Source organism: Uranotaenia lowii, chromosome 2 (assembly GCF_029784155.1).
Source record: "Uranotaenia lowii strain MFRU-FL chromosome 2, ASM2978415v1, whole genome shotgun sequence".
In the NCBI taxonomy this organism is placed as follows: domain Eukaryota; kingdom Metazoa; phylum Arthropoda; class Insecta; order Diptera; family Culicidae; genus Uranotaenia; species Uranotaenia lowii.
This window is the reverse complement of record NC_073692.1, coordinates 106,880,612-106,952,700: the sequence shown is the minus strand read 5'-3', so window position 1 is coordinate 106,952,700 and position 72,089 is coordinate 106,880,612. Positions and strand designations below refer to the sequence as shown.

Genomic DNA, 72,089 nt, shown 5'->3' with positions numbered 1-72,089 from the left:
AATACTATTAGGCACATGGATAAGAGCAGCACCTTAGAAATGCAAAACCATCCAATGACCTTTCGCAATCACGGCTCGGTGTAGGGGGTTCGTCGGAATGAACTTTATGATGACGATTCCCACAGCGCTTTAGGGTTCGTTTCGCTATCGCCCATTGCAGTCTCTCAGATCTGATCGTGCATGCTGCAAAATGTGTACTGTTCTGGATAAAGATAATTTGAAAAATTCAACTAGGTATTGCTCAAAACATGATGGCACACTCCGGCGAACGATGTCTGTCGTCAGATAAACACAGCACAGATTTAATTGCAATTAGCGCAAATTAGAGTACGTGTGTAAACCAATTTGCTTAACGTGCTGAAACATTGCCTCAAATTTACACACTCGTAAATTAGATCTCAAAAAAGCAAAAGATGTACCTACCTACCGAATAAAGTTGGGGGGAAGACCCTCAAACATTGGACGCCGTGCGGTTCATGAAATGCCCTTACAACACCCATCCGAGATGAGCCAACCAAATGAGCGCAGCGAACGCTAAACGCAAACGAGTCATTGTCTGAAATTTGTAGCAGTCGTCCGGTCACAGTTTTGGTGTAATAATCTGAGTATGTGGTTGAAACCGTTTATGACCCTTGGACAATTTTCGTACACATTTTCAGCTCAAGAGCGCTGTTTGTCTGGGGCAACATTAACGAGTCTAGAAATCTGCACCCTAGAAAAAAAAAACATCTTCAAGAAGACTGATGAACCACAAAACAAAACGAGATATAAGCTTCTCTTACTTAAGAGCAGAGCAAAATGAGAGTATATATCAGGTGTAGGGCTATTTTCATTGTCACTTGTCCTACCTACATTTCAGTAGACTTTATGGAAACTATTATCGTTTTATAAAGGGTATTTTTTCTCTGGTTATTTTACCAATCACTGAATCTTGCCTAAATTTTTCGGTTTTGTTTTGTTTTTTGTTCGGTGATGTTTTTGATTAAAAAAATTCGCTAGTATAACGTTTCAATCTACTTTTCATCGGCCGTCCTTAGAAACTATGCACACACAAATAACGCAATTTTCCTCCTCGGGATATTGACTGACGAATGAAAACCCTCCTGAATCTCGAGACGCTTCATTTCTTCTGAATTCCAGAATGAAATTTCTACGAATGCACAGCTACTCAAACAATCGTCCTGTATCACCGAAGAACTTCTTTTGGGCTTGTGATATAGCTTAGTTGGCAAGTCTGTTGTCTCCTGAGCGGATGTCCGCGAGTTCGAGCCCAAGAGCAAACATCGAACACAGTTGTACCGGCGATCCGCCAACTGCAACGTTGATAAAGTCACGAATGCCATAAACATGGTAAAACGACTATAATCGAAACAAAAAAAAACCAAAAACTTTAACTGTCAACTGTTTCTGTCGCGTTTTTTATTGCTTATCCTTTTCATCATGTGCGAATGTCATGTATCACAGTTTCTGCTTATGCTATGAAGTTATATTGGAAAATGCAGCGGTGAAAGTTGAAAGCTTAACAGAAAACATCAAGATAAACAGTGAAACAAGCTAGCCGTGAATTGTGTTGTCTAAAAAGAGAACTTCCAAAGAACTCAGTCAATCATTTAATACGATTTTTATCTTTCTAAGATACCCTGGAGACGATAAAGGACGGCCAGAGTAGTAGTTAAACTGGAACATCGTGGGTTGCTAAAAGCCTCCTGAGAAGAACCGTTTGTCCCTATGGATTGACCGGCGAAGTTTTCGATTTCCCAAATTTTCAAAAATCGGTCAATAAAAAAGATCGTAGATATTTGGTGAAAGAAAAACGTTTATTTTCAGAGTGCGATTCATGAAGGGAGTGGGAGAGGGGGATGGAGAGGGGTGGTAGGAAATGAGTGTACTGTTGCACCTCCTCCTCCCTTGATTTGTATTGAACAAAATCATACGTATTTCGAAAAATATAAAATAAGAGAAGAATAGAATAACAACATTCTTTTATAAAACAATCTGCAAATCTAATATTCCCTGCGAGAAAATGTTTATATGAATATGACACAAGGGAACTACAATTTTTTTGTCTATGTTTAAGAAACTGATTTTGGAATATATTGAAGCCTGAATACGCATAATTAGTCAGATTTTGTCTATCCCCTCTAGTTTTGGTTATATGACGTTAAGAAGTTTTAAAAATAGTCAATTTGGAGTGAAATCAATCACTGAGATTTTTAAAGAGTTTTGACTAAGGTTTCCAGAATTTTTCTCTGGGCAATTTCTTCAAAAAACCAACCCTAACAATGGCAATATCCGGGCTAATTTGGTTTAAACCCAGGAATAACTCAACAAAAATCAAGAAAAAATAACACTTGAAACACTTTTTTTTAATTCCAAAGCAGATTTTAAATCATTTTTTAATTCCAGAAAAACTTTTGTGAAATTTTGATAAAACTTACTCAAATAATTTCGTGTTTCGGACGTTAAAATACAAATTTTAAGAATTCAAATAAAGGTTTTGATCTGATTTAGCAAAAAAGGGAATTAATCCGGGTATTTTTCAACGAAATTCGGACCGGACTTTTTCTAAATTTTGTGTAGAATATCCGGGCAAGTCCGGGTAAAACCGAGCAAGCTTAGTTTAGACACATGATTTGTAAATAAGTTTTAGAACTCTGATTTTGAAATTCTAATTCTATTTCAATTTGTATGCTTACAAAGCTTTTTATTCTGAAATTAAAATTCAGTAATAATATTTTCAATTTGACTCTGAATTCATAATTTTCCCAACATGACAAAAAACTTAAATGCGACATCAACATTTGTTGGAATTGGAATTGGAACTTTATGAAACTTTATGGGAATTTCGATAATAGAAATTTATTTCATATTTTTCATCGTTATTTGGTCTCAGAACAGTTATCGTTTATTACTTAATTGCCATGTTTTTTGTTGTTTTTAAGTTAAGGATGGAAATTCTTGATGAGAACTATAAATAAATATTTTTTTTTTGGGTTATAATAACCTTAAAATATAAGTACCTTTACCAAGGCAAATACAATAAAAGCTCATTTTCTTTTAAAAAGTTTCCAAAATAAACATCCCAACATGAAAATTTGTTTTTTTTTTGTGTGTGGGAAGAAAATGAAACTGTTTTTAGTTTTTGGTATCAGTACTCGTTCGATCAGAGCTTGTTTTAGAATCTCTTAAGGTCGATTTCTTGTATATTTTCGTTATTTTTGGTATTCCGAAATTTCATTGTTTCTCCTTAATTAAAATCGTCATATCAGTTTCGCTATCATTAATTAAGAAAAAGAATCGGCTTTTTGTAAAAATCCGAACTTACTTAATGATCCCGCGCCGATCCTCCGGTGCATAGGGCCGTGGTAAAAGACCTCCACTGTTGACGATCCGGAGCCAGCGTCTTCACCTGGTCCCAGTCAAGATTCTCGTCGACAGTTTGGCTAGGCTTCGCCGCCACGAGTTTCTGAGCCTGCCTCTTCTTCGATGACCTTCTGGATTCCAATCAAGCGCCTGCAAATCTCGTTTTCATCTTTTCGCAGCGTGTGCCCAATCCATCTCCACTTACGTTCCCGAATCTCGATTTCTAGCGCCTTTTGATGACACCGGCGATGTAGTTCCTCATTCGAGATCCAGTTGCCCACCCGTACCCGTTTCGCACCCGTACAGCAATACGGATTTGACGTTTGAGTTGAAGATTCGGATTTTTGTTTGTAGAGAGATTTGACGTGACCGCCAGATGTTTCGGAGACTCGCTAACGCAAATCGGGCCCTTTGATCCGGGTTTCGATGTCTTTCCTGGTACCACCATCAGGCGTTATCTGGCTACCCAGATACTGGAAGCACTCCACTTTCTCATTTTGTTGCCCAGCTACCATGAAACTGGAGGGATTTCCTGTGTTGATCTCCATCGACTTGGTCTTTCCGACATTGACTTTGAGACCTGCTGCCTTGGAACTTCGGTAAGGTCGTCGAGTTTGCACTGCATGTCCGGTTGTGTTTGGGCGAGCAAAACAATATCGTCAGCCAGGTCAAGGTCGTTCAGTTGCTCCATTGTTAAAGGATTGCACTGCAATCCTCGGTTCGGTGCACAGTCGATCGATCCAGTCAGAATCTCATCCATTACGATGAGGAAAAGTAGCGGTGATAAGATACATCCTTGTCTCATTCCAGCAGTTACCGGGATTGGTTCGGACAAGACACCATCGTGCAACACCTTGCACGAAAATGCTTCGTATTGTGCTTCGATGAGATGGACTAGTTTCTCTGGGACCCCTCGTCGCCTTAGAGCTGCCCAGATGTTTTCATGGTTAAGCCCAGCAGAAGAGAGTCCTGGAATTCGTTGATTTGTTCCAGTATTATTCGTAGCGTTGTGATGTGGTCCACACATGATCGTCCGGATCGGAATCCAGCTTGTTGCCGTCGGAGTGTAGCGTCGATTTTCCCCTGGATCCTGTTCAGGATCACTTTGCAGAGTACTTTGAGGGTTGTACAGATCAATGTTATGCCTCGCCAGTTACCGCACTCTGTCAGGTCTCCTTTCTTCGGGACCTTTACGAGGATACCCTGCATCCAGTCGGCCGGGAATGTTGCAGTATCCCAGATGTCAGCAAAAAGACGGTGCAACATTTGTGCTGACAGCGCAGGGTCGGCTTTCAGCATTTCAGCAAGGATGCAATCGATCCCAGGTGCTTTGTTGGATTTCATGTTTTTGATTGCCGCTTCTATTTCAGCCAGCTGATCGGTCAATGACTGACCTGCTCGGTCTGAGGCGGCGAGAAATGTCATAAAGTAATCGGATATCTCCATTGGCGGCGGCTCTTTCCCCCTCTTCGGCTAGGGAGTTTGTCCAGGCTCTCTTGTCTCGTCAACAAGCTCGTTTAACTGCCTTTTCCAGCTCCGCATATCGTAAGCGGGCTTTGGCTGACCCGGTACATACCTGCTCAATTCCGACTTTCGCCTTTCTCCGATCATCGACCATCCTCCAAGTTTCATCCGACATCCATTCACTTCTTCTTCCACAAACTTTACCGAGAGTACCATGGCTCGTCGTGATAAAGGCATTCTTGATTCCACACCACTGTTCTTCGACTGTTCCGTCTGTCGGCAGCTCCGAGGCTCGGGATTCTAGCTGTTCAACGTATGCCCTTTTCACCTCTGGATTCTCCAACCGGCGGACGTCGTATCGACATCCGACTTCCTCCTCGCGCCGTTGGACACGCGCAACTTTCAGTCGTATCTCGCCAAGGACGAGGTGATGGTCAGATGCAATGTCTGCGCTTCGCTTGTTGCGGACATCAAGAAGGCTCCTTCTCCATTTTCGGCTGATGCAGATGTAGTCAATTTGATTTTCTGTTCGGCCATCTCGGGATACCCAAGTGACCTTATGTGCTGGTCGATGGGGGAAAAGCGATCCACCGATCACCATGTTGTTGTTGCCACAAAATTCTACAAATAGCTCTTCGTTTTCGCTCATCTGTCCTAGGCCATGGCGCCCCATGATGCGCTCAAGGTTTTGATTGTCGGAGCTAATCTTTGCGTTGAAGTCGCCCGAATGGATTTGAATGTCACCCTTCGGAATTTTCTCTACCACGCTGTTCAGTTGACTGTAAAACTGCTCTTTCTCCTGCAAATCGTCAACGTCAGTTGGCGCATAACACTGGACCATTGTAAGGTTTCTAACCCGTGTTCTAAATCTGGCTACGATTATCCTTTCGTTTATCGGTTCCCATCTAATGAGGGCCGCGTAGGCCTGCGGGCTTAACAGGAAACCAACTCCTCGTTCCCGAGTAGCATGTTCTCCTCGTATGCCAGAGTAAAGCAGGACTTGCCCGGACTGTGTCTTGTGTTCTCCAGTGTTAGGCCAACGAACTTCGCTCAGTCCCAGAATTTCAAGCTTGAGGCGGCTAGCTTCTCTAGCAAGTTGAGCCAGCTTGCCTTGTTGAGCAAGGGTTAAAACATTCCAAGTTCCAATTCGTGTCCGTGTTTTCATGCTAAAAGTCGTCGCCAAAGTTCCAGATCGGTCATTTCTTTCGGATTCCGTAACAAGTTTATGAATCGGGAGCAGTAGGTTGTTAGCCTAAAGTCCTTATCCCGCGATGGGGCTGCCATCTTGGACTTAGCTGGCGGGAGCCGCATTTCATAAATTCAGCCGCTTGCTGCAAGACAGACGCTGTTTGAGCCGCCCCTGACCTGGGGAACAGACGCGTGCGGCCACCTTCTCAGTCTGCATGCGACAAAAGCATCCACCGGGGTTGGGTACCCGATCTCCGCTTAGGTTACTCGCACCCCAGCCGGCACCGCGGGGAGGTAGAGATAGTAGTTGTGAATAATAGGTGATATGACCACTATGGGGTCTCGTGTTGCACATTATCCACCGTTTACCAGTAAAAATCAGAACCTGCGTGAAAAAATATACCAAAAAATTGGAAATTGAAAATTATTTAATGGATGTCGTAAGAAATAAACAATTTTAACTTTTTCAGTTTAATAAATAATAAACACCAACGAGAAAATAATTGAGACAAAATTTTGTCACTTTTTCTATGTTACACATACCTGTTGTGAATTTGTAACTTTATAAATGATAATCAAAAGTCGAATTGCATTAACAATCAATAATGGTTACAATATTTAAAAGAAATATAACAAAGTACCTATGTGGCAGTCATACTCTTCTGGAAGTGTTTACTGAAAATCTGATTTCCCCATGGAAAATTTAATTGCAATTTCAATTTTTTACCATAAAGGAAATTAAACACTTAGATGCAAATCACAAAATAGATCAAAATATATACATATATAAATAATATAAATATTAATATATAATATAAAAAATAAATAATAAAATCAATGCTAGATTGACCGTGACAGGAAGACTGCGAAAATTAACACCCCGTTTTCTAACGGACCCAGGTAGAATAGATGGCAAAGGGGTGCAATCTTCAGGGTGATTTGAAAATGTTGTATTGAGTTCGATGCTCATGTCGGCATTTTTAACTTTTTTTTTGTTTTCGAAAGCTCTAAATTTTTTGGTAATATTGGCAAAGATTGACTGTGTCGTATTTGGAGTAGTGCACGTTTGATCTCATTTTAAACATAGAAATAGCTCCAATCGGCATTGAGATTCTGATGCGTACTCTTTAGTTGTACATATGTTTACAGTTTCAATCAATAATATAACTGTGTGAGGGTATAGGTACGTAATTATAAATTCTGATGGATAAAATAACTTTAAAAATTAGATCATTTTTTTCACTTGGAAACGCCCCTATTTGAAGCTCAACTGTTGCAAGATTTTTGGAAACATCCATCTCTGATAAGAAATAGTAAGCAAATGTTAATCCCCCTCTCCCGTTCCACCCTTATGTGCCTACGTTATCAGTGCATACGTAAAATACGGAATAGATCAAATATTTATCTAATCGCCATGTTAGTTTGTTTTCGGATCCAAAAAACGGAGGGGTTTTGAAACCTGAATACTTCGTTGCATTAATAACACAGTTAATACCTTAATCCAAAGCTCGATGATTGGCGGCAATTTTCATATATCTTTTGCAAAAACAATAGAAGTGTGCCAGTAATGTCCAAGTTTCGTGGTCAACAGTAAAAACTAAGGTCGATGATCTAGATTCTAGAACCTTATAAGCGCCTACTCAATATTCATAAAGCTAGACTCTTCTGTCTTTTCACCGAGAACACAGGAATGAGGATCGTTCAACCAAGATCGGCTCTGGGTCTGTCGTGTCGGTCAAAAAATCAATTTCAACCCATACGACCGCTTCCTAATGAGCACATAATTTAACGTATTAGTGATGAATGTATAATTCGCGCTCTCAGCAGGATTACCACTATAAAACTGTCTCGCTTTCGTAGAATTCGTTACTGTGGATAAGAAAATTGCGGAACCCACCCTGACGAGCTGGCGGTGCCTTCTGGCGGCCTCGATAAAACGATCGTTGTCATTTCGTTTGTTTGTAGTAGGTTTGGCTGCGAGCTGTTCCGCGAACCAGACGTTTAGACTATCAAATTGTGGTATCACAATTTCGAGATGGAAAACTGTCTGCTGCGGTATGCGCGAAAGGTAGATCGTTGGCACTCTGATGCTTGACCAGCAAACAACCAGGAAACCACTAAGTACCAGGCAGTTTTCCAGGTGCAACCTACGACTGGTCATACACTTTATGATGGTATTATGTGCAAATTTTTGCAAATGTTCACCATGCGTGAATTCCGATGCAAACAGTTTTTCTAAGTTGGATTTGCAAGATGAGTGGATGTCACACGCTTAAAGCATTTTTTAAAGGTTTTTTTTTCTGATGGTGCATTTGAAGCAAACTTTTCGAAATACTCGAAGAGAGTTCTTACATCTCTATATAGTTTCAAACAGTCTGCTCGAGTTTTGAAACACAACTTGAAAATGGAAAAAGCTGTTCACTTAGTTAAGCAACTACAAGTGGCATGCTGGGAGCCAGCAGTTAGGTACCCACTTATTGAAAAGTAAGCTCAATCAACTCAGTCAGAGGTCCGATCATCTCACGCGGCAGAAAAAGATCCTTTGACAAAATACCTACCATAAATATATCGGTGGAAAACAGCATAACATTGTGCTAATTATCAATATTAATGGTTCGAACCTGTTTGTGAGCACACGATTCGTGAATGGTCCGAGCACGATGCGGCGATGATGGATACAATCAGCAACAGTGAAATGGACCATTTTTCTTGGCACACGCTGGGCTGAAATCTCCGTCAATCAAACAGATTTTATGTTTTCTTTTCGCTTTTCAAATTTGAACACGGCATGATTGGACGGGGCAAAACGCTAAGTTTGGCACCGCACCTAATGGGGGTACATGATCAACCGATGTAAACATGACATGGGAGAGTTGAACGAACATGTGGGTCCACCCGAAAATTATTATGGGTTTCGCGGATTTTCGCCGATTGCCGGGTATCAAAGCTTAGGCGCCCCTGGGGGACCTCATCATATCTCTGGGGTGGGATTTCGTAACGCATAGGTGTAGTGTTGAGCATAAAATGTGGATATGATTTCTTAATTACGAAGACAATTCCAGCTCGTATAACCATAAAACCATATAATCATTTCGTGATGTGTCCGTCAAGTTTGCAACGCTAGTGTCAGCCTGCAGGCTACGCGAAAGATGATAACTATAGCTTACGCATCAATTCCAGTAGTGGAAGCTCTTCTTCGCGAATACCTGAGAAAAAAAACTGATAAAATAGCCAACATCGGAGAAGAACGATCATCCTTTCTACTTCTCCATGGACGACCTCATAAACAAATGCGCGATAAAGAGAATGTACATTCCTTTGGTAAATGAGCGTAGAAATCAGGTGACCTTGGAAGGCCAGGTATGATGCAACCCATTCCGTTGTTGGACGGCATTCGGGTAAAAGTATTCTCGATGGCTGTTTTTATTTAGTCTCCTTTCAGCTATCACTTCAGAGCAGATCGAATTTACGATTATGGGCGGCCCGAAGTGCCTTGCCTTGTGTTTAAGATCCGTAAAAAGAAGATCGAAGATGACCCTGCAAGGCGGTATGATGGCAGAAGTGCAAGTTGCAGTAGTGCAAGTAATAACACGAAAAAGTAACATGAACTGAGGATTGAGATATCTTGAACAGTGAGGTAGGCACCCAGCATATGCTGGGTGTTATGAGAGGCATCATCAAAGACAAGGACCGGTCAGGGACGCTGGTCCGAACCTGATGACGATGAGTAGATCACCGCCGTTGATGGTCCGCTAATATGGTTAAGTTTATGCTTATTTTTGTCGGTTGATTTATAAATACAACAACGTGTTCAAAAAGATGCAAAGGATGTAGTTATTTACTTTCAGTCGTCTTAAGGAGTATGTCGTTAAAATCGTGTTATTTCTATGTTTTGACAACGCAACAGCTGTTTCAATTTGTACTGATTAATCTGTGCTTTTTGTAGTCCTAATAAGAAAACCAACATGTCCTTTTAACTCATTAGTGCTTTTGGTGTAACATTGTTGACAGATTTAATCAGAGACATTCATGAACAGCCGGTCATGGACTTGATGTGAAAATGGCTGAGCCGAAAACGAATATGAAATTTTCAAAAATATTTAATTTTTCTGAAAGTTGACAAATAAAGTAATTTTTTTGTCACTAATATTTGGCTGCAAATGGTGGATAATATGCAACACGAGGCCCCATAGTGGTCATATAACCTCTTATTTACAACTCCTCTCTCAACCTCCCCGTAGTGCCAGCTGAGATGCGAGTAACCTAAGCGGAGATCGGGTAACCAACCCCGGTGGATGCTTTGGTCGCATGCCGACTGAAGCCGCACACGCACCCTGCGCATTTCGCATTTTACTTCGCGTTTCGTTGACGATGATCAGTTAACGGTTCGAAAGATTTAAGTTTTGTCGGATCCTGAAAAACAATTGGTTTTTAATTGAAGACAGTTATTTAATTATTATTTATAATACAAACAATTACCGTATGTGTTTTTGGTTCCTCGAAACTAATTTCCTTCACGATTTCTACCTCCCCTAATTGCTTACTAATCTCACGATTTGATGAAGAAATTCATTGCAAAACAAAAAATGTGTGTCTGCAAGACTGATGAAATGGCGAAGATGATTCGAAAGGCAAATTTTCACTTTGAGATTGAATTTTCAACCTTTTCTGGTTTATATTGGAGAACTTAACAAATGGTTGAAATTTTACTGTGATAAATAAAAAAAAAACCATATTGGCAGTTCTGAAGGAAAAACCAAAAAATGGTTATTTTTTACCCATAATTGGCTAAATAAAAATGAGCGTGCAGGTGAGGAGCGGCTCGAACAGCGTCTGTCTCGCAGCGAGCTGCTGAATTTATGAAATGCGGCTCCCGCCAGCTAAGTCCAAGATAGCAGCCCCATCGCAGGATAGGGACCTTAGGCTAACAGCCCACTGCTCCCGAATTATTAAATTGTTACGGAAACTGAGATAAGAAATAACCGAATTGGAACTTTGGCAACGACTTTTAGCATGAAAACATGTAGGGTTAAACTGTACAAAACGCACCAGCTAAGCATAATTGCTATTTATAGCGATACCAATCATTTAAGAACCAAATTGAAAGTTGACGACGATTCAAGGATGAAAGTTTCGTATTATCGAAAAGAAAAAATATGATCAAAACTCGATTTTGACTATATTTTTGTAAAAAAACTAAAACAGCCAGAAAACAAACCGCGGGGTAGAATGCCAAAACTAGTGGACAGAACGCACCAAACAGGAAGGGTGGTAAGAAATAGAACAATGATTATACGGAATGTAATTATTGAAACACCAAATGTTTAATTACATGTTCATCGTATTTTTGTAAACTACCATTCTTTGGCTAAAAATTAATTAGGTATTGCTAAACTAATCGAAAATTTCGCTTTTCAAAATACACTTTTGAATATCCTTATATATAAAACGCCTTCAAGTAGGCAACGAAATTCAATTTTTTTGACTTATATAGTGATATCACGGCAAACATGGCGGCCGATAATTTTTTCGAATCGAATATTGGTGCACCGTTTTAACTCTAACAAGGACGAAATTTGTTGTAATTATGCATTGTTATCGTTATTTGGGAGTCAGCAAATAAAAAGAATGGCATTTTGTTTTGATATTCGGGTTTTCTCAAAAGTTAACAGCATTCAAAATTTGAGCGTAAAACACGTGGTCTTGTGGGCATTTTGCCCCAATTTTCATATGATTGATTTTTGATAAAATTTGTAGGAAGTTAATAAAATACAAAAAAATATTTATAGTCTTCCGAAAGTGCACATGAGTGGTAAAACGATAAGTTGTAGTTTGGTCAGATTGCGCAGGCTGTTTTACCATAAAACCTTATATGTTACTTATGAAAAATTACAAGTTTCACGCTGATTCCATTAATTCCTCTGTTTCTAAGAACTAAAGTAGATTTTGTGAACTTTTCATCTATTGAATGATGAAAAAGCTTGTTTGCTAAAATTAAAATGAAGAAAAAAATCATTCGAAGCCGTAGGTTAGTGTATATTTGAGAAAAAATGACATGGGCCATCTTACCCCGCTGGTGCGTCTTGTACAGTTTTCCCCTACTAGAATTGGAACTTGAAATGTTTTGACCCTTGCCCAGCCAGGTAAACTGGCTCAACTTTGCTGGAGAAGCTACTTAGCCGCGCCAATCAAGAGATATTGGAACTAAGCGAAGTCCGTTGGCCTAACACAAGACACAGACACTGGAAAACACAAGACACAGTCCGAGCAAGTACTGATTTACTCTGGCATACGAAGAGAACACGCTTCTCGGGAACAATGAGTTGATTTCCTGCTAAGCCCGCAGGCCCATGCGGCCCTCATTAGATGGGAACCGATAAACAAAAGAATAATCGTAGCCAAATCTAGAAACCTTACAATGGTCCAGTGTTATGCGCCAACTGACGTTGTCGATATGCAGGAGAAAGTGCAGTTTAATAGTCAATTGAACAGCGTGGTTAAGAAAATTCCGAAGGGTGACATTCAAATCCACTTAGGTGACTTCAACGCAAAGATTGGCTCCGAGGCGATAATCAAGACCTTGAACGCATCATGGTGCGACATGGTCTAAGACAGATGAGCGAAAACGGAGAGCTATTTGTAGAATTTTGTGGCAACAACAACATGGTGATCAGTGGATCGCTCTTCCATCGACCAGCACATGAGGTCACTTGGGTATCCCGAGATGGCCGAACAGAAAATCAAATTGACCACATCTGCCGAAAATGGAGAAAGAGACCTCTTGATGTCCGCAACAAACGAAGCGCAGATATTGCATCTGACGATCACCTTGTCCTTGGCGAGATACGACTGAGAGTTGCGTGTCGGGTGTCGATACGACGTCCACCAGTTGGAGAATCCAGAGGTGAACAGGGCATACTTTGAACAGCTAGAATACCGATCCTTGGAAATGCCGACAGACGGAACAGTCGAAGAACAGTGGTGTAGAATCAAGAATGCCTTCATCACGATGAGTCATGGTACTCTCGGTAAAGTTTGTGGAAGAAGAAGTAAATGGATGTCAGATGAAACTTGGAGGATGCTCGATGATCGTGGACAGCGAAAGTCGGAATTGCACAGGCATGTACCGGGTCAGCCAAAGCAGCCGCCCGCTTACGATATGCGGAGCAGGAAAATGCAGTTAAACGAGCTTGTAGACGAGACAAGAGAGCCTGGCCAAACTCCCTAGCCGAAGAGGGAGAAAGAGTCGCCGCATGGAGATATCCGATTACTTTATGACATTTCTCGCCGCCTTAGTGGTGCAAGGACTAATGCAAGAATGCCGCTGAAAGACCGAGCAGATCATCTGTTAACAGATCAAACAGATCAGCTCAAGCATGGACTGAGCACTTCGAACAACTCTTCCGAGTCACAAATAGCGATGGCCAACAGAATCCTAAGCTCGAGGTGCCAACTGTAAGTCACATAAATGGCGTCAACTCGGAAGCGCCCTTGCTGGCTGAAATCCAACAAAGCGCCTGGTATCGATTGCATTCCTGCTGAGAATGAGATGCTCAAAGCCGACCCTGCCTTGTTAGCACAAATGTTGCACCGTCTTTTTTCTGACATTTGGGATACTGCACTGCAACATTCCCGGCCGACTTGAAGCAACGTATCCTTGTAAAGGTCCCGGAAAAAGGAGACCTGACCGAGTGCGGTAACTGGCGAGGCATAACTTTGATCTGTACAACTATCGAAGTACTCTGAAAAGTGATTCTGGACAGGATCCAGGAGAAAATCAATGCTACACACGTCAACAAACTGGTTTCCGATCCGGACGATCATGTGTGAATAACATCACAACGCTATGAATAATACTGGAACAAATCAACGAGTTCCAGCACTCTCTTTTGCTGGTGTTTGTGGTTTCGAAAAAGCATTTGATCGACTGAACCACGAAAACATCTGGGCTGCTCTAAGATGACGAGGGGCAAGGCCGGATTAAGGGGGGGGCAAAAGGGGCAATTGCCCCCGGGCCCCCCGGCTCAGGGGGGGCCCCCGAGGGAAAAAAAGTTTTAACATTACTTTAATCATACCTTCTACAAATCTATGAATAGAAATCAAAACTAGAAAATCGGAATGAAAACTTGAAATAAAACATTTAACACGTTCGTCGCCACGCTCATTTTGGTAGTTTTACCAGCTGGGCCCAAAGAAATTTTCAGAGAGAGATAGCAAAGAGGGAGATTTCCCATATTTTAAACGTGTGGTGAAACTGAGCGGTAAACTCAAGTAAGAGAGCGTCACACACTTTTTGATGTGACGGGGCCCCCCAGGAAATACACTCGTCACCCGAATATGGGTGCCGTGGCGACGAACGTGTTAAAGGGGCCCCGTGAAATAATATCTAGAATATTTTTTCTCTTGCATAAGTTAAGGGGGCCACCTAGAATAAGCAGTGAAGAAGTTCTGGACAAATATAATGTGAACCGAAATCGAAACAAAAATTAGGAAGAGTATGAGGCAAAACTCCTCAAATCTCTATTTTTTCAATTATCGTAACATGTCAGTCAGGATATTCTGTACAGAACAGGAAAAATAAAGAAAAACATCTCCTCATTTTTCCTACATACCTACGTCGTGCGAAATAATAATATGTATTATTACGTTAACTTTCCAAGTAATGCTTACTGCACTAAAATAGCAACTAATTTCGCCAAAACTGGCTCACACGACTTAGATAGGACAAAGATGCTTTATGGTAAACATTTTAGAATTTTACCCGAGCAGTATCCGGGTTAATACCGGGAATTAATAGAACTTTTCCTTTTTCGATCATTATTTTTTATATTTCCATTGGTTTATATATTCTAAAATCTTTTCCCTCTCTATTTTTAAAATAAAATCATAAAGAAAAACTGTAGTGGCCTAAAATGTACCAATCGACAGTACAGAGTGTTTTTATTGTATTTCCATCCCAATTTCTATCTTAGACTTGAAATTCGTATTGGAACATTTTCCACTGATTTGTCCAAAATGTGATCATCTACAGAAGTTAATATTATGAAGTCAGCAAATCATTTTCCAAATGATCATTCTCAAATTATCATAAAAACGATCTTTCAGTAAAGTTTCAATTATCATTAAGCGATTCTCTTAACATGAATATTTCTATGTTTTTAATCTTATCTTTTTCCAAATTCCATTTATTAAGATTTTCTAGTCTTGTGTTGTTTCTTCAGTTACTGAAGTTCAGTTTCATGTTTTTTTTTTTTTTAATTTTGAGAACTCAGGATCTTTGTTTAAGGTAAATAAAACATTTGGATTCCTTATTTGACTTTTTTCAATGATAAATGATTCTGTGTTTTAAACATTTAATCTCTATTCTGATTTTTTTTCAACCATCATTTTTGCACTTATACCCCTGTGGCTTTGAGGGCATCGAAAGAAACTGTTGTCACATTTATCTGATGAGAATCAAAACGTTTTTTTTTGTGTTTCAAAGATTGAAAATTGAAATTCACATTTAAAACTCTTTTTTTTTAAATGAAATTCATATTTTGTTTCTCAAAACTTTATTTGAAATTATGATTTAGATTTGAGACACTGAATTGTGGTTCTGAAGATAACTTGATTTCTAGTGTTGAATTCTTATCTCTATGGAATTTGAACTAAATTATCTTGGTTATTTTTTAAATTTGAAATCCTCATGGTACTTCCCAATTGTCATTAGGTAAATATTTCTCGATTAAGCACAAACCATTAATGATGAAATGAAAATTATTTAAAATGTCTATCTGGTCATTTTACTAAATCAGAAAATTTAAGTTGGTGATAAGGGTATTAAAAATGAAAATTAAATTTAGCATTTTGCAGCTCGAATCAGAGCTTCAATTTAAAAAAAATATTCTAAACTGTTCCACAATGTTTACACTTGATTAATTAACAATTTTTATTTCAAGGTACCAGCAACTATCTTCTACGAAGACAACATGGCTATTTGAAGACTGAAAACTGTGCTCATTTTCAGTTCTTTTACACGTTTAAAATATTGCGTATTCTCTGTGATAGCATGTGAAAAAAATCGAATCACGGGGGCCCCCTGAGATAAATTGCCCCGGGCCCCCCTATGGCTTAATCCGGCCCTGACGAGGGGTACCAGAGAAACTAGTCCATCTCATCGAAGCACAGCACGAGGCATTTTCGTGCAAGGTCCTGCACGACGATGTCTTTTCGTGCAAGATCCTGCACGACGGTGTCTTGTCTGATCCAATCCCGGTAACTGCTGGAGTGAAACAAGGATGTATCTTATTACCGCTGCTCTTTCTCATCGTAATGGATGAGATCTTGACAAAATCGATTGACTGTTGACCGAACCGAGGGTTGCCGTGATCTTGACCTGGCTGACGATATTGTTTTGCACACCCAAGACAACAAGACATGCAGAGCAAACTCGACTACCTCACCGAAAGCTCCAAGGCAGCAGGTCTCAAAATCAATGTCGGAAAGACCAAGTCGATAAAAATCAACACAGAAAATCTTTTCAATTTCGTGGTAGCTGGACAACAGGTTGAGAAAGTAGAGTGATTCCAGTATCTTGGTAGCCAGATTACGCCTGATGGTGGTACCGAGAAAGACACCGAAACTCGGAACAGAAAAGCCCGATTTGCGTTTGCTAGTCTCCGAGACATCTGACGTTCTCGCTAGATTTCTCTGCGAACCACCCGAATCCGAATCTTCAACTCAAACGTCAAATCTGTATTGTTGTACGGGTGCGAAACTTGGTACACATCGGCGGTGATGACGCGAAAACTGCAAGTTTCTGTGAATCACTGCCTGCGGAACATCATCCGCGCTTGGGGGCCTGGCAACTTGATCTCAAACGTGGAACTACATCGCCGGTGTCATCAAAAGGCGCTAGAAATCGAGATTCGGGAACGTAAGTGGAGATGGATTGCGCACACGCTGCGAAGAGATGAAAACGAGATTTGCTTGACTGGAATCCATATGGGCATCGAAGAAGGGGCAGGCTCAGAAACTCGTGGTGGCGTAGCCTAGCCGCCCAAGTACGAACTGTCGACGAGACCAAGTAAAGACGTTGGCTCCGGATCGTCAACATTGGAGGTCTTTAACCACGACCCTATGCACTGGAGAATCGACGCGGGAACATTTAGTAAGTAAGTACATTGAACTTTTTTCTTGACAGTTCTCTCCGGTGTCCTTGGAGACATCTAGTGACTCATAAAATTGATTCAAAATGGTCGTTGGGACTTTACACACGTTTCAAGGCTTAGCTTGTAGATCTGTTCATCTGTGCCCTGAGGACAGACTTTTGCATTTTTTATGCGTCAAACTTATAACTTGAAATTCATGTTTTTTACAAATGATTTTATAAAAAACTAGCTGACCCGGTAAACTTCGTTTTACCTTCTAAAGTACAAATCGTAATAAATGTTTAATTTTATTTACACGTCCTTAACTGCATCGTGCTCGCGAATAGATTCTCATGGAAATCGTAACAAATAAAGTTGAAATTGTATTGGGACCCCTCTTTCATAAAAAGTGAGATTCTTGAAAATATTATACAAACCATCTTTGACCCAAAAAACCCTCGGATACCAAATTTCACTTCATTCCGACCGACCATTCATACGTGATGTTGTTACAAAGAAAATGCTCCCATTTTAATATATAAGATGGGAAGAGATAACTTTGTATGGGGACCCCCCTTTCATAAAAAGTGAGATTCTTGAAACTATTATACAAACCATCTTTGACCCAAAAAACCCTCGGATACCAAATTTCACTTCATTCCGACCGACCATTCATACGTGATGTTGTTACAAAGAAAATGCCTCCATTTTAATATATAAGATGGGAAGAGATAACTTTGTATGGAGACTCCCCTTTCATAAAAAGTGAGATTCTTGAAACTATTATACAAACCATCTCTGACCAAAAAAAACCCCGGATACCAAATTTCACTTCATTCCGACCGACCATTCATACGTGATGTTGTTACAAAGAAAATGCCTCCATTTTTATATATAAGATAAAACAGGTAGAACTGTAAATTTGGTAATTTTTTTGCACATTTTTATCAGTAAAATATTTGTTTTTATCACTCAATCGATACATTTTTCTGACATTCATACCAAATCCGAAGGTCTGATAGGTCATAAATTTTCGGATCCGGTCTCGAAAAGTGAATGCATTTTAACAACACCTCACTAGTCAATAATCGGAATGAAAAATATAATCACAAAAAACCTTTCAATGTGATTTATAAATATTCAACATCAGCTGCACAACTGGCCGCTCGATGCTAATCAGTCCCACAAGACGACCGAGAATGATCTAATCGCATATTTCTGGAGAATTGCATCGTCCAACGACCGAGCCTAAAAACTGAGATGCATCGATCTCGTCCAATTTGCCAAAAATAGCCGGTCGATTGTGAGAGAAATAAGCATCAGTATTGATAAACTAAATCAAGCTCCTAGCGTTGTAGTATTCGTCCGGTGAGGCGTCTAGACGTGCGATCGGGCTAATTAACTTCATCGCTCTATGCAGTTGAATTATAGTTTGCATATAGATTAGAACGGGGAAGTTTATCATAAAAATGGAAATTCTTTTGGGTCGCTCACGACCGGGGTAAACATGTCTCTGGGGTGTCTCTGCCATTGATCAAGGATATCGAAAACATTCTGTCGCATATGTCAAGACCATTATCACCTAGGGCATTTCTTTTTCTTACTTCATTTTGATTAAGATCGGTTGAATGAAATCACACTTTACAAATTGATACAACATGTTAGAGTATTATAAATCGCTCCCTAAATGACAACTAACGCTGATGGAAATGGCTTAAATTACATCAATTAAGCTCTGTGTAGCAGGAGCCGTTTAAACTATGATAATTTATGATCATCTGCAAGGGTGCCAAGCAGACTTCCGTTTGAGACGGTCACAACAGTCTGTTCGCGCATAATATCTCCATTTTATTAGCATCTTCTTGGCATCTATGTATCATCGCATATCTACACGAATATCTACGATGGACCACATGCTGGGAAATGATAACCATAGCCAATGAAAACGAATTAATTGCCACCGTTTTTATGTACGTGCATTTATTATTTTTTGTTCTCCCAGTCGAGACGTTGAAAATGTTGGCCAAAGCTTTCAAACATTTGCTTATACTATCTTGGTATCCCAAATTTTACGACTTTTATCCCAAAAGTCAACAGCCATAAAATTGCTTAGCAAAATTCCAATGTCATTCTGAAGAAAACTCACCACGGCTGAAATCTAATGGCTGCATAGATTTCAATCGGTCAGCATCATGCTCGGCTGACTGACTGACTGGCCGGTGCTCTCAAAGCATTGGCAAACATGATTTACGATATTGTGATTCAGGAACTGCATGCATATCGGCCTGCATCGACAATAGAAACATGCACAATCATCATCTTCACCATGGGTACCAACCAGGTACCTACACTGTTCAGGTTGCTACAGTGCAGCCGAAGAGTGAGTGTTATTGGTAACACACATTAAGACAGCACTCGCAGCTTTCCGCTTCCATGTTTCGCGACGATTGGCAATCCATATTCTGACAAACAATTCGCTTTATCATCGTCTTCATATCGCGATGCAAATTTCTAGCAACCCCACGAGTAAAGCGCTCAGAATGATTGGGAGGTTCAGTTTTGGTGACCAAATTCATTCTATAATATGCATGCATTAAATTGATTTGTTGTTCAATTTGGAATTTTATGTATAGGCTCTTTAACAATAATAGTTTTTACTTTGAATCATAACTTTCTAAAATAAATCCTAGAATCTTTACAATGGGATGCTTCATATTTATGATGAAGCTTCGAGCAATCATTTAGGGAACATGAAGGCATTATTAAAAAGAAAAATTTGATACATTTATTAAAATCAGGTAATGTGTAATATGATAAATCTTCAAAACTCTTGAGTAAAGTCTTCGATTTTAACCGTAAGAGCGCCAAAACAATTTTTAATCAAAAGTCTGAGATTTAAAATTCACGGTTGAAATATGATTTATTTTTGAAATGAGCTCAAATCTTATTCAATGTTTGTGTTTTCAAGCTAGATTGTATATTTCACCTGACTCTGATTAAATAATTGGAATTATTTTTTAATTGTGCATAAGAATTAATGGTAAGAATTTCGTTTTCGAATGTGGAAAAAAATCTTAATAATGGTTTCAGATTTTCAATGTTTTTTTTTTCATTTTATCCAAATATGTATACGAGATTCAAATATGAAAGATAAATTTGACTTTAGTTTTAAATTTTATTCCTATTTTTGAATCGGGGTTTTTCTTATTTTAATCATGCTGAGAACAAAAATATTTATAATGTCGTGCGAGGAAATGTATTCTAAAACTAAATTGACTACAATAGGAATCTCAAAGAAATATCATTTCCTTTAAAGGGGTTCATCTATATATACAAAAAGTAATTTCTGTATGTTTGTTTGTTTGTTTATTTGTTTGTTTGTTTGTCCTCTATAGACTCAGCCGTCTTAAGAGCTAGAGGTCTGAAATTTGGCATGGATGCTCATTAGGAGCAGGAATGATGAAAAATGTTTTGAGATTTTCGGATGACCCTTTCTGAAGGGGGTCGTCCATACAAGACATATATTGTTTTCGCGATAATGACGTTATTTTTCGTCGGATTGTGTTGAAAAATTGCACATGATTGTTTTGAAAGACGAGCAATCGATTTCAGGTATCAAATTTTGTGTAAGGGGTCGACCAAAGGGGTCGTCCATATGAACTGTTCGCTGTTTTTGCGATATTGACGTTATTATAAATCGAATTCAGATGAAAATTTGTACACGATAGTCTTGAGTGACGTGCAATCGATTTGAGGTATCAAATTCAGTGTAAAAGGCCGACAAAAGGGGTCGTCCATATTAAATTTTCAGTATCTTAGTGATATTGACGTTTTTATACATCGGTTTGGGATGAGAATTTGCACATAGGAGTTATTAGGTAGAAACAAAAGATTTCACTTATCCAAACTAAAATCAGGGGTCGGCCAAAGGGGTCGTCCATATTAACTATTCACTGTGCATGGGATATTGTCGTTATTATACATCGGATTCAGACGAAAATTGGTACACGAGAGTTTTGAGAGACGAGCAATGGATATCAGGAAATGTTTTGCCAGGGGTCGACTAAAGAGGTCGTCTATATAAACTAATTTTTCACTGTGTTTAGAAATATTGACGTTATTATACAATGAATTGCTTTGAAAATTTGCATACGGGAGTTTTGAGGGAAGAGCAATCGATTTCAGATATCAAAGATTGTATGAGAGGCACCGAAAACGGTTTAGCTTTTTGGCAATAATTGCGTTGTTATGCAACGATTGAGTCGAAATTTATACATGGGGTTTTTTTGGCACGGTCAATTGAATCCTGATTTCAAATTTAGTAGCAGACGACAGAAAAGTGAGCGTCCAAAATTTTTGCAATTTTTACTTAACAATGACTTCAGAAGTGCATCTGGAAAATGCTTGCAATTGACTTTCATACAAACTGTTCATGACATATTCCAAGTTGAAAGCTAGTCCAGCTAGTACATAAATAAACAAGCACCCGCAAAATTGCATCCGTGGGAGACCTAAAGTACATAACAAAAATATGCTCATACGCTTATGATCTGAGTTTTGTCATGTTCTTTCACGTAGAAAAGGAATTTTTGAAATAATAAAAAAATGCCTAATGATACCTTAAAAATGTAGAAATCCTTTTCATTTACTCTCTTCTTTTCATACTTTATAATAATAAAGCTATGAAACAAAGAAAAAAAAGTGGCTCATAATACCGCACTCTCCCCTATATATTGGAATCTCTTCAGCCAGGTTCTTTCCAATTGTGGAAAAGTGTTTGTTAAATTTTCTCTAAAATTTGTGTACTATTGGATCAGAGCATCCACCATGAGTCTAATCTAAGGTTCCGAGCGATTTTATATAAAACTAGCTGATCCCGTACGAACTTCGTTTCGCTTTAAATCATTGGTACGTCAAAATAAGTTAAGAAAATGAATTCGATACATTCTTTCGACAATTTTGAGGAAAAAATTCAACAGAGTTTAAAGTCGCTACTATTACTAATACTTGAAATTCAAATTAAACGGTTGATTGGCTTTTTATTAAAATTTATGTGAGAGTGTTTTCTTCTCGATCGGTTGCAAAATCTAGACATTTTGGAAGAAACATGTACTATTTGTTTGTGTGCACGACTCTTTTGCTTGACCTTCACACTTAAATTGGTATCAATTAACTGCCTCCAACAAAATTATTGCACAAAACACTGAACTTTCAATGAAACCCTCTTTTTCTGTCCCATGGTCCGAAATTCGTTAATTGAAACCAGTTTTACGTTACTTAGAACTCCCTTGTGCCATTTTTTCTTTTCAAATTATATGTAAAATAACGTCAGGAACTTGAAAACAGTGAACAGTGAATATAGACGCCCCTTTCGCCGACCCTTGACACGGAACATGCTACCTGGAGTAAATTGCTCATAGTTTATAACCCTCATCTGAACATTTTCATCTCAATCCGATGCATGATCATTAAAGTTGGGTATGGACGACTCCTTCAGCCGACTTCTGATCCGCAGTTCGAAACTTGAAATCGATTGCTCATCTTTCAAAACACTCATATGCAAATTTCCATCACAATCCGATGTATAATAACACCAATATCGCAAAAACATTAATCAGTGAATATGGACGACCCCTGACCCTAAATTTGATAACTGTAATCGATTGCTCGTCTCTCAAAACACTCATGTGCAAATTTTCATCACAATCCGACGGAAAATAACGTCAATAACGTGAAAACAATATTTGTCTTGTATGGACGACCCCCTTCAGAAGGGGTCGTCCAAAAATCTAAAAACATTTTTCATCATTCCTGGTCCTAATGAGCATCCATGCCAAATTTCAGATCTCTAGCTCTTAAGACGGCTGAGTCTATAGAGGACAAACAAACAAACAAACATACAGATAATTGCTTTTTATATATACAGTACCGTTCATAATTGTATAGAAATTGTAAGCACGCGCACTGCCACTTCGACTTTGAACTTCCATAACTTTTGACTCTGATGATATTTTTTGATCAAATTTTCTGAGTTAGATAGATCAAATATCACACTGTTATACCACAAAATTTGAGCTTTCTGAAATTTGTGTGGCCTGAGATAAAGTAATTCTACGAAAATCGGACTTTTTGGACTTTTCTCATTCAAACTGCAATATCTCAGGAACTAAACTACATTTTTTGTTGAAATTTTGCAGAGTGATTGTTGAAATATAAAGTAAGCATGTCTGAAGTTTTTGGAAAGTTTTATTGATGGGCTCAAAAGTAACGGGAGGTACAATTTTTAAGGCATGAACCTAAAAATGCGATTTCTATAGAATTCTGGACGATTCATGAGAACATAATCGTTTCCATCCACAAATCAGTCAAAAAATGTCTGGCAAAAGCAATGATGAAATAAAAAAATGAAATTAAATAACTATTTGTGTTTTGAAATCAGAATCTCGCAATATTGTTTTGATTTTTTGGTTGAAATAGATTTACAGGTTGTTAAACATAAAATAGGAGTTTCCTATGAAAACAATCGTCCATAATTCTATAGAAATCGCATTTTAAGGTTCATGCCTGAAAAATTGTACCTCGTGTAACTTTTGTTCCCGTCGATAAAACTTTTCAATAACTTCAGACATGATAGCTTTACATTTCAACAATCACTCTGCAAAATTTCAACAAAAAATGTAGTTTAGTTTCTAAGATATTACAGTTTAAATGAGAAAAGTCCAAAAAGTTCGATTTTTGTAGAATGACTGTATCTCAGGCCACACAAACTCCAAATTTTGTGATATAATAGTGTGATAGTTGATCTATCTAACGCAGAAAATTTGATCAAAAAATATCATCAGAGTCAAAAGTTATGGAAGTTCAATGTCGAAGTGACAGTGCGCGTGCTTCCAATTTCTATACAATTATGAACGGTACTGTATATATAGATATGTATTATGTTGAAAAAGCTTCAAAATCATCAAAAACTTATGGTTTTAGTAAAGATCTTAGGTGTATCCCTATATATTTCACTGTAGGTAGCTTTATACTTTGATTATCGTTTATTCCGGATTTTTTTTTACTCATCCAGGCTTGTCCATTAATCCTATAAAGAATTCAAGAATAGTCAAATCTGACCGGGATGGCCAGATATTATTTGAAATTTTCCAGATTTTACCCGGGTTTATTCAGATTATTTGCTACATGATGTAGCCTACATCAAATAAATACTGAAATTTTTCTATGAATTTTTTTCTCTATGAAATTTTTGCATAATTAACATAAATACAGTACCGTTCATAATTGTATAGAAATTGGAAGCACGCGCACTGTCACTTTGACTTTGCACTTCCATAACTTTTTATTCAGATGATATTTTTTCATCAAATATTCTGCGTAAGATTGAACAACTATCGCACTATAAGATCACAAAATTTGAGCTTTCTAAATATTGTGTGGCCAGAGATACAGTAATTCTACGAAAATCGGACTTTTTAGACATTTACCCAGGGGACTGAGATAAACGGAGAATCATCGTCAATGATCAATCAAATTTTGCTGCCAATGATTGAATTTGTGGAAATTTGTGGCAATTTGTTAGAGAGAATTAGAAGGTTTAAGGTAAAATGAGAGAAACCGGTGCTCAGAGAGAGTGAAAATGTGCTAACTGTTGCAAGTTGTTGCAATTTGTTAAGCAGTTGTGGAATTTTGATCATTACCATTCCAAATGCAAAGAATTCTCTCTCCACTGCAATCCCTCGCGTTTACCATTCAAACTGCAATATCTCAGAAACTACGCAACGATTTTTATTGAAATTTTGTAGGGTGATTGTTGAAATATAAAGTTAACATGTCTGAAGTTTTTGAAAAGTTCTATCGATGGGATCAAAAGTTACGCGATGTAAAATATTTCAGGCATAAACCTAAAAATGCGATTTCTATGGAATTTTGGACGAATCATGAGAACAATATCTTTTCCATCCACAAATCTGTCAAATTAAGTCTGTCAGAAGCAATTAAGAAAAGAAAAAAAATAATAAATGATCCATTTGTGTTTTGAAATTAGAATCTCACAAAATTGTTTTGGGTTTTTGATTGAAACAGATTTACTGGATGTTGAACATAAAATATGATTTTTCTATGGAAACATTCGTCCAAAAATTCTATAGAAATCGCATTTTAAGGTTCATGCCTGAAATATTTTACATCGCGTAACTTTTGATCCCATCGATAGAACTTTTCAAAAACTTTAGTCATGTTAACTTTATATTTCAACAACCACTCTGCAAAATTTTTATAAAAAACGTTGCGTTTTTTTTTTGAGATATTGCACTTCCAATTTCAAAAGTCTAAAAAGTCCGATTTTCGTAGAATTACTGTATCTGTGGTCACACAATCTTTGGAAATTTCGTGATAGGATAGAGTGATAGTTGATCAAAAAATATCATCAGAGAAAAAAGTTATTGAACTTCAAAGTCAAAATGAAAGAGCGTGAGCTTCCAATTTCTATACAATTATGAATGGTACTCTATATACATCAATAAACATCAATTTCTCTTTAACCCTAAGGCCTTAAATACGATTTTAACACTGCTGCTGTGATTCAACGCAAATATTATATTTCAAGTCATTTACTTTCTTTTTCCTCTTGTGTGTTTGAGATTAATGCCTAGATTCTGTTGAGACCTGCTCTTTTTTACATTTTTTTCAAAAATCGTCCAGACCCGGCCGTGTGGATTTGTTTGGTAGAAAATATGTTTTTTTTTAAATTAGAGATCATGGTTTGTGGCCACTATTTAGAAGACATCTAGCTAAAATTCGATATTCATGTGATTTTAATATAAAATTTGCCATTTCAAATAGCTTGGCACCTGTTTTGACATGTTTTGTCCCAGATTTTACTGGAACCAATCTCTTTGGTGATATACCTCCTAAACGTGACAATTTATCTGATGTCCTTCTAACTATTGGTGGCATTTTTAAAAGAGATCTGGTGTATTATACATCTGGTTGAAAATAATCGATTCAAAAACATATGGAGTATTAAGATAGAAGAAGAAGAAGAAACATGAAATTGTCGCTTTTTAATTTCTATTGAAAACTTAACAGAATATTCGACCGAATATTCGGCTGAATAGTTGAAAAGGTCAATATTCGTTATTCCGAATATCACTATTCAGAACATCTCTAGTACATTAGTACATTAGTTCGAATACAAATTAAAATCTCAATTATTTTAAATCAACAGATCAAAACAGAAAAAATAATAATAGAAAGGCTATTCGATAATTGTTTTGGAAATTTTTTATCTTCATCCATTACAGCGAGTACCATAGGTTTCCCAAGTCCATTGTACGCGGCACGCATCTTTGTTATGGGCATTTCATCCCACAAACGAATGATAACGATTTTATATAGAGGTGTCCTGTATTCGTTGACTGTGTTCATGACAACCTGTTTCATATAAAGAACTTATCCAAAAAATTCATGTTTTAAGGCCTGGGATGCTTTCATTTTAAAATAAAATTCTCAAAAATTGTATTTTTAGTGTAAAATTCCCGAAAAAAATGAACTATACGTGTAAAAGAACCCAAAAGCACCATAAATGATCGATGTAAACTTAATCGATTTTATTTTGCCTGTAACAATGCTTGTGGTGTAAAAAGGCACAAAAAAAATTTACACTTAATGAAAATAAACTCTTCTACAGCTGAAATTGTTGTTTTTGATAGTTCAAAATTTTCTTAACTTCACCACAGCTTCATCACAATAAAAAGTTCAAAAGTATACTCGAACTGATTGAACACACTGTATAGTAAGTTCTATACAATTTGATATAGTTATTTTCATAACGTTTCTAAAACCATGTTGCAAATAAAATTCATAAGACTGTACCAGCATACACGTCACTGTCACTGATATGCACTACCTGATGATGACTACTTAACGACGCAGAATGCACGTGTGCACCACATATTGGTGATTTATCGGTACTACTTCTCAGCTGTCGGGGGATGCTGTAATACGTTGGACCTATGCATCTACTGTACTGTAAACATGTAGGTACATTTGCCCTGATCGCGTCTTGTAGAGGGATTTTGACGTTTGGCAGAAAATGTGTTTCCGGTGAAAATGAATAGATCTGGTTCGCGACTTCAAGCGCTTTACGGGGGATTTCTAAACTAACAAATAAGTGAATGGAGAGCTGCCGCAGCAAAAGTTTTTGCATAAAGAAGCTTTTAGCCATCAGTCAGCAGTAACGATCGACAGTTTGTAGGTATGTGCGGACGATTACTCAATCGAATAATCGCAACCTGGTTTCCGGATGTTAATGTGAAGAACGTTTGAAACGCTGCGCTATTAAATTTGGTAGGAATGTTGACATGAGAGCTTTTGCAATATGGAAATATATGTATCATACGATGTTTTTCGACATTATAGGAAAGGATCGAAACGTATCGATGAAAATTTCTCCATGAGGCATGAGATTGATTTCAAAAGTAGATTCACATACTCCGAAATCATACAGAATGTCTTATAAAGTATCTAAATTATACTATTTTTAAAAACTAAGAAGAAAGGACACTTTAAAGTCTACGCAACGTGTGATTATTCTTATACTTCCTATTAAATCTAACAACAATGAAGACAACAAATACTTAATATATGCATCAATCTCTTCGAGGAAACATGAAGTTCATTGAGATCCTGTGTGTGTTTGAGTTCGTTTAAAAAAATCCTTTTTGCATCAAAACGGATTTTTTTCATTTACACCTCTCTAAAACTTACTTATGATTCAATCCTGGTTGGGATTCTGAATCTGTATTATAAATTTTTAATTCAGATACTATATCGATGTAATTTGCCAATCATTTATCATACGAATGTCTTTCCATAAGCGCAAATCAGCAAAAATTAAGCAATTTTCTCACGATTTTAACCAACAATTTACTAAAGTTACCTATTTAATCACTCATGGGTTTTCTTGCATTGCACCAGTATTTTGGCATCATGAGCCAGACGACTAGTAACTGCAAATCGGCAGAGTTTTATTTATAACCCGCACATCAATCATCAAGAACTGCACTTTTTATCTGTCTCCCTCGGAATCTATCCATATCCACAGCATAAATGCTTCATTAAACTAGACTTATGTGCCACTGAGCAAACATAAATATCTCACTCGCTCTGTTCGCTCGATGTACGATCAATGAATCCATAGTCGTTGGGCCAATATGTTCAAACAACATCCACACGATGCACTCCGAATGTGATATTAGTATACGCCTGGCCTGATACGAAAACCTCTGGGAGACCGCCCCAGACGAAAAGCCATCTAAACTACCATCCAATCTACTAGGTATGTACCTACTACTCATACTCGGCAACGAAACATGCTTCAACTCTCCGGTCTAAGCAGCAACTATGTTTAGCCACGGTCTTAGCGCCTCAAGAACTTGACACTTTACGCGTTCCGTCGAATTGAGTGACTCGTTAAGTTGATCGGAGCCCGGCAGCCGGGCAAAGACGTGAAGGCACTCAGTGCAACATATCTCCAACCAACATTTTGAAGTTGGCGGGAAAAGCTCAACTCCTTGAGCGGGGAACGTTTATGATCTAGTAAGTACGTACCTACCGGTACGCGTAGACTTTCGTTTTGGAAACTTGTTGCCAGAGCGCTCTTGTCGTTCATTGATGAATTTTTGCCGTCCACCACTCTCAGTTTCATCCGCGAACCGGTTCACGACAACGAGTGGCTAGATTTTTTTTTTTACCTAGATGGGAAACTGGAGTACTAAACTTTGATTGACCGTTGCAGCACAGAACTGGAAGTCGCCGAATGCGGTGTGGTATGGGATAACCATTGCATAATGCTGTTTTGAAACTGTTTATGTTTATTAAAAGGTGAAAAAAGCAAGATAACTAGAAATTCTTTAAAAACATTCAGATTAAAATTTTACAATGCTTTAGGTAGATACCTTCATATATAGAATGATGTCTCAAAACTGCATAATGTCTGGGAATCTGGGGGCTCATCTTCCAAATGGTTGATTAGGATGTGGAGAACAAACTTTTGTATCGAGCCAACTAAAAAAATCATGTTTAGAGGTTCCGCAAGCGCGATCTTTAAAAAAAGTTCACTTTTTAAAGATTTGATGTTAAATGAATTCTAGGTCCAAAAGTATTTATAAAATTTATATATTAACTAGCAGACCCGGTAAACTTCGTCTCACCGTGTTAGACTTAGCGTTCATTTTTCATTTTTTCTTCGCTGATTAACGCTTAAAAAGCATTAAATATTGAGTTGTTAATCTTTTCGCTTTTGTGAACATGTCCTAGTATTTTTTACATTTCCCCCCTTTACGTTTACTCGAATATCGAAATAAAACCTAAGAAATTCAACTTTATTCTACGTGTCTTTTTTGAATTATCAAGAAATAACCTTCAATAAATCTTACATGCATCTTACATGAATACTTTTTTTATTTACTTCTCTTTAATTCGGATTTTTTGTATATCGCCGAATGAACAGGTATCAGGTTCTCGTTGCAAATTCGACTTTTTTTTTATAGCACTCGACGTAATCGATAATAAATATCCATATTTTCATCAAAATCATATTCAAGAAAGTTTCGCCAGATACCAAACTTAAAGACATGACACATTTCAAATTGAAGTGTTCCCAAACAGCACTTGTCATGGCATGAAATCTAGCGATTTTGAATACTGCAAATTACTTTTTTTTTATAGTTATTTAAGCAAAAAGTGCTAATAAAATTGCTTTGAACTTTAACCCGATTGGTTTTGAAAGGAGGAAGAAATATGATTTTTTTTTGTTATTCAACCTAATCACAATATATATTTCTAGTTTTTCTTAACACTAAACGTACCGGAGGCGGTCGAATGACGGTTTTTTTAACTTTAAATGATGATTACGCCTAATATAATTTTTTTTCGCAAATGTAACGACAGGATTATTTTTATTACTTGAATTCTGTATAATTAGGCCCAACAATTTATAAATGAGGAAATAATTTATACATTTTTTGAAAATGATGAACGTTTGCACTTGCTCTAGTGTACCTTTATAACTGGAAATTATTCCAGAAAATGCATATGCTCACTTTTTGAAAAAGTGGTTTATTTTATTGATAACTTTCACTTATGCTTACAAAAATCAAAAAGTTATCTCGTTCGGCCTTTAAATAAATCAACCCTATATAATCAGGCCCTTGTTCGTGAGTTTTTTTTTTCATTTTCATGGATTTTGATGTTGTTCTTAAAATTTTAAAGGCAAAGGATACATCTTCAGTAAAGTACATTTGTACATGTTCACAAAATGTTTTCGGCCTTTTACTGTCGAAAACATCTTATTATTTTTTTCTGTTTTCGATATGAATCAAAACTAACCATTTAGGCGTATTGGATTATACAATTTTATGTAAAGCTTCCCGTTTTCTTTTTTCAAACGTCCGCAAAAAAAATCATACCATTATTTCATATGCATCAGTTCTAAATTCATTTTTTTCCAATAATTGCTGTTTCAATTAACACAAAATCAAAATACTTTTAATTTTTAATATCGTTTGCATGGTTTTGATTCGATCGGCTATATATGAATATGGGTCACATCTAGGCGTCAATCATTACCATGTGCTGTACAAATGAGCTAGAAATCAAGAAGAAAAAAAACACATCTAGGCTTCATATCACCAACACGTGCATTGAAAGTATGCATGGTTGAAATAGGCGCCCAAATATTCCCACTAATCAGTATGCTATGCCATGGTTACTATCCTCTCGCGACGTTTGCTTGCGACGCCTCGACCTTGGAGACGAAAAACAAACCGCCAAAAGGAAAAAAATGTCGAAAAAATGCAAGCCATGACATTTATTTTATTCAAGTTATTACAAATTTAATTATTACGGGCAATTAATCCGACTTTTGGTTATTTTTATTCGATATAAACCGATTCGCATGCCTACAGAATATTCTTAAAATAATTTCATTAGAATCGTTTGGGTAGTTTCGGAGGAGTAGTACTACAAACACCGTTACAAGAGAATTTCATATAATAGATTTTTTTTTAAATTTTGTTTAGATTTAAGACTACACGAAAAAAAAAACCAAGTTTGTATAAAAGTCTAAAATCAACAAGCTGTTTTCTAGAAAAAATTTTTTTTTGTTCAAAATTTTTGTATTCAACTAACCAAAATGTGAACCTAACGTAAAACTTTTTCAGTACCAATATCATCAAAAGATGAGAATTTTTGTGCACTTAAACTTTGCTGATCAAAGTATGTTGTTTGTATCATTGTTTGAAGAGATATTTAAGGTTTAACCCTAATTAAAAACCACAATTTAGGTTATTTTTTATTCAATTTATCAAATTTATCTTAATAAATACTAAGTGGCTACCGTAAAATCAAAACACTTGTAAAAAACAACTTAAATGTTTTAAGGGAGTTATTAGAAAGCCATAGTCGAAATTTGAGCTGAATCTGATTACGGGAAGTGGTTGCACTGCATTTCAAGAGTGAAAGGGATTCTGAGGCATTGTGTTCTGAAGAAACATTTAACACTAGAAAGACCACACCAGTCAAAATGACTGGTTGGACACTTTGTTTGTTGAATATCTTTTAAATACGTCGCTTTAAAAATTCGCAAAAAATACGACTTTTCATGAATTTTGAATCTCTACAAAACTGTGTATTTTTTATTTCACTAGCTCTTTTAATAAGCGATAAAAATTTCACCATGGACACTCGGACCGTGACCAGTCAAAATGACTGGTAAAATTCAAAACCCTATAACTCAAACAAGATAGAACATTTTCGCTTGCTTCTGGTTTCATTTGCAAGCTACATTCAAGACCATGAACCTTAGTTGATTTATGGTGGGCAGAAGTATGTCATTCGTTATGAAATTATTGATTTTCGATGCGAAGTCATGAAGATTTGTAGAAAAAGTTCTCGGATTGGCCGCTGTGGGGCGCATCAGACTCCCAATTTTTTTAATCTGTTTTGTTGCTCAACTATAATCGAACTTTTTGTCAAAATTTGACAAAATTGCATCAAGATTTGTAAAAGTTATGTTAGATTTAATACATGTCTATTCGAGTAATCGAGTAGTTTTAGGTGATAAATATGTTTTGTACTAAACTAGAATGAGTAAATTAATTATGAATTGTGTACTCATTTATTGAAATTTGCAAACATCAGCTATGAAATTGAATAATTTAAATGATATTTCAACATGGGTGCACGGAATATTTTTTATATGTTGGTTATCCACCATGGGTGCGCGGATTCACCGCAGTTTCTGCCCAAGTATGTATTCATATGCATTCTTAGATTATTAGGTTCGACAAATTTACAACGCAAGTTCACTTACAGGTATTCCGGCACCCGTGTATATACCTGGCCAGCTGGCAACTGACTGAACATTCTTATTATTAGAGGAAATACATCTTACCTGTCGGCAACTTATGGGGTTTGAACCCAAGAGTTTTCTTGCCGATACCGGGAATCGAACCTAGTACGCCTAGACCAGACTCGCGCAAGCCGATCTGATAGTCCACATCGGTGCTAAGATATTTCAACATGGGTGCACGGAATGGCTGTTAATTCGCCGTTGTAAATAATATAGAAATAAATAGTTTTCAACTTGTTTCAAAAAACTTTTAAGGAAAAACAAATCAACGTGTACATTTGACAATTTTGATTCATTATTTTTATTTTCACTGTTTTCTGTCGCACGACATAACTTGATGCATATAATTCCGAAAATTCACTCGGCCCATGATAACCGTTTTCCAATTTCTTGGATGATGATCAGATCTTATCAGATAAATATACGATTGCAAAAACCTGCTTTTTTAATAATATATAAATAAATTTATTATTTCAAGATATAATTGAAATAATTCTTTTGCAGGAATAAAAAACGGAACTTAAAACAAAAATCGTTATGTCTCAACATGAAAGACATGGTTTCGACTTTGGTTTAGTTAAGATTTGTAAAAATGCTTTTTAGAAATGCAAAAATTCCAATATTTGATTAAAACGCGGTGAATCCGTGCATCCATAGTGAAAAACCATGTATGTAACATAAATTTTCATTTGAATCTATAAAAGTCTTTATTCTTTACCTTTAGCATGCAAAAAATTGATTTAGGATGAATGGCGGTGAATCCATAGCCATCTAACATGATTTTATAATTAGATTGATAATGTGTTTTAATTGTTTGATAATTATTTGAAATATTCATTTTATGACATACACGCATTTGTCAACTATGCCAAAATGAGGTTATTCCGTGCACCCATGGTGAAAAAATATTTTTATTTTATAACAAAAATGTTATAGAATAAATAACAAAATAATTTCAAAAGAAAAAAGTTAAAAATATTATGATATAAAAAATTTCCCCTTTACCAGTCATTTTGACTGGTCACGGTCCGAATAGGTATATTCAATTTGTCGGTCCTTCTAGTGTTAAAAAATAATGTTTCATCAATTTTTGTTTACCAATCGGTTGCTTGTTTATATTGATTTTATTAATATTTTAAGTAAGAATAACATTTCACCTGAAGACTGCAGTTTGATTAAACTTAAAACAAAAAAGTTATGGCAATTCTAAAATTGTATTCTGGTCGCAAATTGTCGTATGAAACGCAATAAGTAAAATGAACTCATTGCGTATTGAACGACAATTTGCGACCATAATCCAATCTTTGAACCGTCATAACTTTTTTGTTTTAATTCCAATTGAACTGCAGTCTTCATGTGAAATGTTAGTCTTAATTTTTTTTTTATAAAATCAATATAAACAAGCAGTCGATTGGTCAAGATGATGAGCTTTTTATGCTTCTTCAAAACACAATGTCTTCACACTTGAGAAATAATTCTTTTAAATTACCTAAGTGTTTTTTGCGCAAATGTTTTGATTTTCAAGTAGATATTTATTAACACGAATTCGATAAATTAAATAAACAATATCCTAAATTGTGATTTTTTATAAAGATTGAACCGTAAATAGCTTTTTACACAATGATTACAAACAACATACTTTATTCGTTAAAGTTTAAGCGCACAAAAATCCGCATCTTTTGATGGTATCGGTACTGAAAAAGTTTCACGCTAAGTACACATTTTGGTCAGTTGAATATAAAATTTTTGGACAAACATTATTTTTTCTCCAGAAAATGGCTAGCTGATTTAAATTTTGAAAAATAATTGGTTGTGTGGTCTTAAACCTAAAAAAAATAGTATAAAATATATAAATTTTGTGAAAATTTTTGGACTTTTTTGGAATTTATTTAATATCAAATCGATCGCGTTTGCGGAAACCCTAAACATGATTTTTTTTAGTTGTCCCCAAACAAAATGTTGGTTTCCACATCCTAATCTATAATTTGTGGGGTGAGTCTCCAAATTTACAAATATTATGCAATTTTGGGGATACCTTAACATATAGTTTGGCTTGCGAAGGTTTTTGCCAAGATAACTACGATTGAAGACGGTCAAAATTCTCGATGAAATAGAATTTTTCGATGTTGATTTGCGAAAAACTATGCAATTAAAACTTTATTAAAATATCCGTATGGGAAATAGGAGCATAATAACCACCTTAAGGAGAACGCTTTTTTTATCCATGATAACAGCTATAAAATATAAGGGACATCATTGTTTCGTGTTCACTCAGGCATTAAAAAAAGTCTATTTTTCAACTGGATGAAACTGGATAAAAACGTTCAAAAATGCCTTTAAAAATTTCATGCCAAAAGCTGAAAATCAGTCACTGTAGGGGCATAATAAAAACTCCCCCTGGTGCAGTATAGGCACCATTAGTCGTGTCCCGATGAGCGTCTCTGCCGTAGAATCTAATATATAAAGATGTGTAGATATATAGGTTTGTTTGTTTGTATGCACCTTATACAAATCCACACCGCTGAACCGATCAGCCTAAAATTAGGTACAGAGGTGTAGTTGGACCAGGCTAAGATTTTAGTAATAGTTTTGAGCCCCTCCCAACTAAGGAAAGGGCCCTCCCATACAACTTTCGTTTCAGTACCCACCACGGGCCGGGCGTTATAAACGACCATCCAGAGTTCACGTGTACCTACTGGACAGCAAATCAAAGCCTGCTATTGACTAAAAACTTTATAGCAAATTTTTTGGCGGGATTTTTTTTCTACTGTTCGTAGTACGGGGCACAAGCACGAGGTTCTTAGATGAAATAATGAGCCTATATTCAGGATGAAAAAAAAAACTCCCCTGTTAGGGCATCTGCATTCGTGGTCTATTCTTGGGTCTAATTTATACAAGAATGGATAGAAAATAGATCCGATCCAATGAAAATACTGGCAACTGCACTCGTGTTCCATTAACTGTCAAACGATTTAGAACTGCGTCAAATTGGATCCAAATCTCATCAGTTTTGGATCAATCCTTATACCAGCTCTAAAAAAAGTTGGGTTGAAACTGGTATCATAGGTCACCAGTGCGGTTGCTCGGGTCGGAATTTGGGTCTAAACCGGCTGTTTGGACCACGGATACAGGTGCTCTTAGGAATATATTGATGAGAACATTAGAGAACATGGTTTCATTATGGTCCCTACCACCGCTGTGAGCAGTTGAGAATCTACAGGAATCTACAAGAATATACAGTATGGATGCATTGATTCATATTCATAATGAAATGATTATTACAGCTGAATAACTTTTTGGACTGAGTGCTGAAAACCAATGTTCCAGCTTTAAGCAACCAACCATTTTCATGTTTTTGGAATTCCTCATAGAAAAAGAAAATTATTTGTACACAGAGTTATTTTTAAGCTGATGGCTGCGATTTCAACGCTTTATAGTCATGTCAAATTTAAACAGGGGAATAGACCCCTAAACGTGCATTTTCTGGAAAAAATTTAAAACCAAATTCATCGCTTGAAACTTTTTAGTAATTGAATCTAAAGTTTTTAGATCGGTACAATTCAACTTTGTAGTTTATAACTTTTCAATAATTGTTGGAACACTCTTCACGATGATTATTGCGATAGTTGTGTAGAAGAATAAAAAAAACTGAAACAGAGCTCAAAAACCTTTTTTATAACATTATAAAATTGGTGATTTCATTTCAGAGATTAGTGTAACCTTCAACATCTAAGAAAAGAGGTTTCACTTATCCGAGGTCGTCCTTCCAACGCGGGATTCTACTGAAAATAAAACTCGAATATACCATTCTACGGGGAAGTCATCCATGTTGAGAAGTGGGATTTTCAAAAAAAGTTGTTCGCATATTTTTACATGCTTGAGAAACTGTTTTTTTAAATAACACGTTAAAAAAACATTGTTATCATTTGATGATAAAAAATATAATGCTAAATCAATTCAAGCTTCCTATAAAATGATGGGTATACAAATTTTTTTGGTTATAGGATGAATAACCAACCATTCAAGGGAAATGATTTTAAATTTCTATAAATACAAATCTCTTTACTATTTGTTCTTTAATAATATGATAACGATAAACACGGTAAATAATCGCAATCAAAACTTTAAAAAGTTACAAAGCTTACATGGCCAAATTTCTTATAATGATGAAAACAAAGCTTCCAAGATTTCGAAAATTCTATCAACTCATTTGATTTTTATTTTATGTGAACCCAAGCAAGGCCGGATGAAATCAGCTAATACATTATTTTTCTGGTCGAAAATTCAGGAACAATGTGTACATCATGTTGCAGTGCATACATTATAGATCGAGATGATTTAACGATCATAATAAATAGTTTATTTTCCGGTGCTAAAAAATTATAAAATTTTCATCACTTGAGAACCACGTTGGTTTTTTAAATGCTTCTGTAAAGTGTAGAAGAAGATTGTTTTCTTTACTGAAAATTAAATACTATAGGAAGTACGAAAGTGTTCCTCATGAAAATTTATTTGGGGGAATAGAAAAGTAGGGAGTAGAAAAGAGGGGTGCTTACTATGAACCGTGTACTTGTTATGCCCTTATCTCATGGATGTGTTTTGAATCAAAACGAAAAGTTTCACTACGCTTTCACAAAAATGAATAGATTACGATCTGGTATATATTCGAAACCATATCAGGAGTACCCCAAGGAAGCCACCTCGGACCGCTACGCTTTTCATTACTTTTGTAAATGATCTATGTGAAACACTCCATTCTTAGAAGCTCCTCTATGCTGAAGATCTGAAACTTTTTAGGAGGATTCAAAGTAGTATAGATTGTATGGCACTGCAAGCTGATATCGCCAGGCTTGAAAGCTTGTGCAGCGATTGCGTCGCCGCTCATTCATATGAGAATTCCTGCATATATCTGTAGGATGGTGGAGTGTTACTTCCGTAACCGCCAACTATAGTATATGACCAGCGAGGGACAGGAAACAGTGAGTGTCTCGGCAGGGGTTCTGCAAGGATCGATACTTGGCCCGGTATGCCCGATATGCGGAAGCATGCCAGAGAGGCCTCGATGTCCAGCTGGCAACAAACAAACGATGTGCCCTTGTAAATCCGGCTACGCTTGAAAAACGGAGTACATGTACAAGAACACTCATTTTTAGCTGTTTTATTCATATCTGATCTGGATGATTTGTTAAAAAATCCACGAGACAAATTTGCGAAACTATTTCATCATACACAACTTCTCAACTGTTTACTAATTCGAATTTTTTTTAAGTATCAAAATGAAATATGAAATTTATTGAACAGAAAAACTCGCGTAGTTCGCATAGTATTTATTCATAATTTCCACAACTTATGGAAATCTGTAAGAATAAAAAAAAATCGTTTTGCTTAGTATAATATCATGCCATTTGGTATTCGCAAATTTCCATTAATTTCATAGAAAATATTACATATAATAAAAAAGTAGCCAAACAATTTTTCTAAAAAAAAGATTTTTTGCTGCAAAATTTGGATCATTAAAATTACAACAATTACAACAACAATTAGAATTACAACAATTCAAAAGAAAGATTCAGTATGCAATTTTGTTGGTGAAAAAAATATGTCATAGTTTTTTATATGTTTTCAAATAATACCTACACATGTTTTACGGGATGAATAAACCCAAGATGTATAATAACCAAAACAAAGTGTAAAGTGTGAAGGTGAGCTCCTATGACACTTAGTTGCTCACAACTGTAATTTTACTTAATTTGGCACATGTTTCCAAAAAAAAAAAAAATAACAATTCACTAAAATTTCCGTTGCAGAGGAATTATTTTCTCTGCTCTCTTTTTTTGTGTCTAAAACGATCCACAAATTCAAAGATTCATGATTACCATTCGAATCTTATTTTACAGGCTAAAATTGGATAAAAATCTTTTATTTTAAATTTGAGAGCAAAATTTTAAAGAAAACTAAATGTTGGTGTTGAATGTCCATCGAAATAAACGTCAAAAATCCTCAAGTTTAGCGCAGGTATGGGAATACTGGTCAAAATGTAGCCTGTAACATTGCCCAACAGCCGGGTCGAGTTGATTACCGAAATCTAGCGAGTTTGACCCATATTGCTAAAGTTTGGAATTTCAACTGCAAATATCTACCTTCGAACACGCGAAAAAATCTATGAACCTGCATGCTCGATCGCGTGCTTTCATTTGGCGCCCCCGAGATTTGGGCTCTCTCGTGTTGATCTCGCAGCACCAGCAGTCCTCGAGTGAATGCAGTAGTTTGGCGCGCTTTTTTTACTAGAGCGCAGCCCGCCATGTGCGAGTTACTACCCGACCCGGTATCTCAACTCCGGCTAAGTAAACGCTCACTAACCGGGGGGTTCATTTCTGAGGGTTCAAGTAGTAGCCAAGCCGTTCGGTGGCGGTGGGTTGCCTGCAACTTTAGTCGTTGGCTGGAGAGAAAAACTTAATTCTGGTATAAAACGGATGATCTTCTTCAATTTATTAACAGTATCTAGACCAGCGTGGTCAAAGTGTGTTGTGTTTGCGTTTAGTTTTTAACTAAAACTGCTGCGTCGGCCATCAGGATGAGGTCGTTAGCGCTACTGGTTAGTGTCCTTTTTGGTTTTTTTTTGTATGGGGGAATGACTTGGGCATTTGTATGGGGTAATTTGGGACCAAAAATCGAGTGCAATAAGTTATCGAATAGTGTAAGGACTCCCGAAGGACTTTATGTGTTGATGTGTATATGGGGGGAAATTTCTTAAAAAAAGGATTATTGGGATCAGCTGAAGTGTTTAGAAGTGCCAAATAAGGAACTGGAATACATTACTTCGGAAAATAGATGCTGAATGAGCTGCAATTTTCATTGACTGAGTTGATTGCTGTTTAAATGATGCTGAAATTGTCCTAGAATGGATGGATAAGAATGCCACTAGCTAGTGATAGAATCAAATTATACTCTGAAAAGTGATCTCGATCAGGCTCTAGATAGCCGGACTGCCATAGTGTTGATCAGATGCTGCTTACATTGATCAGAAAGGGGCACATTCTTATTTGTGATGCTATTTGGAATTCGCTAATGAACCAGTGTATGATGGCAACAAGTGGGATCGAGCATAAGAAACCAATTAGGAAACTTCGCGACTGACGGATTTGGACAAACTTGTTCTTCAACCATTTCGAGTAATATTCTTATGAAAATGGAAGTGATTGCTGACAGGCTGTTGAAAATCAATAAAGTGAAACGAGAACTTTCGACAGTGCGAAAAAAAAAATCAAAATGAAGCATTGCAATACACATGATTGAAGTTTTTCATTCTAAAAAAATATAATTAACTGGGTCAATGATGTGAAAAACAGAAAGCAACTAATTAATTCAGGATAATCGAAACTTTCTGAACATTTGTTTCTGGGAAAAGGACTTAAATGGACAGCTCAACAAACGAGCTTTAAAAATCGTCATCGGAGAAAACAAAAAAAATTTAGTTTACCCCTTTTGCTTGTTGTTTAATATTCAAAATGGAAATTTCTTACAAAACAACATTTAATGTATCCTGAATCACAATAATGAGGTTTTAATTCTGTATTTCTGATCTTTAAAATCCGAAATTGGCTTTGAAATAAAAAAATATAAATCAGGAATCTGAAATGTAAAACTTGAAATTTGGAATCTGACGTCTGGATTAAATTTTTGATCTCTTTGTCTTGGAATTCAAATTAAACCACAAAATGCGATGAGTTCTGAACAAAGAATGCAGATTCATAATTCAGCTTCAGAATGCAGAATTCTGAATTCAGAAGGTAGAATCTGGAATCAGAAATTAAGAAGAAGGACTCAGAATTGAGGAGCAATAATTGGGATTTTATATATCAGAACTCAGAATGCAAAGTCCTAACTCTGTCTACTTTAAAGACCTCAATTTCATAACATGTTGTTACATACTTAGCAAGAATATCCAACTTTTATAAGAATATAGATTTTGTTGTTGAATCTATCAATTTTGAATCTCTAACTTTAAGAATTTATCTTTTATATTTTTTAAAGACATGAATATAAGCTTGATGCCACAGAATAGTACACTTTTAAATGATAAAGAACATTTTTGGAGTTATTTAAATAAGATTTCTCAAATAATTCGCAAATTTTGATTCTGTTTGATTAATTTGAACACTTTTTTGTGTTCAATTTATATCATTTATATACATGGGTAAGATTTTGGAAATTGATCCCTGGGGTGACTTGATTCTTCACTCGTATCTCGAGATTGGATACTCCTAAAAGGATGTATGTTGTAGAAATATGTGCTGAATGGAGCCAAACATTTTCAAACGTTTTCATCATGCAAAAACTATAACCAAAACATTTATCTGAACTTCATACCCCATATTTTCAGAGCAATTGTAAACCTTAATTTTGTTTACAGAAGGTTTGAAAAAGCTATTTTAAGGTGAAATGGCCCCTAGAGTTAAAAAATCCCCATTTTTATTGTAATTCGTACGTGATTTTGAACAGTTTATTTCACCCGATAACAAATTTAAAAAAGTTTGAAAATTTTATGGCAGAAAACATACTTTTGGAATTATTTTTTTCTTATACTTATAAACTATGGGTGACCAACATTTTTTACAGGTGCACCAAATTTCGGAAATGAGATTTGCTTGCGGGCCAATCAGCAAATTTTTCTTTAATATTCAAGAAAAACACTTCGTCTTAGTAAGTAATTTTTATTCCATGCATTTTTTACATTTTTTTTCAAAATCTCGTTGTTGCTCATTTCGAGCTTACAAAAATAATAACCATTTTAAAACGCGATAAATACTGAAAGAAAATTTCTCCAATTATATATTATCTACATGGTTTTTTCCTTCGTTAAAAAGGATTTTAATTCTTCATTATTTATCCCATAAATGTCAAATCGCCCCTCATTTTCTAAAGTTCTTAAGTTCATCGTACTCCTCGAACAATTTTGTAGGAAAAAGGAAGGAAAGGAAAGGAATTTAAAAAACACTACAAGATGAAATTGTTCAAAATTATGTACTTTGGACATAACATAAATGATATGTATTGCTTTTAATAACCTCAAATCCAATTTTTATTCGTACATACACTAAAATTCAAAATTTCGGTGGATTTTGTTTAAATTAGTCATAATTACAAATTTTAATTTGACAACTGTCTCAGGAAAACCACCCATAAACAGGATGGAAATGAATTTGGTTGCTTAAAATCATTGCACCATTTTTTAAATTAATTTTTTTTTTAAATGAAACACTTTATATACTTTGAAATAAAAGGCCATAGTATAAGTCACCTTTGTGAGATTAATTATTTCTTTTTCTGTTGAGCAAAACTAAATTATGCTTTATTAGAGTTCAAAATTTTCGATTTATTAACAAAAGTTGTTATATTTATAGAATTTTTGAATGAAATGAATAAGTTTGTAACTTTTCAAATAGTTGGAGCTACGACTAAAATATAATTTCAATCACGATGAAAATATAGTTCGGTGGAATTGTAAAAACGATAGTTTAATTCCTGAGGCCCTTCCTGAGGCCCTTCCTGAGGCCCTCCAAACTCTTCAAAATCAAAACTAGAGTCCACTCAAAGCTCTCAACGTCCAAAAAACTGTGGAGACCACTTTGAAAACCAATGGTATGAAATTACCAAAAAACAATCGGGAAAAAATTGCTGAAAATGCGTTGGAAATACAGATTTTGTGTCGAATAATGTACAATTATAAGAATTAAAAAATTTTGATAAAAATTACTCCTTTATTCAGTGACGGTTACCTTTTTTTTTATAAAATTACATCACATACATTAATTTAGGGAGATTTCTCAGACTTTTATTTCGAATGAAGTTGATGTAGATTAAATTACATTCAATCGATATAAGCCTCGAAAATATTCAATTATCAGAGCATGTTAATTTCAAAAAGAGCTTCGCGGGTCACAAAAAGACAACAGCGGGCACAATGTGGGCTATGGTTTGGCCACTCATGTTCTAAACTATTACACTAGAAGTAATATGGCTGAAAAATAGTCAACAGACTTCTTTATCCATTAATTTAGCTTACTTTTGGACAAAGCTTAAAATCCCTTCGTTAAAGGAGCAAATTTCATTTAGTAAAGGATCAAATCTCCTTTAAGTAACCTGATCAAATCAAGCTTTATTTCGTTCTACGAAACTGCTTCTAATTTTTGCTTTGCAATTTAGTATCATCTTATTTTCGGAGCATAGTAACTTAATGTTACTTGCTATTAAAAAGTTAAACAATATTAGTTATCATTTATTTTCCAAAAAGATGATGAAAACAAGAAAATGGGATCAAGACCATTCTTTCCTACACATATAGTATTTTAAATAAAATTTACCTTAAAATAGGAATAGGAATAGTTTTCGCATTGTTTTGTCAACATTTCTCTGCAAATGATCTTTGTATCCATAGGATTTAACATTGCCAAGAAATCTATGCTTGTGATCAAAATTCGCAAAGTTGGTACTTCCATGAGACTCGTTAGATTGGCACTTTGAATTTTTGTTCATTCTTTTGTATGATTAATCAGTTTATATTAAGGTTAATTCAGCATTGCCAGTTCAAGCAGGTGACGATTGTTAAAAAGGACAATACAAGGTTGATGAAAACTTATATACCTGTGGGCATTTATTTTTTTAAATGATTTATCAGTAGTTGTGCAAAACACTGCTTCTTTGAATTGGATTAGATTTCGAATATTCAACTAGATGATTAAACCACATTTGATTTTTTTTCTGATTAGATACTTGTCTATTCGAATACTCAATGATCCATCATAAAGTTTCCAATGAATGTCAATGCATGATTGAATTGGTCGTACATTATTTGTTATTCATACATAGCCTTCTATCATAAGGTTGCCAGATTTTTTAAAGCACGTATCCGGCCGGACAAATCCGAACTATATTATCTTGAAACCTTTAAAAATCCGGGCAGTTGATTTCAAAATTGTCGACCAAAAATCCTGGCAAAATCCGGGCAAATTTTGTCAAAACCCAGGAAATAATAAAAAAAAAATAAAAATAAAAAAACACTTGACATTTTTTCCATCTAAACTTGTTAGCAGATTCAAATCGAATTTTCGGCTGCCAAAAAATCTTTCATGATTATTTTTACAAGATTTGTTATAAAAATGGTATAGAACGCATAAATAAAAAAATGTTCGAAAACAATTTTATTTTTTTTTTGGTTTGATTTGGCAAATGAATTGAATAAAACAGGACGAAATCCGAGCTTTTCCAATGAAATGCGGGCGACCGGGCCGGACCGGACTTTTCCCAAATTTGGTTTGAAATATTTTGACAATTCCGGATATAAACAGGCAATCTGACAACCTTAGTGTATCAGGATCAATTGCATTTACGGATCAAAACCAGACAACCATTTTTAATCTATTTCCTTGGGTGCTAGATTTTATAGCTTCAAAAACTACAAAAACTATTGAATACGGACTGTTCACTTACTTAATGAACCCTCGTCGATTCTCCGGCGCATAGAGCTGTGGTGAAAGACCTCCACTGTCGACGATCCGGAGTCAACGTCTTCACTTGGTCCCAGTCGAGTTTATGGTCTGCCTCTCCTTCGATGTCCTTCTGGATTCGATTCAAGCACCTCTCTGCAAATCTCGTTCTCATCTCATTGCAGCGTGTACCCAATCCATCTCCGCTGACGTTTCCATTCTCGATTACCATCATGATACCGATGATGTAGTTCCACGTTTGAGATCTATCCAGCAAACATGAAATTGTATTAGAAATGACAACTTAAGTTGTTAGCAATAATACTGCGAATCGTTATTCCAACTGAATAGTGGAAATATCGTATAAACAGTCGTCTGAAGTCGGTTTGAATCGGATTTGATAAGAAGTCCGCCATGTTTTTAAATTTTGAAATGATTTTCTCATTTATTCCTCCCGTGTGCGCTTCAAGTAAGAAAATTGACTTTTTCTCTCTGAATGATGAAGTTTGAATAATATTGACTAATAGGAGAACTACAAAATATTGTCGTCAGTGATGTCAACCTTCCAGATTTTGACATTTTGGCCTACCAACAGACACTTTTTTTAAGGTTTTCAGACTTCCAGACTTTTGCAATTTCTTGTAGACAATTCCAGACTTTTGAGTTTGAGCTTCAAATGTTTTACAAAACAGCCAAACTTGTAAATTTTCGTGGTTAAATGTATTTGTGAAGTGAGGAATTATACGAAGATTGAGCTAAAACAGGGAGTAAAGCATTAGACGTTGTTCTACCGCTACTGCCACAATGGACTTAGGCATTGGTTGTGTTTAGAATGTACGATTTTTTATCAAGTAATGAGCATATGCAATACTGCTATCTAACGTTAAAAAAATAAAAGGTTCAAAGATCTATTTTTTTCCAGACATTTATTGAAAATCTTCCAAACTTTTTTTGAAAAGCAGTTGGCATCTCTGTTTGTCGCTGGCTACGATTTGAACTGCGAGAGCAGAATCTTGCGCTCTATTGCTTTTCTTCCGGTATGTACGGATAATGTGTCGAATAACGCCCAATTCGTGTAGTTTTCATCGCTTTAGAAAGAAGTGGAATTTATCTATGGATATTGCCTTCACTTTGTTAGGTAAACGCTGTTTTTGTAACATACATACGATCATTTTGTTTCGGAACGGGCATCAAAATACCATAGGAATATATCTGCAGTTTTCGCATCGTTACCGCATAAGTGCATCAAGTTTCACACCCGAACAACAATACGGATTTGATGTTTGAGTTGAAGATTAGAATTTTCGTTTGTAGAGAGATTTTTGACGTGACCGCCAGATATTCCGGGAACTCTCAAACGGAAATTGGGCCTTTCTGATTCGCGTTTTTATGTCTTTCTGGCTCCAGCATCAGACGTTATTTGGCTACCAAGATACTGGAAGCTCTCAACTTTCTCAAACTTTTTGCAAGGATTTTCTGTGTTTTTTCTCATCGATTTGGTCTTTCCGACATTGATTTTGAGACCTGCAGCCTTGCAGCTTTCGGTGCAACTATCCGGATGTCTTTGGGCGAGCAAAAGATGAATATTGTTAGAAAAAGCCTCCTAGAATCAGCTTTAGTGTACTTGAATACTGTTTAACCTGTTTTGAACTGGCAGTCATTCCGGATGTCAATTCAGAAAGTGCTTACGAAAGTGCTTGAGAACATGAACTTCAAAAATTTAGGTGCAACTAATAGGCAATTTGTTCAGATGGGCATTGTTTTCAATACAAATTTTCTATATGAGTCTTATGCTACAAACCAATATTTAAAAAAATTGCCGAAAAAAGAGAAAACTCTCAACTCCTTATGTTTGTTCGGCAAAGCCTAAATGTTGGCTATGACACTGGTTGATATTGATCTTTTTTTGGCTTTTATTTATCATTTATATTATTGTTAGGATCTTTTTGTTCCATTGACATGTAATCCAATCAGACAAAAAAGATTAACGACAAGTCTCCCAATATGGCGGGCCAAACGCGCATATGGCCAAACCTCAGATGCAATCGCTCCCAAACGGGCTTATTCGACCTTCGATTGGGCTCGTCTAATCAACTGACTCAAGATTGTTTGCATCTTTTTTTCGTTCGATGACAAGACGTTCATCAGAAAGCTAAGCGCACCCTATTCCTAGTCGGACGAGGAACGAACGAGCTACCACCTCAAAGCTTCGCAGAAAATTGACAACCCAAGGCCAACGGTCAGCAGCATTAAATTTCCATCGCTAAACATAGCATTGCCTCATTCATGCTGAACTGGTCGAAGAAAATGCCCGGGTCATGTAGGACCTACACCCGCAACAAAACAAACCTTTCTTCTTGTGTCGTTTCTTGCCAATGCAAAACTTCAACCGAGATGATTGATGAGCGAGCTGCTAGGAAAAACTATCATCATCATCTTCGTCATAGTAATAAAGTGGGTTTCAAACAATCAGGCATAGGCGGCGATGTTAAGAAAATATGAAAGAGTCTATGGAACCAAATTTATCCTACACAAACTTAAATTCAAGAATTAAAGAAAAGAATCTCAAATTTATTGAAGGTGATAACATCTTCATCAGCAATAATACACGAATCGAATTATAATCTAAAGTAAATTCAAATCTCTCTTCGAAGTTAAATCACTAGTCTTCACACCTCCAACGTTCTGGTGTATTAGACCACCCATGAAATATTCAGTTGGCAACGTTTTACCCCAAAAATTGATATGATGCTTATTTTTCTTAATTTTGGTCGATGTCTTTCGAAGAATTAAAATTTCAATTTGCATTCTGCTTAATTCGAAAAAAATCAATCTGAACCTCCAAGGAAAAAAAACAAAGCCGAAGATTTAGTAGACACTGTTTTCCATAATGCGTAATTTACTGGCGCTATAATGTTACTCAATAAATAAGTCTACACGCCTATGGAGCGATTGATTGGATGCTGTGAATACCTAGGCCCGGTAATATGCGTTCTGAACGAGCGAGCGAGCCCACTCATCAACTCCGACTAAGTAAGTGACCGACGACGGCAGCGGTATCTCCGCGAACCTGTCGATTTTCCATCTTGTTTACCTGGCGGTGTGTTCAATTATGGCACCATGCACTTCCGCCTACCGCTTTTCCTGCTGCAGTCTATTGATGAGCGATGCCAGAGTTTGACACACGTCAAACTCTTCCATCAGAACCGCCCACCTAAGCTGCCATTGCAACGAGATGCTTTATGACGCGGATGGTGTTCATAATTTGTGAAGCGCGGAACGTGCCATGCCAACCAATAACAACAGCACGGATTGGCTCCTGACCAACACTTGGTTTCGCCCGCCTAATGTGAGAGATTTATGGCACGTGTCTTCTGCTCCTCGCGGCTGCTGCTACCAATCGAGGCTACCCGAGCATCATAAAATATCGAAGAGAAGCGCAAATTTGTGCGTTTCGGGTTTTATTAGGTCGTTTGGAAGAAATTTTTAAATCTCCATTTGCTTTGAAGTGACTCATCAAACGATCACGGGTAAATCTCGATCAAATTTAACACTGAAGTTGTTTTTGTTTAAAGAATTTTAAAAGAAGAGGTTCACATTTTCTGTGAATGTCAATAGGCGCTAACTCTTTTCCAAAAGTGAGATAAACTTGGAACACAGGCTCTCTATAAGCATTAGCGTCTATTGATATTTATGGATCAAATGTTTTCATAACTAAATATCAGTGTGCAGGATATTCGTGATGACTTAATCTATGCTTACCACAATTCATGTTTGAACAATTTCACTGTGCAATCAATTATTGACTTCAAGCTCTGTAGAGAATGAGAGGGAGCGTTTCACGAGAAAGTTTCGATGAGGCTAGCTCTATCAATATTTCCAGATAAAATGTCGAATATAATCAGCCAACGCATTTTACATATCGTAAACCAATAGGGGTTATGTTGAAAAACCCAGTATCAACAGAAAAACCACTGAGATTTATTTCAGGGTACGATGGACGGTGCTAAGAGGAGATCCCACTTTTTGACCACATAGCGAATTGAGGGAGTCTTCTTACTGGCGTAGGCACGCATGACTTCCGGTCCAAAATTTTGTCCACCGGACCCGGTTTTTGCCCAGATTTTTTTTTGTCCACGATGCTACTTTTCTCTCTTCATACTTCCGAATCGCATTTTGCACCCTACACTGCTTACTTCTTCTATTTTCGATATCTGATTAAGTGACATGTTGTGGAGGAACAACAATGCGGAGGAACGATATTTTCGCGCTTTTCCGGAAAAACGCTTCTCATTTTCACGAAAATTTTAAAAACTGTAGCTCACGATATACAGAGTTCTAAGTTGAACTATTAACAACAACACACTACGGAAATCATCTGTTTAAACTTCATCCGGAATGAGCAGGATTGTATCAAAATCAGTGCTCCGAAAATCACTAGGAAGAAACTCTCATGAAACATTTCCAGTTGGAAAAAATCAAAGCCAAATGCTGCTGCATGTAGTTCGCTGAGAGTCGGCCGAGTGACAATGCTAATTCAATGTAAACAAGTTTTAAAAGGGAGAGCTTATTCGCATAAAAATCGATCACTCATTCTCACTACCTGGTGTATCAGAAGTGTTTGAAATACTTTGATAAATGATCCAATTCGAAAAGCCACTCACTCACTCACTCAAATTCAACTGATGCTGCCTTGCATCGGTTCATACTGTCTGCGTACTCTCTGCCATACCGGCAGACACATTCATACATACTGCCTGAGTGATTGAATGGCTATTTTGTTCCTCCACAACAACAGCAACAAACATTCATGATAAAACAAAACGTTGGTAAAGTGTCACAAATAAACAAAAAAAAATTCATGATAAATCAGGCAGACAGCATTCGATCATCGATCAGTGATTGAGTGAGTTAGTGAGTGGGCAAGAAAAGTGATTGAGTGAAACAAGAAACTGAAAATCAGGTAGCTTCTAACTCAGTTGAGAATTCCAGGAGGAACGCCTCTCTTCCAAATCTTATTTCATTGATTTTCAGAGCAGCGCTGACAATCAAATCTTTACATTCGCTGTTGAAAACGATTCAGCACCGCTCATGAGAATTCAGTGATTTTCGGAACATTGATCAAAATCGTGCTAATAGACATAACGGGACCCCCTATAAGTGAAAAGGGTTCAAGAATCGCTTTTGCGCAGACTCAAGTATGGGTTTGGGCTCCAAATTGAATGTTGTACCACTGACCATACTGACTGGACACTCGATTTCGTTTATCGGATAATTTTTCCAACAGTACGCAATATCGATTCCAGAGTGCGCATCAATCGATTTGAAGAAATGCTATCCCAGTTAGGAAGTGCAACCCAATTTAAAAAAAAGGGTAGGCAATTTCTACGATAAAATCAGGCTAAACAGGAGCCTTTTTCCTACAGGGCTTTTTTCGTCAAATTTTGCAGGTTCGCCATCTACCGTCGGTATTGTGAACCTGCAAAATTTGACAAAAAATTAACCTGAAAATGGTCGAATTTTTGTTCTAAGTGTCATGTCAGTGGGATAAGTGGTTGTACTCTAAGCCTCAAAAAACGAACAGAAAATGGAGTACCTTGTGAGTGGAAATGACTCCTAACTCTTAAATTTTTCTACCAGAAATACGAGTACTTTTTCCAAGATTTTTCAAATAGATTGAATATTTGAGATGAAGAGATATGAGATGGTGATCGTTAGATTGTAATTTTTTCTTAATTGTGTCTCTATAATATCCTAATGATCAGAGCTTAAGCATATAGAGACCCTGATATATTGACAAGCGGTCTATTCATTTTCATTTTTACTTAGCGTCTTTAAATCGTTTGTATAGACAACTGAAGAATGCAATTGAATCTGAAGAATGCAATCTTGAAGTAAAACTTGAGCCAAGTAAGGAATCTCATAATTTGTTTTATGAAAAACGTAGTCCCGCAAATAGGATTTTAGTAAAACACAGTTTCTTTGAAGAGATCTTGTCTCTTTAACACTAAGCGTACATCTTTCGAAAATAAGATGACCAGCATCTTGAAAATGTTAAAACCACCAACGCACAGGAAGAGCCTACAATGTATAAAAGTGGTCGGGATTCGATCTCATAAACATTGGCTTAGATGACTTTAATTCTAACCACTACGTCAAAGCCGCTGGGCGTGTTTAATCAGGATCAATCGAAAGCTTTGGCGAAATCCACGTAGATGGTGTCCACTTCTTTCTACGGATTTTAATCATCCGACGTCGATTGTATGCGTCGGACAAGTGCCGGAATAAAATATCTCCCTCCACTGGAGGCGATCTGGAGTCAGAGTTTTTATTTGATGCAAACCAAGTTCCTCGTCGACTGTGCGGATTTCAGCGGCTAAACTACGCCGCAACGAGCTTCCGGACCTGCCTTCACTTCGATGCCTGGATTTCGGTCGAGCAATTCCCTGCGAATCTCGTGTTCATCTCTTAGCAGCGTGTTCCCAATCCATTTTCACTTGCGCTCTAAAATGTCGATGTCCAAGCTTGTATCAGGTCGCGTACAGTTTCCGTTTTCTGTATGAGTAAATAACGTTCAAAGTTGGAAAAAATATATTTTGTAAGATTTTTTTTTTTCAAATTTAAGAGAAAAATACAAAAAAAAATTGTTGCTAATATGAATTTTCTAACTTTTCAGTTTACTATGGACTAGCTTTCGTTGGAACGAAACTTTGGACAATTAAGTGGAATAATACTTTTTACAAAAACATCAATATTATTCTGCTGGTATCATTCCAATATATCCCGGATGTAATGGCAGCTATACATATGGGTTGTAAAATAATCAACTTGCCGGCAAACATATCCGCGAAAACAAATTTGAACCTACCTGGAGTATTTCCCTTACGCGTGTTTGCAGTTATCAAGGTAAAATATCAAATCTTAAGCCATCGGCCGTGGCCTAGAGGATATATAACGCTATCGTCTTCTAAGCCAGAGTTCTTCATATCGAATCCCGATCACGGCACACATAGTACTCTTGCTGAGGTCTGGTGGTTTTAGCATTTGTAAGATGCTAGCCATAGTTCTTTGAAAGATGTACGCCTTAGAGTTGAGTAAATTAGATCTCTTCAAAGAAATATGAAGATTCACTGAGATCCTATATGTGTGTGTTCGTAAACTCTCATTATTTCAACGTATGTTTTATTGTCCATCAATATACAGCCGTTGTATTCTGTCAGTACTAGGTCGTATAGGTTTCTTGCTAGGGTTTTGGCAACCACTTTTTTTTTTCAGCGCTCTGTTGGGTTGTTTGCCGACATGAAACGACTGTTCTCTTTGACGCATACAGAATTGACGAACTGTGTTATGTGCTGGATTTTCCTTTTTGCCTAATTACGGAGAGAGAGCCCAGGATTTTTCCGGGCCGCCCTAATGATCTTTGAAGTACCTAGTTTTCAGTTAAATTTACCACTTCAAAGTTCGGTTTGTTTGAAAATATCTACCGTCAATGTTGCCGCCTAGTTACGTTTAAGAATGGTATTCACAGTCAATTTCGAGAGTTTGAGACTTTAGAGCCTTGGCGATCATTTCCCCCTGTCCATGTTGGGGTTTCAACGTGGTTTTGCAGAATTCCATCTTGGATGTATCAACGCATGTACCAATCCTGGCGAAATTTTCACCACTAAATTAATAAACCTTTGCGATCAAAACGATGTTCATAAGTTTCTCGGTAAGGCAACTAGAGGAGCTACACTAAATAAAAGAAAACGCTCCGGTACTTTAGCTGTTTAACAGTGGTTTGTATTTTGGCATTGAAAATCAATAAATTCAATTGACATCACTTCTGGTGCTTCGCAAAGTATTGCATGAAAAGCACTCATGCAATACCTCGCTAGGCCCCCAGCAGTAATGTCAATTAAATTTATTGTTTTCAAATGTCAAAATAGTAACTCCAGTCCTGTTAAACAGCTAATAACTTTTTTTTGCCAAATTAGATACGAAATAACGGTTCTCGACAAAATTGTATTGCTAAAAATGTCCTACAGAGAATTTTTAAATCGTCACAAAAACCATTAGCAGGCTCAGTTCCACAGAAGAATCTAAAATCATGTTGATTTTTCAGTACAAAATATTAAATTTTCCCATACAAACCTAAAAGTTAAAATTTGCTCATGTAAACGTTAGTTAGTAGTTCTGGAGAAAATCATGGATGAGTTTCGAACCAAAACGAAGCTTTTTAGACCTCAGGGTTTGAGAAATTCAAAAAAAAACCAAATTGACTCAGCCTTTTACTACAGTTCAAGGTCTTCTTCCCCGGATCCAGTAATACGATATAATAGCCCGCCCACGTACTTTCTGCCACACAAGTACTTCTTACGAGCATTTAAACGGTATTTCGGTGATTATTAATCATCTAAGAGGCTTGCGAATAAATTGGTTAATATGTATCACCAGCACATTTGAAAGAATCGCGCATTTCAGTAATTATCATTGATATAACATTCTCAGGACATTATCAGCGCATAACTAGCGACTGAGCAAGGAGTTCTTGAACGAACTACCACAAATTGAGAACAATTGAGATCTAGAGGTCTGAATTATAAAAATAAATGGTTCGTTCTTCCAAAGCAACAGAAAATAACGAATCTTGTTTAATGCGTCATTGAAGAACCCTCCAATTGATGGTATACATAATTGGTCAGAGTAAGAATTAATTATATTTCACAAACAATTCAATTCAGATCTTAATACTGTTTGCTATTTTTTTTTTCAAAAACGTATATCAAAATACTAAAATTTTAAATTTTTTTCATAATAATTTTCATTTTTAACAAAAAGAAGGTAAAAATAAACAAAAATGTATATTTTTCTTCTCAAGAAATTTCATTTGTAAGAAGTAAAGTTTGAATTTTTGAAACGATTGGCAGGAAACTTGAATTTTAAACGATTTTCACTAGAGGTTTCCTGATTTATTATCTTGTATAATTTCCAATATGCACATGAGCTGATTAAGATGAATAAACTTTTAGATTTAACTTCAAGAAAAGTCGGAAATTCTCAGAGAACCTTCCTTCATAAAAGCCCAGAAAAGTTCCAAATTACCCACTTAGCTCCGATCCGACCCTAAGCTAGGCGCTTCAAAAAGTTATCAAGACACAATAAAAATCATCTCTACCTTCTTTCTTCTCCATGATGGTCAAAATTATGATCACCTCACGTTTGTCGGCAGTTGGTATCGCTCGTTCATAGATATTTATAATCGGATTGGAATTCGATTTTCGGTTATTTATGATCGAGGAAGAGCCTAGCGCTCGAAAACGGTAGCAGTTTCACGCATCGATTGTGACCGATGTTCAGCTTAGGTGTAGCGCATAAAAAGGACAGCAGCCGGCGGTGGAGAAAGAATGATGGAAAGTGGGAATCTTGGGCACACTTCGTTTATGCTAATGGTAACAGGTTTGTGCGTTTGTTCAACATGGGCGCCCATAAGGTGTGATTGCCTTCAGTAGGTCGTCATCATCGACTTAACGGTAGGGTGGCTGTAGTTTTTCTGGTTCAGTTATACGCAAAGCACTGATGTTCTCTCAGATCTAAGAAAAATTTTAATCCAAATCTAACTTTTTGCGGGTCCTGTGCGTAGGGTTTTTGATCAGTCCGTTCTTTTTTTGGCTATGGGTGATTCAACCGCAATCTGGCTCAAGGTCGATGAACTTTTTATCAGAACGTTGACTCAACCGAAGACAGCTTTGATCTCTGTACAATTTTCTGTACCTATTTAGCGAGAAACTTTTAAAAAAAAGTTTCTTCGTGCATAACGTAACCCTACCGAACATGGCAGTATTCAAGCTTGCAGCATAAAAATGACCAGATGGGCAGCCAGCAGAGACGCATTGCTCTGCTCTACCGCGTTCAAATCTCTCACCCCTCGAGGCAGTGATTATGCTAATTTAATGAGTTGATCGTGTTTGAAAGGATACCTTCACATTTATCGCGATTGACCACCAAACCAAACCAATCGATTAATTAGTCCCGGCCAGGGCAGAGTGGAGGTTCCGTTTTGGTCTCGCTGATGATAGTGATGGATCGTAACCATCAACACTTATCGGGGCGGCTGAGCGCGCTGTCACCCGGCTGAGGATCAATAATAAATACTTACGCCCCTATAATGGATGATTGTTGTTTGCTCGATAATGACTTTATGCAACCGGATAGCTGGAAGCGATATGAGATGCTTGATTAATTGTGCCCATTGAGGTGATTTAAAAGGATTAAACTTAAGTTGACAAATGCTTATGTTCCATCAAATTGAAAACGCCTTTGAAGATCACCAAAAATTGGAACAAAAAGCTTTACCACCTTAATAATAACATCAATAAGGTTTATTTTAACCCTCGAATTCGACTCACTTCATAGACCACATGTTTGCCTATACAATTTGCGTGTACAATCTTACTGCATTCGTGAAAATTGATTCATGAAATCAGTATGAAAACTGAATCGAAATGTGTTGGACCTTAAACCTTACAATGAAAAATAAGACACGAAAGATCAGCTCTCTCTGACATGGCATCGTTCAAATGACGAGTAACTGCCAGATGAGGTTGTTTAGAAGACGTTTACCGCACCGGAGATGTATCTTATCGACTAAACTGATCAAATTGTTCTTGTCTCGGGGGGTGGATGCGCATTTGTGCATGTTTGAATAAAAGTTTGAATGCTATCTCCAGTTATGAATTGAATTCTGGGAAAGCTAGGTTAGGATCTAATATGCGCTAAAAGGGGATAAGGGGAAAATTAAAAGTCACTTGTTGATTTTTTCCCTTTTGCGATGCGAATGTGAAAGCTCAACTGCAAGGCAATTTCAACCACTATGAGTTTAGTTAAGCTGAATGGCCAAGAAGCGAGTACCTATTTTGAGTTGAACTGAATCCACTGATTCTGGAACTGCTGGGATAGCCAACAAATCACTAAATTAAGTTGTGACAGCCAGCAACTACGATGAGTGGAGTTGTGACCTTTGGGACTACCACTAAGACAGTACTTCAAATTGTGCTAAGACTCCAACAACTCAGTATGTAGGTAAATATCTCAGTACGTTGAGGTGAGATAGCCAATAAGTCAGAACATTACATTCTGTTATTTAAATTTGTAAAGTTATGCGATAAAAACCACTTTGAAATCCACTGTCATAAAAGCTCATTCAAGGTTGCCGAAACCACAGAAAAATCAATAATTTCACAGATTTTTTTAGCAAATTTTTATCACAGATTCTGTGTCACAGAACACAGAATTTTGAAAATATTGAACAACAGATTTTCTAAATTTAGGATGTATTTCCAAAATTAAAATTTTTATGTCAACATAAATTTTGAAATTTTTTTCTCTGTATTGTAAAAACATGATAAGCTGGGATGTTGATTCTAAAGTAAAATTTAAAAAAAAACTCAATTTTTCATGACTTTTCAAAAAAATTGATGCTGTTTTCATCACAGATTTTTTGGGTAAAATCACAAAAAGTCAGAATTTATTTTCGCAAAACACAGATTTTTTTCGCAACCTTGGGCTCATTTACAGTTCCCGTGAAAATGGACGTGAAAAATCTTGTTTCGTCAATAACTTAAAAACGAAATATAACTAGGGTTTGTAACACGGTGAAATCAATGGAAATTAATTAAAAGACAAAATTCCATCCAGACCAGTGTTATAAAACTTTTCGAGCAGTTTTTGTTTCGATTTCTTCGCCATGATGACATTTCCGCGGAAAAACCGAGGGAATCAGAATAAAAGTTTAGAAGGGTTTAAAGAACGAGTCCGAGTGGAAGTTCATTTTTCAACCATTTCCCATCGTTTACAAACACTAGTTATGTCGCATTGTTAAGTTATTGAAAATTCATGAATAAATTATTTATCTTACCTTTACTCAAAAATAAGAACTAACACATTGAAACCGTATCTGAGCTTCGAAGCTTCCGTGATCTTAAACATTTTGATCAATCGCTAACATTTAAAAAGTTGGTTGACATGAGGAATTTTGAAATTTAGAACTTAGTAAGAACTACTACTTTCTAAAAATTTCATTGAACTTAACACGTAATTTTTAGACTGAGACGCTTATTTCAATGTCTTAAACGTTAATTGTGCATCCAGATTTGAACTTCAGATTATTTTTTTGGATCAAAATGAAATGCAGAAAAATCAAAATAAAATGAAGAAATAAGAACAAGAATTTATTAAGTTTTTTCATAATATAATTCTGTTACGGGCTTGTGATATAGCTCAGTTGGCTAGTCTGTTGTCTCCTGAGCCGATCTCCGCGAGTTCGAGCACAAGAGTAAACATCGAACACAATTGTACCGGATAAGTTTTTCAATAACAATCCGCCAACTGTAACGTTGATAAAGTCGCGAATGCCATAAAGATGGTAAAACGACTATAATCGAAACAAAAAAAAATCTGTTACACAAGGTAAAGAAAATAAAAAAATATATATTTCTATGTATTTCTAATAAATATAGGTATATAAAAGCTAAGGTGAAATAAATAGATCTAAAAATCTTTTTTTCCGACTTTCAATCCGGAAGATGAAAGGATTTAATAAATTTAAATGAAAAATTCAGCCTTAAAAGTTAGGTTTTAATTCCTTTTTTGTTACAATGATAAAAATTTCAAATTGAGTTTTAAGGATAAAAGAATTAAAATTATAGATTTATTATACAAAGTTAAGCTCACAAGTCTTTTATCTGAATCTCAGAGGGTTTTAACTTTTATGATTGGATTTAAAATTTAGATTTGGATATCAGTTTCAAAATTCAGAAGTCAGAATTTAAACTCAGATTTATATTCAAGATTTTGAATCATAATTCAAATCCAGTGTTGTAAATTTCAAATAACGAACAAGATTCAGTTTCAGGAATAAATTTCTAGTGTTATCAGAGACTATCAATCGACGAGACGATCAATCGAGACAATCAAATGATGAAATTAAAACTAAAATTATAGTCAATGTTTGCGGAAAAAACTGTGTTTTCAGAAAATCAAGGATAAATTTTCTAAACGGTTTTTTAATTTTTTAAATTTATTTTTAAAACCTTCGAATTGCCTGACATACTCCCCCACACCAAAAAACTCAATTAAATTTATTCAATAACTCGGGGAAACTCGGGATAAAATGCCCACTTTAAGAAGAATCATTCATAACTCGTAAATAAAGAATGGAACCCGGTATATTCGTCGATACCTTTGAAAAAACAAGGGAAAGTTTTTCACAAGAAATATACTAACAGGAACACTAAAATGTATCATATACGTCTTAATCGTTATATTTTTCAAAGCTTTCTTAAGTATGATTTTCGTTTTTTGTGGGACAAAGTGCGCATATGTGTGCGCAAACGAACCGATTAAAATTTAAAACATGTCTTATTGATTAAGTGCTTCCGAAAGTGTTTACCATGTCCATTGGTAAACGTACCGTCAAAGGGGCACTATGCAACAACTGATAAAATTTTAATTTTTTATAACGTAAGCTTGTATTCTAAAGTTTTCATTTTAATCCAAAATTCAAAAAACCCATCAATGAACGTACAAATTTTAACATTTTTCGATGCGGTAAAGAACATTACCGAGTATGACGGAATGGCTTAATGATATAACTTACAAATTTTTTACTGGTTTATTGATCCTATTCCAAAACTTTTGGTGTTAAAATATTTTTCGAATAATTACCAATTTTTAAAAAAATACATATTTTTTTTAATTTGGTTACCTGCCTGGGTAAGATGCAACAAAATGCTAATCAAAGAGACAGTTTGTAAATCTCGTTTCCATATGCTCGAATATGATTGTTTTGCATCACGCATTTGTGAACAATGAAAGTTCATTCATTGAAGCATTTGTTTTTATGATTTCAACTAGAAGTATTTTTGTTGTATTTTTTACTCCTAAATGTATGCAACATCCTTATGATCAGAAAAAGGGTAAAAAATAGTTTCAACAGAACCAGAATCTACTGCAATTGGTGTTTTTATGCGTTATGGCTTTTATGGCATCAAAAATTTATCAAAAACTATACATTCACATACGTTTTCATTAGATTTTTCATTAAAATCAAAGTTTGTTGCATGTTTCCTTTTTTCTAAATTTAGTGAAAATCGCATGTTTGAAAAAAATAAAAATAACTAAAGAAACCCATAATTTTTCTGAATACGTCAGTTTGATGTCCCACTAAGCTTAAAACTTATGATACATAAAGGGTAAGATTATCTTTGAACGTGAGTTTTTTTTAGAAGCCATTGAAGTTGAAAAGTGTCCCCAGTTGACGGTATTCCAGTGCTGCCAGATGTTCCGAAATTCTTGTGAGTAGTTAATAAACGCAAAAAATGGAAATTGAAACGACTGGCATTTTAAGAAATGTTGGAAAATGTTTTTTTTTGTGAATTAAAGATAGTGGTGCCTTTTGTACCCAGTTTCCCTATCTTTGAAGGTTTGAAAAATTATTTGGATAATGTACATAGTGAAGTGGTAGTGAATTTCAAAATATTCTGTTTTTTTTTTCAAAAAAATAAATTTACTTTTTCATCAGTGTTTTTAAATCGAAAATTCAAATTTGTACTAGAGATAACGTTTTAGTGAATTGTGATACACAAATAAACATCTGTGCCTGACACTTATTTGTGACCAACATTTTCTCAATAAACTAATCACAGGTTGAAATTTTGCAGACAAACCTATTGGTTTTTTTATATTTCAAGCTGTAATAATATTAACGTTTATTGGATGAACTTATAATCTTTTTTCAGATAAATCCCAAATTATTCTGAAGAAAATTATTTCTGAAGAAAACAGAATTTAGAAAAAAAATGAAATGATGTTGGTTGCTAAAAAATTAAATTTTCCATCTGAAACTGATGCAATTTTTTGACTGATTTGACTTGAAGTTCATTGAAGAGTAGAACATCAGAATATCAAGCTTGCGATCTTAGTTCCATATCAAATTTTAAACTCAACTAGTTTCGTTTCTATTTGTAGCTGCATTAACGAGTTGGACATTTACCACCACTATTCATAAGTCTTCCCAAGTATAAGTTTTGTAAAATTCCTGGGATTGAAATACGGTTCTTTACTAAGGCCCTGATCAACGCTACTCATCGAAGCTTAAAAAAAGTATCGTGGCTTCAAATTTCAAAAATAAGATACCTATATGAAACATTAAAAGATTTGTGATTTATGTAACATTGTTCATAAATCTATGATTTGGAACAAGCATTCTGTGTCGAAATAAAATGAAATCTATGAAACCAAAAAGTTTCTAATAAATTCGCCAGGTTTAACTACGACATTTTTTTTTATAGTCTAGGTTTTATTACATTGTACATATATTAAATTTATAATTATCTACATTTTGATCTAGTTTAGAAGTTTCTGTTAGATAACATAATAATAAAGCAAATTGTTTAACAAATAAATTCTTAGTGTTTCTTCGAAACCTTTGAAAGGCTTGGAAAATCCATTCTGATTTTTGTAGATCCAAAGCCCTTCTATCAACGCTGGCAAATATCCTCTTTTGATACGTCCATATAAACTTCGAAATACGCATTCGAAAAAGCAGTGCTCCAAATCATCAGTGGTCCCGGGACAGAAGTCAATATGGGTTAGCTTTCATATTCTTCTGAATAAGATCTCATTATTTCCTATCCTGTTATGTAGGGGAGAATGAGGATACTTGATCCCTGGGGATTCTTGATTCCTTAGCTATATCTCGAAACTGGAATGTCTTACAAAGATCAAATGTTCTAGAAAAATATGCCAAAATGAGCAAACTAACAATGCTTGTAGTTCAAAATTTTTTAACAAAATAATCGTTTGAGTAATTGAACTTTGTTTGAAAAATTTCACAAAATGTAACTTGAAGATCTTTTTTCATCACTTTAAAATGTTCCTTACATGGGAAAATTATGAAAAAAATATTTGTTCCAATGTATCAACCGTTCGAGCGTAAAATGAATTTCATAATGCCATATTTTCAAAGCAATGGAAAACTCTCAACTTTTTTCAGAAAAAGTTTTCTAAAATGTTGATTATGGGTACAATTGATCCCCTAGAGTTGGGTACAATTGATCCCCCTTCCAAACGGCATATTCTTCTTCTGAATTGATCGTTATGATTGCTGATTACGAAATTACTAATATTTATCCAAAAACTAATATTTATCAACCAATTGTCTGAAGAAAAGAGCAAAATAATTAATTTTCTCTAAAGTATAAAAAATAGCGCCTTTAAGTATGCAATGTTATTAGCGTTGAGACAAAGTTATAGAATTTTCTTCTTATGTCTGCTATAAATTGTGAAATGAGAACAAGCATGACTAAAATAGTCAATTAACATTCTATCTTGGGGTTTTGTTTGATTTTTATACAAGAATTAGGGCTTCCTGAATAAAAGATCAAGTCACCTTCAATAGGGGATCAAGTCTCCCCTAACTTCAGAAAAAGCGCATTTTTTTACTCCCACGAAAATGCTTCTAGTTCATCAATGGGTTCAAGTATCGTTCTAATTTTTGGAGCATAGAAACTTGAAGTTACAAGCTGTCAGAAAATGTCAAAGACGGCGAGTTGCTAAATTTTTCCAAAAAGATATGGTGAAAATAAGAAAAGACGATCAAGTATCCCCGCTCTCCCCTACTGCTAAGAACCATGTAGACCGTTGATAACAATAAGTAGGTAACTACGATAAATTACGATTGGACTGTTAGCAACCTGTATAAGAAAAACGTGAGCTAAACGGCATTCATGATAAGCAAATTAAATCAAATTGTAGGTTTTCACGAGTTAAACATCTTTTTTTCTATTTGTTTTAAAGCAGTTATGGGGTTTTGATACATAACAGAAAAGATAAGTATGAATCCGGGTTCCGTTTTTACTTCTGCTCATTTTTTTACGCATAAATAGTAAAATAAGTTGCGCATTCCCAGGCACTTAAAATGCGAAAGGCGAAAATACCTAATTTTTTCTTACTTTATTCTCACTTTTACAGTTAATACTTGGCTGCCTCTGTGCCACACTAGCACGAGCGGACGGAGAAGACCAGTCGCAAGTAGAAGCTGTCCGCGAGAAGCGTAGTCCTGCGCCATTCTTCTTCAAGAAGGGCCACGAAGAGCACCACCATGAGCCGAAGTGCGTGTGGGAGAAGAAGCTGACCTGGAAGGAGGACTGGAAGAAGGTCTGGGAGAACAAGAAGGTCGAGGTGTGGAAGTCCGAATGGAAGAAGGAGCAGATTCCGGTCTGGAAGAAGATCGAGGTCCCAATCTGGCGCGAAGTCAAGGTCCCCGACTGGAAGATCATCAAGAAGCCCTACTGGAAGGAGACGGAAATTCCGGCCTGGAAAGAGGTTGACGTACCCGACTGGAAGAAGGTGAACAAGCCGGTCTGGAAGGAAGTTCAGGTTCCAGTGTGGAAGGAAGTGCAGGTGCCGGATTGGAAGCAAATTTGGGTACCGGATACGGTGAAGGTCGGAATTCCTGGCGAGAAGTATCTGGGCAAGGATGAGCACGGTTGGGAATACACGAGCCACGATCTCTGGAAGAAGAAGATGGTCTGGAAGCCAGTGTGGAAGAAGATCTGGAAGACCGTCAAGAAGGAGGAGTGGAAGACCGAGAAGAAGCTCGAATGGAAGGAAGAATGGGTCCAGACCTGGCGCAAGGAGAAGCAGCAGATCTGGGTGAAAAAGAAGGAAGAAGCTTGGCATGAGGAGAAGGTCGAAATCTGGCGCATTGAGAAGAAACAGGAGTGGGCTACCGAGAAGAAGCTCGAGTGGAAGGAAGAGTGGAAAGAAATCAAGGTCCCAGCCTGGAAGGAAATTCAAGTGCCCGCATGGAAGAAGGTGTGGAAGCCTGTTTGGGAGAAGGTCTGCGTCCCAGTCAGCCACGGATGGCATTAGTCTTGTATTATAGTGCTTTAGGTGTTTTTAAATTTAATTAGTTTCGTATCTCGTAACTGGTTAAGCTCCTCTACTATTCCTTCTACTTTCTGTGAAGTGGTGCTGTCTGGTGTTTGGTTCGAGGAAGCATAAGCGCAAGGGATCATCTTTCGAGTTATGTAAATCACGCACCGAACTGCACCAAACTCAAAACCGCGTACCTCTATTAACTAGTACTCTTTCTCGACTTACCGATCCCAGTGAATTTCTCCACCCATTTTCGTCCCAAAGAAACTGAGAAAGAGCATATCTATCATTTTTTCGCAGTTACTTCCAGACGCCATAAAAATGAACCTTAATAACGCGTATAGGCCTCACAGCATCATTCAGCAGCGCAATCTGCAAGATCATCTTCTTTCGGCGATGAACGGCATTAGGCAAAACATTTCCACGCATTTGCTGCACAAAAAAGGCCTTTATGTAAATACTTTTCCATATCAGATGGCCTATTATCTCATACACCAGCCAACCCACTTCCAAAGGGTAGCAGCGAGAGAATGTAATGTTTTGCTCTTTCAATTCGCTACACCCCCTTGTCATTTTGGAGTTATTTCCAGCAGCTCGCCCAAAGAAGATAGGTCTATTGATTGATGGAGAAGCACACTGAACTACTTTCCGAAGCAATGTTTCCCATATTGAGGAAGGCCCTCCGACGGCATCTTACATCATCCCGGGGGGCCTAATTAAGCCGGGTGCCACGCAGTCTGCCGTAATGCAGATGTTTCTCGCAAGCAAATGAAGCGATCGATTAAACTTACCAAGAAAACGTGACAAATCAACACCGTTTCTTTCAGCGAAGGAACATTTGAACCGATCTTAAGGCACCAACAACTAACCAACGGCATTAAGTTGTTATCCCATGGTCATAAATTCACTGCAATTCGACAAAAGCAATCGTGAATTCGCGCTGAGAGTTTAGAGTTACCGACAAACGAACAAAGTTTCTTAAGATTTCAACACCTAACGGGTCATTTCAAATTGGCCCGAAAGTCCCCCCAGAGAGTATTGTCCATTGTCCGGTGGCAATTGATGGGAGCTTCTCACTACTATAATGTCATACAATTAACTCTCAGCTGACCGTTTAGACAGCATCACAAGTTCCTTAATGTGTGGTTGTTGATTGACAAAAGGTTAGTTGGAACCATTTGGGAAAAATGCCCACACGCTAGAAGTTTCGGTTTATTGTCCGCTAGCTTCGCTAATAGGAACCCGCATCCCACTCGAATTCCTCTAGGTGAAAATGATCCCAACCGAGCCGAGTGAAAACCAAAACCATTCCGGTTCAAGAAAGAAAAAAAAACAGGTGTGTTACGTATACAGTACGCGGTGAAATAATTCCGTGAAAAGTGCCCTGGTAGGCGTCCGAGCAAAACTTGCTTGCTGCCAATTGAAAGGGAAACCGGGTTCATCGCTGTGCAGCGTTGAAATCTTTGTCCAATTTGCACTAGCATCATCTAGCTAGAGCTCACGCGTATGGGAGGCGGGCTGCGCAGAAAAACTTTTTTTTATGAACCCCTGCGCGAGCGATCGCGTAGGTCGACTGCCAACTGCCAAGTCCGGAAACCACCAAGAAGCGGAACGGCTTTGGAGAGTTTTCACCTGGGCATAAAGCAACAAAAAAAAAAAACTCGGGAAAGATGCTGGAAAATCTGCGTCAGTGTGCTTCTGCTGCGATGTGATAAATTAACTCGGTGGCGCGTCGCATTGCCGCAAGTAACACCAACACGCACAGCGCGTTAACGGTACAAGGTCTAGTTTTTGATCGTTCAACTTTAAAGTTTGCAAACAGTCTCACCGAGCGGCAGCGAAAGTGAAGTAATTCTCCTCTTCCTTCTGATTTAATCAAGAAAACAAAACTGCCATCCAATGATTTGTAATTTATTTTTGTATATTTTCATACAAAAATAAAATTATAAATTTATGTATTTAATGCAAAAAAAAAACAAAAACAATCAACAACGAACGAAGTTAGAGCTTTTCGAAGCAACGAAGTTACCATCACTTGAGATTTGTCAAACCACTGTAACTAACATAAATCAGAGAGATCACATACCAGCTGAAAGCATTGATAAATTCAATTGACTAACAAAAAAGAGAGAATCAAAACAAACCAACTTTGAGAGCAAAGGTCGTGGTAGTCGTGGAACGATGCGAAAATTTTTGTACATATTAAATGTAATCTTATTCTGTAAATAGAGCAAGAAAGTTGCTTGAAGAAACATGTGAAGCAGTCAAGTGTTATAAATAAAATGAAAAAATTCGTACGAAATTCGTTGTGTACTTTTATTGCATTCGATGACAATTCATTTCCAGTGTTATTATGATACAGGGGAGAGTCACATTTTAAAGAAGTGTTTGGAAATTCAACATCTGTTTTGCTTTTTTTTACAGAAAGGTATAGTAATCGGTCGATTTAAGATCATTAATTATGGGTCTTAGATATACCTATAGAATCTGCTTGACGATTTCTGGTGATGTTTGTGTATTTGTGTATTAGTGTGAATTCCTGTGAAAAAATTGACAAAAATGACAAAAATGCCAAAAATGACAAAAATGACAAAAATGACAAAAATGACAAAAATGACAAAAATGACAAAAATGACAAAAATGACAAAAATGACAAAAATGACAAAAATGACAAAAATGACAAAAATGACAAAAATGACAAAAATGACAAAAATGACAAAAATGACAAAAATGACAAAAATGACAAAAATGACAAAAATGACAAAAATGACAAAAATGACAAAAATGACAAAAATGACAAAAATGACAAAAATGACAAAAATGACAAAAATGACAAAAATGACAAAAATGACAAAAATGACAAAAATGACAAAAATGACAAAAATGACAAAAATGACAAAAATGACAAAAATGACAAAAATGACAAAAATGACAAAAATGACAAAAATGACAAAAATGACAAAAATGACAAAAATGACAAAAATGACAAAAATGACAAAAATGACAAAAATGACAAAAATGACAAAAATGACAAAAATGACAAAAATGACAAAAATGACAAAAATGACAAAAATGACAAAAATGACAAAAATGACAAAAATGACAAAAATGACAAAAATGACAAAAATGACAAAAATGACAAAAATGACAAAAATGACAAAAATGACAAAAATGAAAAAAATGACAAAAATGACAAAAATGACAAAAATGACAAAAATGACAAAAATGACAAAAATGACAAAAATGACAAAAATGACAAAAATGACAAAAATGACAAAAATGACAAAAATGACAAAAATGACAAAAATGACAAAAATGACAAAAATGACAAAAATGACAAAAATGACAAAAATGACAAAAATGACAAAAATGACAAAAATGACAAAAATGACAAAAATGACAAAAATGACAAAAATGACAAAATGACAAAAATGACAAATATGGAGGAAATTTTATTAAAGGATAAAAGGTTGGCATAATGATTTTTATCAAATCTGCCATTTTTGAATCAATTGTACCAAAATTTTTCCAGTGAAACTTAAATATTGCTTAAAGCAGTGGTGAGCAACCTTTCGAAGCAACGGGCCACTTTTAATTTAAAATTATTTCGGCAGGCCGCATTAAAAATAAAATTAAAGTAATAATTGTTTGCAGAGCTAAAGTACTTTTTTTATACCGACAAATTTTTGACAAAAACATAACTCAAAAAGGCAAATAAAACGAATTCATTTATTTCCATAAACATTTTTTCAAGATAAGGTTAAGATCTCTAAATGTTGATCATTTTTCAATAGTTTTTTAATTGATTTGAAGTGTTGAGGGAATATTAATTTTTACAAAAAAGAATCAACATTCACTTGCCTTTTATTCATTTGAAACCGAAATTTTTGAATGTCATTTACAGTTAAATACAGTTAAAAACAGTTAATAAAGATTTGATCCATTTCCTGAGAAAACCGATGTGAAGGTATTTTTCGTATTCACTTCCATTTTAAAGTTTCATGAAGCTTATAACCATAGCAATATTTTTCTGTGCTAAATTTCGCTAAATGCATTCAAATTTTGTCGCTAAGCCTCTTTTTATTTCTATAAACGGTGATTTTTTTAATTTGAAGTTCCGTATGAAATCATTGAGTTGAGATGTTGAGCAAGGTTTCAAAATGATGAAAAATCCATAATTACACAGATTTTTAACCAGATTTGTCAATGTTTCAGTTAACATTTTTAATTCTCGAATTTTTTTTACAGATTTCATAAATTTTCTTAATTTAATTAGGATACTTCTGGGGTAGGCTTTCTAAAGCAGAATCATCTGGCGACTTTGGTAATGTTGATTGCCAATTTTGAAGTATAATCATTCAATTTAATCAATGTTCGGCATGATTTGCCTATGAAAATTCTGAAAATAGCATCAAACAAAACAACAAAATTAACATTTATCCGAGGTGCAAGGAATCTTAGTACTGATTTTGCTTTTTCGGGGGCGCTGAATCCAAATACTCAATTTATTTTTTTTTTGTTTTTTTGCTCTAGTTTTCTAGATAACTTTAAAAAATAGGTAAAAAATTAGTTATTCACTTTGTGTATTTTTTTTTACAAAACTGTGACATACAAATACTTATTGACTCTATGGTCAGGTATCAGGTATCAGAAAAGGGGTAGGCTTGAAGTGGCACGTTATCCAAACAAACGGGAAAATTGTGCCTAGCCTTTTTTCACAGATTTCATCATTCTCAGGTAGGTGAAACCTGAAAACCATAAAAGGATTAGAAAATAAATTAATATTTATTGCATGAAGCCGATCCACATAGGGATTTTGAAGCATTGAAGCTTATAAGCACATTGGGTGAGAAATGACAGATTGTTATTTTAGTTTAAATTCTTAGAATTAGATACACTTATAAGAGGATAGGCGAGAGTACCTAAAAGCTTCCTAGCAAACGAAAAACAGGCATATATGATCTGAAATGAATCATATGAATTATTGATTCACAACTACAAAATTCAGGAGATTTAAGTTTACAATGATCAGAAAATATTCTAACCAGGATGCTAAAATGAGGGAAAATTAACGATTTTATAATGGCAAAGTTGGCATTTAGCCTATCCACATAGGGATTTTTAAGCAATAAAGCTTTTTTTTAATCATTATATTGGTAATAGGGACTTTTTTAAATTTACTTTGTTAAATTCTGACATACATTAAAGAAATGTAGTCGGGCAAAAGAGGGACATGTACACGCTAAGTGGAAGGTAAATATAGGTACAATAGAACCTCTGAATCATAGCTTAACCATACAGGAGATTCAGAAAACAAAGTCTTATTTTTATATATTTTTATTTAACTGATTAGTTAGCGACTACAATAAGTTTCAGTGACACCAAATTTGAAACAAGCGATATTAACACTGCACGAGCCTGTGTAGCAGTGGATTCCAGAACCAGGATTGACGTATGATAACGAAATATCAGAGCATGATATTAGAGGAGCTTTGACTCTTCTTAACACTATAACCATTCTAAAGCTAAGGGAACATGTGTCAATACAAGAGAAGGGACATATATCAGGTGTAACAGATATGACTGTCGACTTGCGATACAAATTTTGATCAAAAGCTTGATTTAATAGGCCTTTAAACGTTTTGGCAAACTAAAAGAAATTTTTTTTTTAATTTTTATATGGAAACGATATTTGTACGGCTCGAATGATTGAATAACCATGACGAAATTTTAAAAATGAAAAATCTTTATATGAAAGGACATTTACCTCCACAAAATTTTGTTACCAATCCAAAGATAGAAGGGACTGAACACTTGTCCATTATAAGGAAAATACACTAAATTTGTGCTTGATGTAACAGATATAACTGATGTGATTTAGATCATATTCTTCTATGATTTCAAATCGGTTAATATTAACAGATAGCCAAAAGCAATGGGACCGTAAGCGATGCGTATGCGATTCACATTTGAACACTTGTGAAGAGATTTTATTAAATGGAGTTACTAGGAGAGCAAAAAGATTAGTTAAATGAAAAATCATATTCCAAATTGGCAAAACAAGAAAATATTGAAGAATACAGCTTGTGCAAATGCATGTTCTACATATGCACTATTGGCATATCCTTCTCGAGAGAAAATACGTAAAATTTCAAAAATACTAGCAGGAATTTAAAACTGATTCAGATTCAAAACATTTTCTTCCAATGTTTTGAACTTGAAAAACTTCTGAACTCTGCATGCAATAATTGACCTTGACCTATTTTCTCCCCCTCCCAGATACAGCCTCATTGATTTCCAATAGACAGAAATATGAGATAAACGTATATGGGAAGTATTAGATAAGTCGCCTCGTACGACATGGACCAGTATCCCAGTGGCAGTATTCTATAAGCCCCTGCCACACAGCCACAGCTCTAGTTTTCGAGATAACTTTAAAAAAATAGATAAAAAATTAGTTATTCACTTTGTGTAATTTACTTTTTACAAAACTGTGAAATACAAATACTTATTGACTCTATGATCAACTTTCCCAAAGACCGCGAGCAATTTTGTATTCTGTGTTCAAGTTATGGAAGTTTTCTTTTTGTAATTTTTTTTTCCAAACCTATAAAAACGGGAATTTGGACAAAATTTCAAAGAAAAATTAAACTATATTGAATTTATGATATTTAAAAAAAAACATATGTAAAATCATTTCGCCGTCTTTTTTAAAGTTGTTGAATAAATTAAAATCTTTAATACCTATTTAATATTCAATGACTTTCTTTAACGATGTCAGAAAAAGTTGTAATCTAGTTATTTAGAAATTCTATAAATTGTAAAATTCAATTCTTTTAAAGCGTTGTATCTCTGATACAAAAATATTTAGGCAATATCTGAGTTCTTGATTGAATAAAGGGTAGAAAACTGATCGAAAGTCAGCATTTTGTTTTAATGATTTGGCAGTTAAAAAAATGGATTTCCCAATACTGATCAATTTAAAATTTCAACACGGCATACGAAGATTGCCAGAATTTTTTCAGCACGTATCCGAGCCGGACAAACCGGGCAATTTTTATATGGAAACCTGGCAAAATCCGGGCTTTCGATTTCAAACTGACGACTATAAATCCGGGCAATATCCGGTCAAATTTTGTCGAAACTCAGAAATTTCTCAACAAAAATCAAGAAAAAAAATGAAAAAAAAATTTTTCTATCGAAACTCATCGATAGATTTTGAACCTTTTTTTTTAGGCTTCCAAAAATCCTTTCACGATTATTTTTATATAACTTTCTCAAAAATTTTTGTTTTGGAGGTGTTTGTTGTTGTTTTTGTTTAATTTGCCAAATAAAGTAAATAAATCCGGGCAAAATCCGGGCATTTGTCAATGAAATCCGGGCAACCGGGCCGGGCCGGACTGTTCTTAAATTTAGTATTACATATCCGGGCAAATCCGGATAAAACCGGGCAATCTGGCAACCTTAGGCATACCACCAAAACTAGAAGTTATAGAAAATGTTTTGGATTCAGGACGCCAAAATCTTACATAATCAGTAATTGAAACATAGGCATCCTGACAAACAACCACCGCGCTAAGATGTCCGACAGCAAGCAACTGTGCATGTGTATGTAAACCGGCAATAGAAAACAGTTTCTCGTTTCCCAATCGCAACCCATTTCCATCTCATTCCCATTGAAGACAAAGGAGAATAAAAAAACACCGGCCAAAAGATAGACGGACAACGCAGTGCGTTTTCTTGACGACTTGGCAGAAGGACTATGAAAATAAAGTTTCGTTTCTCTGATACTTTCACCTTTGAAAATGTGATAATTTTCAGGAAAAAAGATGTATTAAGTTGAACTCAGAATGTAAGATTTGAATTTAAATCAGTAAATAATTTCCTAAGCACCTGAAAAAGCCCACTAAACGACATGTGATAATGAATTGATTATGAATTGATAATTTTCAAGTTAGTAGAATCTGGCTTTTATTTTCATTTTTATTTTCAACATCTCGAATTTGAGAGTAGTCTTTCGAATCAAATTAATTTTAAGTGATGGAAAGATCTTAATATCCCTCGATTCAAATTCATATAAAAGTTGAAAAAATCGAAAATAAATTGCAGTCACTATTGGTACTAAAGCTACCGACATGCTATTAGGTTATCAGAAACGTTTCAACCAATAATGTCTTATACTCAGAAACCCATACTGGTAGATTTCATTCATCAAAAGTGCCTCCTATCGCCACCCTGCGCCCTGCCATCAAGTTCATTATCTATCCAACCGAGATGACCTTCTTTGCTCACAAGCGCCGATCGACATCGTCGTCATTACGAAATGCCGCCATCCATATCTCGGTGCGATCACCCAATCAGGAAACACGAGGAAATCCCGCATCAGCAACGTAAAACGGTCAAAATCTACCAGTAGGTACCCACTCTCGAGCACTGTCAGACTTCCGTCTGGACCATAAACCGTCAACCGGTCCCCAAACGTCAGAGATCGCAGTCGGGCAGCCGCAGCATTTCGCAGCAACAATTCGCAAACGAGGAAATGATCCACAAAACGATTTCGTAACAACGCGTCGTCAGTACCTATAACCTAAATCCGCAAAACGCACTCCGGATCCTAACTACATACACATTTCCCACCTTACCAAAAATGTCCACCGCAGCTGTCGAGCAGCGTGGCCAGTTAGCCTGAGCCAGCCAGCAGCAGTCAAAGCATCAGGGCATTTAACCGCAAGATCATGTCTCATAATAATTACGGCTTTTCCGAGGTGAGCTTTTGGACCAAGCGGGTAACTATGTAGGTAGGTACCTCTGTAAGTGAATTAAACACACGAGAAGTTTCTACTGCTATCTTTGGTTATTCCGGTGAGTTGCTATCGCTTCTAAACAACAACATGTCACAGCGCGGCAACTCAAAACCTGGGATCAACTTAGTGTCGGTTTACTTCTGAAAACATATGTGAAAAGCGGTTTAATTGAACTCGATCGGCTTATTAAATGATGGAGATGGAAAATCATTTCTTGTTGACGAAATTCATCATCCAACTTCAATGATCCAAAATCAGAGATCTAATATTTGAGTTTTGTAGTCTATTCTACAACATTGTTTAACAATCCTAATCTTTCTGACATATGCTTTGAGAAAACATACTAGAATTCATTTTTGTTTAAAATTTCTATAAAAGTTCTGAAGAATTGTTTACTATACATCGTGGAGGTTAACTTTCTTCTAACAAGCGAAAATAATTCGAATAAGCAATAATTTTGTAAGATTTCGAATACCAGGGTGGCCAAAGAACCGGAAAAACCGGGAAAACCGGGAATTGAAAATGGAGCCGGGAAAAAGAGGAGTTTCGAACAAAACGGAGAATATTCTTTACGCATCGTTTATTATATGTATATTGACCTATTGTTTCCTAATGTTCATAAATTTTATCATGAGAAAACTTTTTCTCCATAATCGTTTATTTAAGAATGGCAAACACTTCGGGAAAAGTAGAAAGAGGTCGGGATTTGTTTCCCAGGAGTAAGATGTACACTCAGAAAAATACTATTAAGTATGCCATAAGATTCTCTTATGAAGTGGCGCCATAAGAGAAATCATTGAAATTCATAAGATTGTCTTATGACGCGAATGAATTCTTCAGATGAACACCTTCTCCAATGAGCTTTTGTTGTTTTTCATAAGAGAGTCGTATGAAAACAGGAAATGTCATGTTTAATGTAAATAGTTCAAGAAATTTGATGGATAAAACTTTTATTTCATTTTCTCGGCATATTTGATCGAAACTATACCATGTTATAACTGTGCAGCTTGCAGTATAGTTTTGGTAATTAACATTTGCAGCGTTAATTGATAGAATCATGGAAAATAAATCCTCGAATCAGGATGAAGGAAAAGGTTTTTGTTTATTTTATGATAAAATTGCTTTTTATTGTGATGTAAAATTATACGTTGAATTAAGTCAGTTTTTGATTGAATCCACTTCTAGAATACTAAGTTTCATGCTTAAAAGATATCTTAAATTTAACTGGAATTATTGTGCTCTAGTCCAGAATTAATTATTTTCAAAACTTGACCAGGAGCTTATTTTTTTAAGAGTAACACTTTATGCTAAATCGAAA

The 72,089-nt window shown here is 36.0% G+C and overlaps 1 protein-coding gene across 1 annotated transcript; it reads left to right on the top strand.

The window, feature by feature from the left end:
• The first annotated feature begins 39,033 nt into the window (after window positions 1–39,033).
• On the top strand, window positions 39,034–64,269 carry LOC129747794 (golgin subfamily A member 6-like protein 25). The gene is made up of 2 exons (XM_055742141.1): window positions 39,034–39,157; window positions 61,059–64,269. The coding sequence occupies exons 1-2, from the start codon at window positions 39,137–39,139 to the stop codon at window positions 61,959–61,961; spliced, it is 924 nt and encodes a 307-aa protein (XP_055598116.1). The 5' UTR covers window positions 39,034–39,136; the 3' UTR covers window positions 61,962–64,269.
• The last annotated feature ends 7,820 nt before the right edge of the window (window positions 64,270–72,089 follow it).

Coding starts and splice junctions, on each gene's coding strand:
- LOC129747794 (XM_055742141.1), top strand. CDS start 39,137: ATGAGGTCGTTAGCGCTACTG. Junction 39,158..61,058: donor TGAGGTCGTTAGCGCTACTG/GTTAGTGTCCTT, acceptor TCACTTTTACAG/TTAATACTTGGCTGCCTCTG.